The sequence below is a fragment of the Lissotriton vulgaris genome, chromosome 4_1 (genome assembly GCF_964263255.1).
Source record: "Lissotriton vulgaris chromosome 4_1, aLisVul1.2, whole genome shotgun sequence".
Classification (NCBI taxonomy): Eukaryota; Metazoa; Chordata; class Amphibia; order Caudata; family Salamandridae; genus Lissotriton; species Lissotriton vulgaris.
Window position 1 is genome coordinate 1,336,521,192 of NC_141691.1, and position 72,089 is coordinate 1,336,593,280.

Genomic DNA, 72,089 nt, shown 5'->3' on the forward strand with positions numbered 1-72,089 from the left:
TTGGCACTATTGGTCCTGACAGTTTAAAGTCATATCAGGATGATGAATTGTTGTTTATTTGCAAAAGCATACAAAGGAAAACGAAAAATAAATATGATGTGTTAGAAGAAATAGCTGCTGAATTAGATATTGATTTGATGGGACAGAAACATTTGCAGAAACATTATAGAGTAGATTTCTCTGAAAAATATATTGAAAACATGAATACCACAGGAAGGATAACTCATATAAAAGAATTAATAGTGTTTCTGAAAAGAATAGGTGAATTAAGCAAATGGAGAGTGAAATGGACAAAGAAAAGAGAGGAAGAAAAAAGAGAAGAGGGGAAATTGCAAACGAGTTTCCTATGAGAGAAATAGCTGGCGGAGGGTATGTTCATGTTCCTTGGTCAAGACAGGACATTATACTGTTTACAAATGATTGTTCCAGACTGAGAGAAAAACCTGTGGAATGGTATCATCAGGTAAAGAGATTTGTTAAGGTTTCAAAGGTTCTGTGGATTGATCTTGATGGATTCTTTGACATAGTTGTTCCTTCAGATCTTTGGACAGAATGTAAAATTTCTATAGATTGGCACAAAGAAGAACCTGTTCGAGATAAAGTAACAGGTGCACCTTCATCAAATGTTATAAAGCTATATGATAAAGTAATTGTGTGGCTGAAAAACAAGATTCCCCCAAAAGAAGTAGATTGGGTTAAAATTGACAGAACAAACCAAGATCCAAAAGAGTCAGTACATTCCTTCTATGAATGATTACTGCAAGTATTTAAACAATACAGTGGTTATGAGAAGCTGAGTGAGAAGGATATGAGCCATTTTATTTACAGATTTGTATATGGCTTAAGACCTGAAATTGGTGAGATGATTAGATCAGGACTAGTTGGTTGGCAATCACTCACAGTTGATGACATTGTGAGAAAAGCAAAATAATGCAGTGATGCGATAGACGCTAAGCAAAAGAAGCTGAAAGAAAAATCAATGTGGGCACAGGTGAAAGTAGCTGAACAACAAATCGCAACTTTAGAAAACAAAAACGTTCAACAGAATCAAGGGAAATTTAAGGGTAATTTTAATAAGCCAAAATTAATGGGTAATATCGAAGAATTAAAGCAGAAACTCCCATGTTTTAATTGCGGCGAAATTGGACACTGGAAGCGTGAGTGTAAAAATCCGCCCAGAAATCTCCAAAATACATCATTAAAAACACAGATGCAGAATGAGGTGAATCAGCAGCAACAGCTACAGCTACAGTTAAACGAGATAAATCAGCAGCAACAGCTACAACGACAGTTAGTGAATCAACAGAGTCAGATTCCACAACCGCCACTTCCAAATTGTGTTAATGTGCAAAGGTACAATTCTGAAACAGGATTCTGCGGAGGTGAACAGGTAAACAGATCACCAAAAGTGAATGTGTCTAATGTTTCTCAACCATATGGGTTGAAAGAAAATGATGGAAGCGAGTCTGATGATTACTTATGACGGTGCCTGAGAGAGGAGGAAGAGTGTGTGCTTGGAGCCACTCTTGAGGTAGATCAAACTGGTCCATTTGATAATGGTAAAGTGAATGATGTAGAAATCACTTTTCTAGTGGACACAGGTGCTACCCGTTCTACTGTTAGATCAGTGGAAATAGAAAACCTGCCTCTCTCTGGTGACACCATCCAAGTGGTTGGCGTAGCTAATCAACAAATTAAAACAGATTTAACAGAACCAGCTAAAGTTGAAATTGGTAAATTTAAGGACAAACATAGATTTGTAGTCTGTGATAGCAGTCCTGTAAACTTGTTAGGAAGGGACATCCTTTGCAAGATGAATTGCAAAATATATTGCTCACCGGATGGTATTGAGCTTCAAACTCCAGAAGAAGAGGATGGCCTTTATAAATTAACAATGTTAATGGTTGAAGCAGAAGGAAGTAAATTATTTCCTGCTTTTGACAAAAATGATTTACCTGAAGAATTAAAAGAAACAGTCCATATTAAAATTTGGGATTTAACTGGAGATGGAATGGGTTTAATCAAACATGTAGACCCGGTACAAATTACAGTAAAACAAGGAGCAGATTATCCAAATATTCCTCAGTATAAAATGAAAGCTGAGACAATTGAGGGAGTAATTCCTGTAATTGAAACATTTATAAAACAAGGTGTTTTAAAAGAAATTGAGAGCAGGCCATGTACTTCACCGATTATGGGAATCAAAAAGCTAAACGGAACTTACAGAATTGTTCAGGACCTGAGAAAGGTTAATCAAATAGTTGTTCCATGTTGCCCAGTTGTACCAAACCCAGCGGTAATTCTTTATCAGATTCCGCATGATGCAGAATGGTACAAAGTTATAGACCTTTGTAATGCATTCTTTACTGTTCCATTGCATCCAGAGAGGCAACAAATGTTTGCGTTCAGATTCCAAGAGCGCATATTAGCATGGTGTCGTATCCCACAACGGTATACAGAAAGTCCATCAATTTTTAATCAGTTGCTTAAGAAATCCCTGGAAAATCTAGATTTGCCTGGTAAATCGACATTAGTGCAATACATTGATGATGTCTTTGTTGCTGCAAAAACACGAGACAACTGTGTGACAGATACAATTACTCTTTTGAATCATTTGGCAGATGAGGGACATAGAGTGTCACCTGCAAAATTACAGTTTTGCAAACAAACAAGAAGTAAAATATCTTGGTCACAGGATTGCAAAAGGAATTAGACAGGTAACGATTGAAATATTAAAAATGATCCAAGCAATGCAACCTCCAAAAACGCAGAGACAGGTCAGAATGTTCCTTGGAATGGTAGGTTATTGTCGTCAATGGATTAGTGGATTTTTAGTAATTGCAAAACCATTACAGAGATTGACAAAAGAAGACATAAAGGACCCGATTACCTTAACAAAAACTGAGTTAGAAGCTTTTGAGCAATTAAAAAGAATTTGTGTGAAGCACCAGCATTAGGAATGCCGGATTATGAAAAAGAATTTGAGCTGTATTGCAGTGAAAGGGAAGGATGTGCATTATCAGTTTTGATTCAAAGACATGGACAACTGAGAAAGCCAATTGCTTACTTCTCAGCAGTTCTTGACCCTGTTGCAAAAGTATTACCAGGTTGATTAAAAGCAGTGGCTGCAACAAGTGTGAATCTGGAACAAAGTGAAGGGATAATAATGGGGTTTCCTGTAAAAGTATATGTTCCCCATTCAGTTGAGATTATTCTTACCAGAAGTAAAACTCAGCACATAACGAGCAACAGATTGAGAAAATATGAAAAGGTTATTCTGGGATCAGATAACGTTTCAATTGCAAGATGTGTGAATTTAAATCCATCCACATTGTTGCCTTATGGTGTTGTGACAGAAATCAGAAATGAGAATGACATTGACCATGAATGCCTGGACATTTTAGAATATTGCACAAAACCAAGGCAGGACATTAAAGATGTACCATTGCCTGAGTCTGATTTTGATTATTTTGTTAATGGCTCATGTTTGAGAACAGATCAAGGCGTTCTGAATGCAGCATATTCAGTCTGTACAGTTGCAGATGTGGTTGAAGCTTCTTGTCTCAAAATAATTAGTTCAGCTCAAATAGCAGAATAGATTGCTTTGATTTGTGCATGTGAAAGAGCAAAAGGATTGAAAATTACCATTGTGACTGATAGTCAGTATGGGTATGGCGTAGTCCATGACTATGGCCAGCTTTGGTCTCAAAGAGGTTATTTAACTTCTGTGGGAACACCAATCAAAAATGCAAAATTGATTAAAAGATTAATTGATGGCATTCAATTACCAGAGAAAATTGCTGTGGTAAAATGCACAGCACATAAAAAGGGAAATGATTATATGAATAAGGGGAATGCATACGCAGATGAAGTCGCAAAGTTCTGTGCGAAAAACAATATGTTAGTTAATCTGGAAAAAGACAATGATCATGTTTTGAACTCACTCATGCTAATAACTGTAGTTGAGACATGGCAAGGAGTAAAAGATTTACAAGATGAGGCAGATGATGAGGAAAAAGACACATGGCTAAAAGCAGGTTGCAGGCAGCGAGAAGAAGATGGGATTTGGGTTTACAAAGATGACAGACCAGTAATGCCAAACCGCATGATAGCTGACATGGCACAAATGTATCATGGTCCAGGACACTTAGGCAGAGATTCAATGATTAGGTTGTTTAGGCAGACATGGTACAACCCAAAATTCAGGATTATTGCGGAATCTTTTTGCCAAAGATGCTTGATTTGTCAGCAGATTAATCCAAACAGAAAAACAGTTGTAAGCCTGGGAACCATAGGACGGGAGGGTGGTCCTTTTACAAGGTTACAGATGGATTTCATTGATATGCCTCCTCACAACAGGTTAAGATATGTCCTAGTGATAATCTGTCTGTTTTCAAGATGGGTGGAAGCTTTCCTGACTCGTCACAATGATTCAGTTACTGTGGCAAAATTACTTTTGAGAGAGATCATACCTCGGTATGGATTTCCAGTGACGGTTGAAACTGATCGCGGCACACATTTTGAAAACAGATTATTACAGATGATTTGTGAAGCACTTGGTATAAAGCAAATGCTGCACTGTGCTTACAGACCAGAAGCATCAGGTGTTGTTGAGCAATTCAATGGTACTATCAAGAATAGGCTTGCTAAAATGTGTTTGGCTACAGGAATGAAGTGGACTGACGCACTTCCACTTGTCTAAATGTCTTTGAGAAGTACTCCAGATACAAAAACTGGTTTAAGTTCTCATGATATTCTCATGGGCAGAGTAATGAGACAAGCATTTGTTCCAGTTGGAAAGGTACTTAGCATTAATGATAGTGCAGTTATGGAGTACTGTAAAAACCTTTCTGACGTAGTGACTTCTGTTTTCCATCAGGTGGGAACTGAAGTACTCACAAAAGAAAAAGAACAGGCTCATGATCTTTTGCCAGGAGAATGGGTGAGGACAAAGGTTCATCAAAGGAGAAATTGTCTGGTTCCCAGGTGGCAGAAAGCGAGACAAGTGATATGTGTTACAACAAATGCTGTTAAGTGTAAAGGTCTGAAAAGATGGATACACGCTAGCCATACTATTCGAGTGCCACTACCTGAGAATTCTGACGAAGAAGGTGATACAAAAACTGATTCAGACTCTGAAGAAGAACCTGAAAATCCAGATACTTAAGATCGACAAGAAAGTCGAGATCTGGAAGATGCAGATGTGAATCAGGCATTGAATGAAAAAGATCTAGAAATAGTGATAGTAGACTCTGAAAATGATGAAGATCTACTAGAAAAAGGAGCAGAAAAAGAATCTGATCAAGAAGTGATTCAAGATCAGGAAAGTATTAAAAAGCAGACTGGAAGCTCTGGAAGAAGGAACGAAAATTCTGAAACTGGTGGATTGGAAGTAATTCAAGAAGAAGAAGAAGACGAAATACCAAGTACAAGCTATAAGGATTATGTTCCTAACAGAGTGAAGCTGCTGAATAAAGAAGTACCTGAATCTAGAATTCAAATCTCTGAAACAGAAAGTGAAACTGATGAAAGTGATGAAGAATCTAAAGTGAGAGAATTCAGAAAAAGAGCTTGGAGAACTGAATGTAATCAATCTGAGCCAAAGAAGAAATTATTCAGAAAAGGAGATAATTGGACAAATGAGAATGAAGGCCTGAAATTCAAATTAGTGAATAAGTAAAAAGAACAAATAAACGAGATTTCAAGTCAGAAAAGTGAATTCGATAAGAAAAATCAAGCAGGAAAGAAAATAGAAGTGATTAGTAGTAGGGGAAAAAGACCATTAAAGCCAAATCAAAAGTATAAGTCACCCGAATGGACCTACATAATTATTCCACCAGTAGTGGAAGTGAGCAGCAGTAGTCAGGAAGAAATATATGACACAAGTGACAATGATTGAGTTTGTTTTCATTTTAGGTTAAAATTGTGATTGACATAAGGACGAAGAAAATGTGTTAGGTGACACAAGGTCGAAGAAATTGTGCTCGCTGGAAAAACACATTGTAAGACGTAAGGTCGAAGAAAAGCTGTTAGTGGATTCTTTTTTTTAAAAAAATTAAAAAGGGGGGTGTATATTTAGTGATTTTTAACATTTTTAATTTTTTTGTTTTTTCTGAAAGGCTATTGTCTCAAGTAAAAGATGCCTAATTCTAACAATAATTCAAGATGCTCTATTTTAAGAAGGTGTTGCAAAATGTTTTCTATTTGTGTGATTTTAATAATTTTGGTCTGGTTAATTTTAGCTGTCATTTTCCCTTCTGGAATTGACAAAGAAACGTACAAAGTTAATATGAGTAGTAAAGTTGAGACTAAACAAGTTGTTCATGATGAAGCAGGCAGAACTAATACAGTCATTGAGCACAAACCAGAGATCCACCAAGATAGATCTGTTGGTGATTTTTCTAGTAATACTTTTTCTAGACTCCTTTCTGAATATGTCAAAGTGATGAATGTCAAAGATTGCTACATTTGTGTGAAATTAACTGATTCAGTTTCGGAAGGGGTGACATTTAATATGCTTCCCCTTACCTATGGTATTACTTGCAGTGTATTAACAAGCTTGTTTTATGAAACTGGTCGGTTGGAATATTATTATTCTGACTTTGATAAAATCTTTGCAAATCTAAAAGTTGTAAACAGCTTAAACAAAGTGAGACCTGCGAAACAGATGAGGGAATTTTTCTTAAAGACTGGTGAACTCAATTATAATTATGCTTTTAAAAACATGTAAGTTGAGAACAGAAGAAAAGCCATTGTTAAATATGGTGGAAGAGAGAAGAGCAATTTATAAGAGAAATATGATGACGAAACATACCAAGTCTAAGTTTTGGCAAAAGGAGGACGAGAAACTTAATGGAAAAAATGAAAATGTTGCTATTAACATAGATAAAGCTGATAGAGGAAAGCTTTGCATTAGAAGAGATAACACACTTTACGACAATTATTTCGTGGGAGCAAGTCAATGTGAAGATACCTATCGTATTATAGGGGGTTGGGGATTTAAAGGGGGCAAAGATCCAATTTTTCCTGGAATTTATTTCATTTGTGGGAATAAAGCCTATTACAGTCTTCCCAACCATTGGTATGGGACCTGTTTTGTTGGTTTGGTTTTTCCAAAGATATTCCATGTAGATAGAAATTCAAAGGGTTCTTTTGAAATTAGTGATCATCTGAGCAGATTTAAAAGAGAAAGCTTTGCAGAAATTATAGAAGATATATTTGGTGCAATAATACCTATGGTGGGTGTTGACAGACACAGCAAGTGAATTTCTATAGTTGACACTGAACTTGTTGCCATGAGATCCATGGTAATGTAGAACCGTCTTGCTCTAGACATTCTGCTAGCAAAAGAGGGAGTAGTTTGTGGGATATTGCATGTCCAACACTGCTGCACTTTTATTCCAGATAAAAGTAGAGATATAGAAATGTATATAAAGAATCTAACAGAATTACATGCTGAAATTGAACCTGTTGAAGATGAGAGTTTTACAGAGCGCTTGGCTAAATGATTTGCAACAATTAAACGCTGGTTCCAAGAGATTGGTAGCTCAATCATTGGGAAAATACTTTATCCTGTAATAGTTATAGCTATAGTAATACTTATGTTAAAAATTAGTTGCATGTTACACAAGAGAAAGAAATTTGTGAGGGAAAATAAAAGAATGTATAAGCTCAGAAAAGAACAGGAGAAGGAAATTGAACTGGAAGAGATTCCTAGAGCTCAATATGAGAGTAGTAGACAAATTGCAGAATCTAAGCTTTAGAAAAAGTAACACAGAGAATGTTCAAAACATGGGCAATATAGATACAAAATTTTGGGTGTGGTTTGGTGATTATGAAATCACCAGATGAGGGAGTTGATGGAGCGAGATATTGAATAAAGTTTTGTTCAAACTCGCAAAGTTAAACTTCCATAATAAATATAACCGTATTAATAGCATGTGTTGAAATAATTAACCAACCTAGATTAAAATTGCATACATTACACGAAGGACTAATGTGCTTTCCTGTTGCACTTGCAAGTATGTGAAAAAATAATAAACTAACCTTGTCTATCGTCATTGTCAGTATTAAATACAGCTGTTTTAATAATAGCATGTGCTATATTCGTGTGCATATGTTTTGTCAAGTCATTTCTGTGGCAAAAACTTGTGGAGAATCCTGGAGACCTGAAGAAGAAGTTTTTATATATGCTGCTTTTTGTGCTTTGCTAGGTAACATAATTAATGAGTTAATATTTAGCAAAGGGGCGGGAAACAGAATGAGTTTCAATTCTTTAATTAATTACTGTCTTGTGTTTGTTTAAATACTAGTTCTTGAGTGGGCCTAAGAAAATGGCTGACTGGCAGTGCTGGAAAATGCGAAACTTGACCAGAGTGAAGTCTTCACTCAAATGCAGAAAAAAGAGCTTTTTGCTAAACAATGGAATAATAAGCAGAACTTTTTTTGGTCGAGTTGTACGTATTCTTGGAGAAGAGCACCAAGGACAAAAAGCCTGTATCGTCTGCCAAGATTAGGAAGTAAAAGTTTTGCGTTCGGTCAAATGTTTCTTTTCTGAGGAAGCTAGAAGGATGGAATCTAAGAACAATAAGGGCTATGATGTGCCCCTGACTTGGTCAGGAAAGAATGACACAAGGATGGTCTGACATCTGTCAGCCAATGGGAACTCTGATGGCAAGGAAAAGTGTACTTTTTGAGAAGATTAGCTAGTAAGAAAGGTATCAAAACTGGCCTTACAGGCAGGAGGGGGCTCTTGCTTCCCGATTCCTGAATGACGTGCTGATGGACTTTTGGCGCCCGTAAGGATAGCTGTCTTTATTAATTATACTTTTAGATGAAGAGAGTTTAGACAGGGAAATAGAATTTTGGGAATGAGAACTTTATTTTGCTTTAATTCATGGTAAATGATTTACTTTAAAATGTCGGAATAATAAGCCTATCCTTGAATGATGCTTTCGAATTGCTAATAAAATAATGGCTTCTGAATAAAAAATTGCTCTTTCTTTGAATAAGATAAAGTTAATAAATTAGATTTTGAAATGGCAAGCTGGTCTTGTTTACTCATGGTCTAGTTATCATTATTAGATCTATTCGCCTATGTGACTTAATTAATGTTGTATGATCAAAACCATGGTAAGATTTATTAAATTGCAGTTGTAAATGATTTTGTAAATAGTCTATGAATAGAGTGTTTTAATTAGGTCACATGATTCAGTCGCTCAAAAAATGTCTCGTTAGTTTATGGGCCTAGGTAGTGATTCATGATTAATGGTGAGTATTGTGGAGATGAATAGCATTTTTGAGACAGTTTTTCATTAGGAGCGCTGGATCAGAATCAATGTCATACTTTTCTGCTAGATCTTCAAGCCTGTCATGTGCTTCACGCCTACATCTAGCTGTTTCTCTGATTAGATATTTCAGTGTCTCTGCTTTGTACAGTCAGTTTCTCTACATCAATTGTGTCTTGTACAATTACTCAGAACTCAGGGGCATATTATCAAGGGGGTTTATCTCTGCTTTTTTGGCTTTAAAATCCAAGAAAGCGGAGATAAAATTATCTCCCTATTACCTAGCTGTCGCTAACACCAGTTAGCGACAGCTATTAGGAGATAGCGACCATCTTGGGCCCCGCTTTGCATGTCAGCGATATTTAGCACTAATGACATACAAAGTGGGCGTGCCAAGATGTTAGCGACTGGAAACAGTCGCTAACATCGCTGTCTCCTATTACCAACTTTTGGAGATATTTGCGCTAAGCGCGAATATCTCCAAAAGCTAACACCTGCCCTAGAGCAGTTCTTAGCCATGTTATCCAATGGTAGGTGGATAACATGGCTAAGAGCATTAGCTCGATAATGCATGAATATCGCGGACTTTTCAGCGATATTCATGCATTTCGGCCGATTTTTATCGCTTAGGAAATAAACCTGTATAACAGCAAGGTTCCTAAGCGATAAAAATGGCCGCAGCTCGGCGATGAAAATATCGCCGCTAAACCAACATAGCGATAATTATCGCTAGTTGTTGGTAATATGCCCCTCAATTTCAAAATGTACAACAGTCATTTCCCTTCTTTCAGGTTCCAGTTCAGTAGGGGTGGTCTGTAGAAGCAACAGCTTCAACAACTGGAACAACTGTTTAAACTTCAGGTTTAAAAAATCTTAGTAGGACTAGGTAAAGCTGAACACAGCGCACTAATAGGCAGTGTATGTGGCACTGCTATAGTTGATATGGGCATTGCTTCTCCTGTAGGTATATCATATGCTGATGGGCCTAGTGTCTGTTCAACATCATTGTAAGGAGGAAGTCTCATGTCTTGTAATTAATTTCAGAAATTAATTTCCTCAAAAAAATCAATGTTTTGCCTCTCTTTCATTTCTTATTTTTCAAATCAGATTTATTCTCAATTTTCTTTATGTGTGTATCACGAGTAATAAGAGGAAATACACACTCAACCAGCATTGTATCCTCTCTTAATTAATTGACCCACTTTGCTTCTTACCCATTGGCTCACTGTGTTTCTAACCTGCCCTTCTTATTCTCTTCTTTTCCTTCTCAATGGCCACTCGATTCCACTCATTAAATGCCTCAAATTGTGTAGATCTAGGTTGTGGCTTTCTTTCGCACATCTCATGTCTTAGGTAGGCACGTTTTCTGATATGTGAGGTATCATATAAAGTAAATTGTATGTTCTTGTCACCAGATGTGATTTTGTGCCAATCCTTTAACTCATACACTAATGAAAACATATGTTCCCCCATCATCTCTTACGCAAGTGAATTTTCTGAAGGATTCTTTTCACCTTCCATAATAGATACTTTAGGAACCTCATACTTTTTCAATCCAGTACCGTTTTATTTCTGATCAGACTATATACAAGCCACGCAAAAACAAACAAACAACAATCAGTCAATAGCTGGACAGATATAAGAATGGTCAACCAATCACAGCCTCACATAGAGTGGCAACTGACCATTGGCAGCCTTATTCATGGTGATGTCTCACCTGATCCATGTGCACCTCTCCAGTGAAAATTGATCAATTGCAGTGCGACTTCTTCGTGAACCAAGTCAACACAATGCCTTCACTCATAACAACTCTCACAACAAAACCAATCTTGTCTGCCTAATCTAAATATAATTAAGTACCCATTCATCAGCTATCTTCCCCAGCTCTTTAGGGCTAGCTACTTTAAGAGTACCATATGCTGGTGTAACATTCTCTGAGGTACAATTTGTAAGGATGTGTTCTTTCCGCACTGAATTGTATAAGCCCTCATAGATATCAAACTTGTTACCCTTAATCCAGCCCTCCAGTGAGTTCACAGAGGCATCTACTAAATTCACCCATATCGGTGGTGCCCATTTGCGCATGCTCCTAAAAGTCTGTTTTCAATGTCTAACACATGCTTGTCTCTTGTGGATGAGTTCTGGGCGTGGAGTTGCAAGAGTTATCCAGGGGACTTACTTGGCCCCATGAGTTTGAGGCACCAACCCCTCCATGCTTCAGAACACAGAAGCGGAGCGCAGATCAGCTTTCTCTTTCCCAAGAAACAAAACTAAGCTCTTTGTAGTGTTAGTTTTTTTTGTCAGGCTCCCTCCATGGTGGAGACCTCCTCATTTGTTGTGGTCACTGTTCAGCCGGCTTTGTCTGTGTGCTGGTCATCACCTATTACCTGTCGCTGTACTTTGCTTCATGGCGCTGTACTTCCTGATGGTGGCTGAAGGTGAAGAAGACTTGTTGCTGGACTGTGCACCACTCCTCATTTGGTTAGTGTGAATGATATGGTTATTGTACACACTGTAGCACGTCATCCTGGATGGGAAATGAGAATATCAGAGAGCTACGATAAGTATTTGAAAGGAGTGGCATGATACTTCTTTCATTTATCTTTGACAATTTGGGTGCTCCGAACTGCTGCTCTGACTAGATTTGATTAGTAGTACTATCTGAGTGGCTGCATTAATTTACAGAGTGTGTCAGTCCTTCAAAATCTGCAATGTGCACAGCTTTGTTTTCCATGCACATCATTGTTGGTGGTTAATATAGCCCATTGCCCCAAGGAGTCGGGCCCACTTGGCAGTGGGACACGACAACAGGATGGTGGTAATTACAGTAAAATAGTAGGGTCAGGGAGGACAGGAACCTGTCCGTTATTCTCGGCTGCCTGGGAGGCCGCAGAAGTGTTTACCAGTTGCCACAGTCTGTAGTCTGTGAAGTGTTTGGCATTTGCCTGCATATGACACAGCGTCTAACAGCAACAACTCACGGAAAATGACTTGACATATAGAGGAGGAAAAGAAAAACAACTCAATGTCTGTTGCGTTCTGATTAGGACAGTCCAGATTGAATGCCACACACCTGACTCACAGCAAGCAATCATGCAAATGCACTTTAACTGCTCGATTGCCGGGCACATCTGCAGCCTCACACTGCTCGCATCCACACGTCAACATTGTATTAGTCCTCTCGATGTGCACTGCATGGTTTTGTAGTGCGGACCCCAATTATTGTCACTTATGAAACTCGAGTGGCTTAATAACACCTTGCACCGAGACCTATGGGTTAAATAAGGAATGAGGTCAAGCCATCTTCAAGGTTAGCAATCAGATTTCAAATGCAGACTTAGGGGCATGTTTACAATAGAAGTTATGGAGCGCCGCATTAGCATTCATGGCCTCTCGCCGTTCTCCGCCACTTCTGAAACGCAGGGTTGCATCATATTTACAACAATATGGTGCAGGCCTGCGTTTCCCCCTGCGCTGGAGCTAAAGTTGCCTAGCGCTAACACAGGCACCCTTGCACCACAGTGCAAGGGTGTCTGTGTTGCAGGGGAAGATTGTTTATCTGCAGGAAGGTGTCCATTCCGGCACAAAAACAATCTTTAAATGTTGCTTAGTAACTTCTATGTGTACTGCTTAAAGCAGCAGACATAGAAGTTGCAAAACGTCATTTTTTAAATTATTATTTCTGTGCAGGACTGGACACCTTCCTGCACGTAATTAATTAATGGTGTTTTGCTGTTTCCATGAGTACTGCACAAAGCAGCACACACGCAAACATAAAAAATGAGGAGAAATTTCTCCTCGTGGCTCCAGGGTAAAACCAGGTTCTTCCTGGTCTTAAGTTTGGCACTACCCCATATTTACACCACCCTTGTAAATAGGGGCAGCATCAAAATCAATGGATGTTGTGGAGGAATGCCCACCAAAACATCCATTGCCCTCCCCTTTCACGCTACGTATAGCGTGAAAGGGTACCTTTTTACAAGGCAGAGTTAAGTGGCTTAACGCAGCCTTGTAAATAAGGCAAAGCCTCTGTCATTACCACAACGTCGTGAAAAGTGACGCAGTGGTGCCGATAAGGGCTTATAAATATGCCCCTTAGTATCTAGAATTTTCCATGTGCATTTGAAAATGAACATCTTTTTCATAACCTGATCACTGCTAGGTGTGGGGAGTAGAACTCCAGCAGAATCTCCCAGAGTTTTTATGCAACTCCATGGAATTTTTCGAAGTGCAACTCAGCGAGTTCTGCCTGCCCCTACTTATTAGTTGTCTGGTACAGATAAACACAAGTTCTGGAACTCACTACTAGGCACCAAAGGGAAGATAGAAAATGTATGTCTGTGCTCCAAAGGGGTTTTTGTGAAGCCTTTCTTACATTGATCACACCTTTTTTTGAACTCATCCTATTCACAAGTATGTCATTTCAAAACGAAAAACAATGTATGCAATATGTATAGACTTCTCCTCTGAATTTGCTTTAGGGAACAGAGGCAAACTGTGAAAAATGTTGAAGGGTATTAATCTGGAAAAACATCTTTCCGGTGGTAATATAGCCTTGTGTTCTGGGACCTTAAGCCTAGTGATGAAAGGCTTCAACGGAAGAAACAATAATACATTTGGAACATATAGGGAGTGAAACAAGCTAACTTCTGACAATGGCACTGTTTCCACCCTACATTAACATTGTAAATTAGAAGGTGCTGGCAGCCTCGTGAGACACCCCTAAAATGAAATTGGCCCCTTTCGTTGAATTCTGAAGCTTTAGTATTGCTTGCCTGCACTCCAAAGGCACCACAGGTTCAGTAGAAAAGGTGTAGAGTCTTAAGGCAGAATTCATGATTTAAAAATCAACATCTCAAAATCCCAAGTGATGTTTTATGAATAATTCCAGTCACATATGTCCCCAAGTTTACCCTGGGTAATATCCGTATGAAGATGAGAAAGTTCAAGTTCAAGTTCAGAAATTTGTATAGCGCACTACTCACCCAGAGGGTCTCAAGGCGCTTGAGGGAGGGAGGGTGCTTTACTTATCGAATAGCCAGGTTTTTAGCTGCTTTCTGGAGGAGAAGTGGTCCTGTGTAAGGCGGAGGTGAGTGGGGAGAGAATTCCAGGTTTTGGCCGCTAAGTAGGAGAAGGATCTTCCTCCCATGGTGGATCTATGGATGCGCGGAATTGAGGCGAGGGCTTGATTGGATGATCGTAGTTGGCGGGTGGGAGTGTAGAATGACAGTCGAGTGTTGAGGCATTCGGGTCCTAGGTCGTAGAGGGCCTTAGGTGCGTGGGTGAGGAGACGGAACGTTATTCTCTTGTTGACGGGCAGCCAGTGGAAGTCTTTCAGGTGACCGGAGATGTTAGCTTGACAGGGGATGTCCAGTATGAGTCTTGCTGAGGCGTTTTGGATGTGTTGGAGTTTGTACTGTAGTTTGGCTGTGGTTCCGGCGTAAAGGGTATTTCCGTAATCCAGTCTGCTGGTGACCAGTGCGTGGGTGACTGTTTTTCTTGTTTCGGTGGGGATCCAACGGAAGATTTTTTTGAGCATGCGTAGGATGTTGAAGCATGAAGATGAGACGGCGTTGACTTGTCTGGTCATCGAGAGGGAGGAGTCTAGGATGAAGCCCAGGTTGCATGCGTGATCTGTAGGTATGTGTGCTGTACCCAGGGCCGGTGGCCTGTGGGGGTAAAAGGAGCCACCATGAGTCGTCCCAGGCAGAGGGGGATGATCCTAAGATGAGGACTTCCGTTTTGTTCGAGTTTAGTTTTAGACGGCTATTCTTCATCCACTCGGCTACTTCTTTCATTCCTTCGTGTAGATTGGTTTTGGCGGTGTTTGGGTCTTTGGTGAGGGAGAGGATCAGCTCGGTGTTGTCTGCGTAGGAGATGATGTTGAGGTTGTGTTGTCGCGCGATGGATGCGAGGGGACTCATGTAAATATTGAAGAGGGTGGGACTGAGTGATGATCCTCGTGGTACGCCGCAGATGACTTTGGTGGCCTCTGATTTGAATGGGGGAAGGCGGACTCTTTGGGTTCTTCCGGTGAGGTACGAGATGATCCAGTCTAGAGCTTTTCCTTGTATTACGAAGTTGCTGAGGCGTTGTATGAGGGTGCTATGACAGACTGTGTCGAAGTCGGCGGAGAGGTCAAGTAGGATAAGGGCAGCTGTTTCTCTGTTGTCCAGTAGCGTTCGGATGTCGTCTGTAGCTGCGATGAGGGCGGTTTCGGTGCTGTGTTTGGCTCGGAAGCCGGACTGTGAGGGGTCGAGAGATTTGTTGGATTCAAGGAAGGCGGCGAGCTGATTGTTGACGGCTTTCTCAATGACTTTGGCAGGAAATGGGAGGAGCGAGATGGGGCGGTAGTTCTTAAGTTCAGAGGGGTCTGCTGTGGGTTTCTTCAGAAGGGCGCTGAGTTCGGCATGTTTCCAGATTTCCGGGAAGGTAGCGGAGTTGAAGGAGCAGTTGATGACATCGCGGAGATGGGGTGCGATGATGGAGTCTGCTTTGTTGAAAATGTGGTGGGGGCATGGGTCGGTTGGCGATCCTGAGTGGATGGAGTTCATCAGTCGGATGGTGTCTTCAGTAGTGATTGGGTTCCAGGCGCAAAGGTTGTTAGAGTGCTGTTTTGGTTTGGAGGTGGGTGGAGTGGACTGTTCTTTGGACTGGTTTTCAAAGCTGTTATTTATGTCGGCGATTTTGTTGTGGAAGAAAGAGGATAAAGAGTCGCAGAGGTCTTGGGAGGGGGTGATGTCGTTGGTGCCGACGATGGGGTTGGTAAATTCTTTTACGATGTTGAATAGTTCCTTGCTGTTTTGGGCGTTGTTGTCGAGTCGATCTTTGAATGCTGATTTCTTGGTGGATCGGGTCAGTTGGTGGTGTTTGCGGGTGGCGTTCTTGAAGAAGGCCAGGTTGTCAGTGGTTGGGTTTTTTCTCCAGGCTTTCTCGAGGGTGCGGCAGAGCTTCTTGGATTTCTTAAGGTTATCGTTGAACCAGGGGGCGTTTTTGGTGCCTTGCTTGATTTTATAGTTTTTCAGGGGTGCTAGTTCGTCGGCGCTGAGGGTGATCCATTGAGTGAGGTTGTTGGCTGCTTGGTTTGGGTCCGATGATTTGGCAGGGGGGTTTAGGTGAAGCGAAGAGGAGAGCTGGGTGGTGGTGATTTTGTTCCAATTTCTTCGGGGAATGGGTTGTGAGGGGTTGTGGGTCGTGGTCTTTTTGTAGTTGAAGTGAACGCAGCTGTGGTCCGTCCAATGGAGGGCAGTGGTGTGATCGAAGGAGATGTGTTTGCTGGAGGTGAAGATTGGGTCGAGTGTGTGCCTGGCAAGGTGGGTGGTGGTGTCAACAAGTTGTTTGAGTCCGAGATTGGCCAGGTTGTCCAGAAGGGTCGTGGTGTTGTAGTCGTTATTCTTTTCTAGGTGGAAGTTGAGGTCTCCCAGTAGGATGCAGTTCTCGGAGGGGAGGGGATGTGGGCTGATGAAGTCGGTGATGTCTTCGCTGAATTGTGTGCGGGGTCCAGGAGGTCTGTAGATGAGGGTGCCTCTGAGTGTGTTCTTGGGGTCGGTGTGGATCTGGAAGTGAAGGTGTTCGGCGGTAGCGAGGTTATCGTCGGAGCTAGTCGTGATGAGGATGGTGTTCTTGTGAACGATGGTGATGCCTCTTCCAGTTTGGTTGATGCGGTCCTTTCGAATGATCTTGTAGCCGTCCGGGATAGCAATGGCAATGTCGGGCGCTGATGAGGAGTTCATCCAGGTTTCTGTAAGGAAGGAGACATCGGCGATGTAGTGTCGAGAAGGTTCCAAAGTTCAATGGAGTGTCTGTGAACCGAGCGGGTGTTGAGCAGGATGCACTTTAGGTGGTTGTTGTCTGAGCTCTGTTTGGAGTTAGTGGATTTGGTGTGAGTCCTGATGCAGTCAAACTTGCAGGTATTGCAGGTGAAGGGTCCATGGGTTTGTCCTGGGGCGGCTTGGTAGCAGTCTGGGAGTCGGCCGGGGTTAAGTGCTGAGAGGGTTGCGGCGTCGTACGTTATGCGGGCGGAGTGGGTTTTGCGGGGGCCAGGGGGTATGGCGCTGGGCGCGGTCCAGGCGCGGATGGGTGTAGACGGGCTTACTTTTGGCGCGCATGGGGCGCAACCGCTGCGCGGAAAAGCATCTGTCATATGTGGAGAGTGGAGGTGGGATGGGCCAGGGAGGAGCAGCTGGGAGGCGGTAGCGGGGTGGAGGTCCGGGCAGGGAGGCACAACAACAAACAACAAAATGGCTGCAGGCCAAAAGCGAAACTGGATTGGGCACAAGGTAAAATAAACGCTATGCACAAATCACAATCCAACCTTCTAATAACGCTATGCACAAAGGAAATTATTCAGCTTAAGGCAGACAATCACAATACAATGCTGATGGAAGCGCGCTTTCGAAATATAGCGCTACGATCAATATTTAAACAGAGAGCAGCAGACAGGCACTAATGCGCGTTTAACAAATAATGCGCTACGCTGCAATAATTAATGGCAAGCAGGTAACAATGGCAATGCGGCTAAGGCAGTCTTGCAGTGCAAAGCGCTACGATACCGCAACAGTGCTAGGGAGCTGCGTGGGGAGCGACCGCTTCTGAAGGTTTCAGGACGGTCACAGCGTGAATGCAGGCAAGTGAAGCCTATAGTATCAGTGGGAGGGAGGAGCAGCTGGGAGGCAGTAGCCGGGTGGAGGTCCGGGCAGGGAGGCACAACAACAAACAACAAAATGGCTGCAGGCCAAAAGCGAAACTGAATTGGGGCACAAGGTAAAATAAACGCTATGCACAAATCACAATCCAACCTTCTAATAACGCTATGCACAAAGGAAATTATTCAGCTTAAGGCAGACAATCACAATACAATGCTGATGGAAGCGCGCTTTCGAAATATAGCGCTACAATCAATATTTAAACAGAAAGCAGCAGGCAGGCACTAATGCGCGTTTAACAAATAAAGCGCTACGCTGCAATAATTAATGGCAAGCAGGTAACAATGGCAATACGGCTAAGGCAGTCTGGCAGTGCAAAGCGCTACGATACCGCAACAGTTCTGGGAGCTGCGTGGGGAGCGACCGCTTCTGAAGGTTTCAGGACGGTCACAGCGTGAATGCTGACAAGTGAAGCCTATAGTATCAGTGGGAGGGAGGAGCAGCTGGGAGGCGGTAGCGGGGTGGAGGTCCGGGCAGGGAGGCACAACAACAAACAACAAAATGGCTGCAGGCCAAAAGCGAAACTGGATTGGGGCACAAGGTAAAATAAACGCTATGCACAAATCACAATCCAACCTTCTAATAACGCTATGCACAAAGGAAATTATTCAGCTTAAGGCAGACAATCACAATACAATGCTGATGGAAGCGCGCTTTCGAAAGGTATATCCTACTTGGGAATGCAAGTGGTGAACAATCTGAGATGGGAGCAGCATATTCTTAAAACTTTGGCAATAGTTCAAGCAGCAAAAATACAAATATTAGATTTACCAGCACACAAAGGTTTGTCCTTTCACCACAAGTGAATACAGTTCTGACTGCTAAGAATGACCTGGATGTCTTTAATATTGGAGGAAGCAAAAGAACAATTATAAAAAAAATTGATGATGTTCCCAGAAGATTTTGATCAATTGCATTGGAAGCAGATCTCATCTCCATATTGACTTTTAAGAGTATACTGATTGGTCTGGCAAGATATTCTGCAAACATATGGCAAGTGCCCCAATCCCCCTTACCAACAAAGCCATAACTGAACACCTCAAACCTAAAACATATTCTAAATTCTATCTAACAATGAAGTAATTCCTGGCTCCAGTCCTTAATTGTACATCTGCCCCAGCGTGTGCCGCAGGTCTGGTTTCCACTGCATTCTGTTAGTGCACAGAGCTAAAGTGGTCCAGGTAATGAAAGAGAATCCAGCTTGTTCCTGTTGAGTGTTTCTCCTCAATATGGTGGGGGTCGATGATCCTAAGAATAGAAGAAGGTGTTGTCCCCAGTTCAGAATTTCAGTGGATTGGATTTGAATGGGCACTTTCAAATGGACCTGAGATTGTAGCTGTGGGAAATCTCAAGCAAAAGGGAAAATAGGGCCTGAGGAGCCATACCTCAAGGCAATTAGAATTCTCTATTTAGCACAGCAATGTTTTCTGATTTTTTTTGGCAAAGGTGGGGAATTTTCAGCTCTACAGATTAGGACATGGCGTAAATTGTAGTCCTAAAATACACAACTATGACATCCTAATCTTGTCATTTTACCTGTCAGTTTTTTTGGTTAAACGTTGAAGGATACAGCTGATTCAGTATTCAAGCATCTTTGTGGAAGCCAACCTCGCTACGGTTCTGTTTTGTTCTGCTGGTTTATTTTCAACTGATAAAAATGTGTATATGTTTGGAGATAAAGTGAATCATTGGAACTATACTCCAAGTTCTACCTAGCAGGAATTACTTTCAAATCCACCTCAAAGTCATTTTGATATGTTTTTACTGTATAACTGACACAATATTGAAAACAACAATATTGTGATACAAAAATATAATGTCAAAAATATTGATCATAAACATATTGTATACCTATACTTATAACGGTAAGTTCAAAGATTTTGGTAAAAAACATATTGTTTCACACTAACATTGTTACACATTAAAAGAATTGTTTTTTTTAATGTACATATGATTTAAATTAGTAAATCGTATACATTTTAATATATAACATTAATATAATGTAAATTACATTTAAAAATTATTTAATACTATATAGACATAAATATCTATATAAACAGATATTTATATGCTATATCGCAATGAAGAAAACCTTTTTCCAAAATCAAGACCAACTTTATTGCCAGACAACAGGAACTTCCATGGGAAGCACCTTCACTCCCAGCATGGCAAATCTATACATGCACGATTTTGAATCAAAGTGCATCTATCCCCCAGATAATCCATACACTGAGAATTTGTAAACATGGAAGATATATATAGATGACATTTTGGTCATCTGGGAGGGTGATCTGAAATCCCTACAGACTTTCTCTGGATGGCTCAATACAAGAAATAGCAACATGAAGTTTACATGTGAATATAGCAAAGTCTCATTACCATTCCTGGAGCTTCTACTCCAGCCAAAGAACGAGGGATCTGCTCTGAACTATACAAGATACCAATGGCACGTAATTCTTGTCTCTGCTACAATAGTTTTCATATTCGGGCCATGAGAGATAACCTATAGGTTGGCCAATTTTTAAGGCTCAAAAAGAACTGCCCTGAACTTGACAAGTTAAAAGAACATACAGCCACACTCAGCAGTCTCCTATCCCAAAGATCCTATCACAAGACCTTATTAAAAGTGCAGCAAAACGGGCAAGAAACATTATCAGGGATGCCCTATTAGAGATATAACACAAACAGTGATCAGATAGACTTGTCTGTGTAACCACCTATGGTCACCTTACTAATATTGTGAAGAAGGTGGCTAATAAAAATTGTCCCATCCCTTATACCGAAGCTAAGTCCTTACCTAAGCCTCTATTCACCTTAACACGAAGTAAGAATATTAGAGATATGATTGTCCACACAAGACCTCAACCTGACCAGAAGACAACAATTCTGAATACCCTGTGGTCCCTTCCCCCTACTAAGGGACACTTTCCTTGTGGTTCTTGCGCAGTCTGTCCATACACTAGGAGGAGGCATGATATTGATTTAAGCCTTAAGACACCCTGGCAACTACACATACAGACTAACTGCAACACCGAAGGAGTAAATCACCTATTGAGATGTCCTTACAATTTGAATTATATAGGTATGACCATCAGAATTATTGAACATCTGAGTGCTGTGAGGTGCAAAAAAGTGAACACCAAACTCACTAGACACTACGCAGATCTTGAACACACAGAAAATGACATATTGTGGATAGTTAGACATAAACCCAACTTTCGACCAATAATGGGCTCATATGAATATGTCCTATTTGGAAGAGAACAACGCTGGGTGTTCCAATTGAGGAGTGATAGACTTGGGCTCAATGAAGATATTCCATGGGTTAGTCTGGGTAACGGACATACATGCCACCACAGGCCCCTTTAGCTTTGACAAGGGGGATTGAACACCTTGTGTTTACAAGTCACTCGTCACCTGTCTTATAGCCAATCATTTCCAAATGTACCCTCCCCCTTTTTGATCACTGCTGATCAAGAAATGTTACATTGATGTGCAAGTGAACACACTCAATTTCAGGAATGAAATACATCAACTAAACCTTTGATTCCAGAAGTCATTAGTCATTCAAATAGGTCTCCAGTAATAGCTATAGAAAGAAAAAGATATTTATACATGTACTTATGTTGACGGTTGTGACTACATTTCCCAAGAATCTTATCAAGAGAATCCCATTTACGTGACACACAGAAGATGTGCAGCTCACATATGTCATGGAACAGGAGAAACCATCTTTCATCTTAAGTTTGCTAGGACTTATTCCAACTGAGGATAGTCTCTAGTTTGTGCTCTATCAAGAAAAGTTCAACAAATGTTAAGTTGTGCTGCCTTTCTGGACAACACATCCCAAAAATACTACTGAGGGTATCACACACATGTGACACACACAAGACTCGCAGTTCACGCAACTCACGTAACAGGAGCCACCATTGAGATAGGACGTTGTCAGCGGTTGATTTTTACTCTGGCAGGGACGTCTGCCTAGAGGTGACACCAAATACTGAGGTAAGCGATAATGCAAACGCTGGGTTTAACTCTGTTTTTAACTTTTGCTTTGAAGCTCTTATTCCTCATCTTTTTTATTTTTAAAGTGTGATTGCGAGCCCTCAGTGTTTACGATTGTGAATCCGAGTTCACCTGAAGGAATATGACTCAGTCTACCAACCAACATGCCTATAGAAGGTTGCAGTACCCCTCATATCCTTGGGCGTACTTTTACACTTACGTGAAATAGTCATTTTTTTATGTTGACGGTCTGGACGACATATCCCAAGAATCTTCCCAGTTACGTGGCATGCATTAGATGCACAGCTCATACATGTCATGGAGCAATCATCTTTCAAAAATTATACATATTTTGATCAAGTTCACTAAGACTTATTCCACCTGAGATGAGTTTTTTTGTTTGGGGTCTATAAAGTTCCACAAAGGTTAACTCGGTTGACTTTTGGGACTACATATCCCATAAATACTACACAGAGAATTGCACACATGTGACAAGCTCAAGAAGCGGAATACACGCAACTCACGTACCAGGAGCCACCATCGAAACGGGACACTGTCGCCGGTTGATTTGTACTCTTGCTGGGATGTCCATTTAGAGGTGACACCAACAACTGAAGTAATCGGTAATGCGAGCGCTGGGCTTAACTCTGCTTTCAACTTCCGCTTTGAAGCTCTGACTCCTCTTCTTTATTATTTTTAAAGTGTTATCGCGGGATCTCAGTGTTTCCGATTATGACTCATCTCCCAACCAACATGTGTAGTGGAGGTTGCGGCACACCTCATACCCTCGGTGTATTTTCACACTTAGGTGAAATAGCAATTTTATTTTTAATACTCGGTCATTATTTGCTTGACCAACGCATGCAATGAAGAAAACCCACGCCTTAGGTTATGCATACATATGCAAAGACAATGATAAACCCACTGCACGTAATACATCCTTGTTCGTACATTGAATAAGTTATACAATCACAATACAGAGCCTGTTTTATTTTTTCACAGTTAGTAACTAAGGAGAACATGTTTTATTCTGACATAGTCTCTGATTTGAGATCTTGAATATTTTGTTTGATCCACAGTCTCAGTAGTTACCCACTGCTATTTGCAGGGTTAAACCAAAAACTTCACAAGAGGCATGAACACGCCCCTACGGTTAGGACAGCGTGGGTTCCCTGCACGGGGTGTCTATTTCGGCACTCGCGGCACCCCGCGGTATACCTGCTCTCTCGGCTGCTGTCTTCCCGGAAATAGCAGTGGGTAACTACGGAGACTGTCCGGTATTCTCACTTATGATATATTTTTTACACTTAGAGCCTCTCGGGAGGGTACGCCTTAGCGCGCACACACCACCGGAGGACATTTTGGTAGGTCCTGACGAATGCTGAGCAAATTGCAACCAAAGCAGCAGAAACATGTTGACCAATTTTTGATATTTATTAGGACTCCGGTTCCTTAACTCAGAACCTTGTGTAGTCCGTCCACACTGTTTTTATCCAATGCAGGTTGGCCATTATTAAAGATTCTTGTAAAGGAACAACTTTTGCATTTTTTAACCCACTTGTACACTCATTTATAGTCATCTCCTAATTTGGGTACTGTTACACTCACCACATCCTGCTCTGCTGTAATCAGGCGTTGTAGCACGCTGGGGGGACATTCGGTCACCCCAGCGGGGACCCAATGAAGAAGCATGTCACCAACTAGTGGTGAGTGAGGGTCCTTCAAAAAGAAAGGTTTTTTCTTCCCCTTTAACACTGGGTGATCACGACACTCTGTAGGTTTCGTCCTTACAGGAGAACCTATAGGGACATATAGGGGATAGAGAGACATCACTTTGTACATGCACGTGTGTGAGTATTGATCACATTTGCAGTACAGAGTGAAATAAAATCAGACCTCACTATCTAATTCTGATAGCACTTCTTTCCCCTTAGTCACTCCTTTGTTGTTAATTAAGAATTGATTGGGGTACAGGAATGTCTACTCATGCCCTCTCTCTCTTGTTGGTATTTACTATATACACACACACACACACATATATATATAAAACATAAAATTATTAATTATTCAACTGCAAAACTTAAATAAATTACTACATTAATTATATATAAAATCCCCCAAAAAGACATTTACTAAAAATATTCGAACATTTTAAAAAGGGGTTATGTTTACTGTTCCCACAGGTCAACAGTAGCGGCAATATTGGTAGACATACTATTCCACCTCTATTCTCCTCAGCAGTAGGGAAAGCATTGCATTTTGGAATGATAAGATTTACTATACCTACTCAAGTCTGTTCAACAGCAGTTCACAATTCTTCAAATATCCAGTTGTATATTTGATAAACCTGGCACTATTCCTGAAGCCTAGTCATAAGTCTCTGTACCTAGAGCGTGAGTTGCTGGTGTGGGCTCCTTATAATATGTAGCCCTTTCCATTCTTTCACTCTGTATTTTGCCATTATGCTGTGGGTGCTATCAGTGTATGTTCATAAGATGGTATATATGCATGGCTCTTTTTAAGACTGTATTATAGGCCTCAATGGCTAAGTTGTGTCTTCTATGACAGTTGCCTCAAGGCAATCGAAAAATATTGGCTCGCTCTTGTGACTGACAGAAACAAAAACTACTGTGCATAAATCAGTCATTCACCTTTACGTGCCATACAATTTGGACATTTTAGAAGCTCAGTGACAACTCCCATGGAGACTGTTACCCCTCCCTCGTAAGCATAGCACTTCCGTTTACTTCATCATTTAGACTTTAAATTATACGAGCAAACAATTTGGAGTCTCTATATTGTAATATAGTGTATTATTAAAACCTTTATTTTATATTTTTTTTTTAATTTTTAAACAGTAAACAATGCAGTCAATACACAGCAGTGCTGTTTGGTCACAGTACAATACGTAGTGCAGCATATTTATCAACATGCAGATCACCAGGTCCCGGAAAATTATAGGCTCATCTCCCCTCTTCCCGCTTTTTCAAAAGTATTGAAAAAGTCTGGTAATTCGCAACTCTCTCAGTTTTTGGAGGATAATAGTCTGTTGCACCAAAGTCAATTGGGCTTCAGACCTCATTTCAGCACAGAGACGGCCCTGTTAGAAGTCGCAGTGTACATAAGGGGTGCCCTAGATTATGGGGGGAAAGGCCGTCCTGATAATGCTGGACTTCCGGGTGGCCTTCAATACTTTCTCCTAACAATGACTTCTTGAACAACTCCAAGTTATTGGGCTTAAGGGCATAGCTCTGAAATGGTTCTCCTCCTTTTTGGAGGTAAGAAGCCAAGAGGACTGGCCTCCCCCTTTTTCTACCAAGGCTCATGAGCTAACAGTTGGTGTGCCTCAGGGCATGGCACTCAGCCCTACTCTGTTTAATGTTTATCTAACACCCTTAGCTGTAGTAGCGGAGACTCTATGAGCTAAGGTGATCTTCTATGCTAATTTTATCCAGCTCCTCTTCTCCTGTGGAAAAGGAGAGGAGCTCCCGGTGGAAGCCATAAAAACTGCAGATCTAATGTGACCATTGGTTGTCTGTCGCCCAATTAAAATGCAATCCAGATAACACTAAGATTATGTTTTTTGCTCCATCCTCCCCAGTTTTATAGAGGACTTTCTGTCTGAAAGAAGCCCTTCTCCCTAGCTCCAAACATGGCACCATAAAGAACTAAGGAAACAAGTTTGGTAGTGCATTCTCTTTTCAAGATGCAGGCTCTGACCGCTGTCTGTTTCAGACTGTTAAGGTCCCTGAAATAAATCATTTCCCTACTGTCCGACAACACCAAGAGAATGGTTATCAAAGCTTTAATAACCTCAATGTTTGACTACATAAAACGCACCATACCTGGGGCTGCCGGATTACTCTTGGCATACTTCAGGTGGTGCAAAAGGCGGGAGGCCGTATCCTCCTCAATCACCCGCCTAGAAATCATATGTCTTCACATTGGAAAGCTCTGCACTGGCTCCCCATCAAAAAGATGATTCATTTAAAATTCCTGGTCCTGGTCCACAAAGCTTTGCACGCTTGGGGAGCCGGCTATTTGAAGGGGTGGACTCATGACTACGTCCCTTATAGCATCATTCACTTCTCCTCTAAGCTAGAGTTCCCAAAATATGTTGGGCCAGAGCTGGTGGCAGGTTTTTTCTTATCTTGGGCATGTCACTTGGAATGAACTCCTGTTGAAGCTACTTACAACATTGGAGCTTTCTACTTTTTAGAGAAAATCTTTATTATGTATCTTCCAACAAGCCTAACAGGACACCTATACTGGTTGTAGGTTAGCTGCTTTAGTGCCTGAACACTCTCCTGAGTAGCTAAATGCATTATAAATATCACTAGAATAACATACCACTACATGAGTACAGGCTCTCCGCTTGCTTCAAGGTGGTGGTTCCTGGTGAGAAATTAGGTAAAGCATGGGGGAAGATGCATGTGGTGGTCCTCTCCTGGACAAGTAGTTTGAGAATAGCACATTTGGTAAAAGTAAATCATGTGATATATCTACAACCAGAGGGACCTTAATGATGTGGCAAATATGGAGGTGTGGCAGGGGTTACCACATCCTCCCCTGCTGTGTGTGGTGGGTACTGTATTTGATTCAGTTGTGTAAGCCAAGTATGATTTTAGGGGTCCCCAAATTTCTCAGTGTTTGGAGGTCAGAGGCTGTAGGTATGTATAGATTTTGCTATGATTACTGTAGTAGACAAGGTACCACAACCAGTCTTGCTTTTGCAGTATATGTCTTTCCTCTACGTACTTTACAATTCTTTTTTTTGCCAACAAGAGGGCAATTACAGTAATTCTGCTTACCAATTGTGATATCTGTTTAATATAGCCCAGTTGAACAATCAGAGGTGTAAGGTCAATCTTATAGTCCACCATTTCTATAATTGATTTAGCAGTGTTCCCCCAGGCGGGCTGTCTACCAACACAATCCCACGCAAATGATGAACATCTGCCTTCTCCTCAGAGCATCTCAGACATCAATGAGACTATCTCGTATAGGCGATATGGAGGATAGTCAATGTAGTTATTTAAAATGTATAGCATTTTGGGTCTTATTCATTGACACCATGTTTTTTGGTTTGTATCCAGCAATACATCATTGGGTCTTAGTGATTTCAACTCCAATGTCCCTGCCCCAGGCAAACCTTGAATGATCAGAGAGATTGGTGTGCAATGAAGAACATGCCGTTGTACATTCGGAACACCCATCTAGTGGTGCCGCGTCAGTAGAGAGAATGAGCTGTGTCAAAGGTGCAAAGTGTACAGATGCAACAGGGATCCCTAGGAAATGCACCTGGACTGAGTCTCAAATATCAGTTAAAGTAAATCATCTAAGGTGTTGCAAAGTGTTGTCTTGTGTGAATTTATCTAGCTTTGCAAACTTTTTCTGGCAATAAAGATCCCCAGTTTCTCAAACTCCCCACTGTGTCATAGTGCGTTGTCCTAGTTTTTCTCTTGTGAATGGTAATAGCGGGGTGCGGAAGAGAGGGAGTGATGGTGAGTACAGTGTGGGGCTGCTTAGACAATGGCAAAGACACTTCAAGGCCCAACAGGTCATTGTGATGGTTTTTATTTCACATGTGTCCCTGGCACCCAGGTAGTACCAATTCCTGGAGTAATGACATTGTGCTACTAGGTAGTGAAGCTCAATGTCTGGCACCTGCAGACAGCTATGATTGTATGGGAGCCTTTGGATGCCCCAACCAGTGTGGGGTCATTTCCCAGCCCAAAATCATTTGGTCAATGCACTGTGCAGTTTGAAAAATGCCTTGGAGAGTGCAATGGAAATATTTTTAAAAAGATACAGGTACCGAGGGAAAACAATCATTTTAATAAAGTAGGTAAGCCTGCCTGCTAGCGATAAAGCTAATTTCATATACCACTCGATCAGCACCTCTAGTCATACATTACAGGATCCTAGTTTAGGCGCAAAGGGGAAGATTTGCAAGCCCAATGCCCCACATTTACGCCGCCATTGCGTCACTTCTGTGACGTAGCGGCGGCGTAAACCATGAACCACGATGCGCCTTATTTACAACGTGATGCATTTAGGGAGATGCGTCACGTTGTAAAGCCCTGCACCACATGAAATCTGCGTTAGGTTTCATGTGGGCGATCCGGCCCAGGGTGGGGGTTCTGTCGCATTAACGCCTCGTAAAAGTGATGCAGTGAAATCTACAAAATTCCACTGAGTCACTTTTATATCCATGCTACGTCAAAACCCTGCGCCTGTTTGAAGCAGGCATAAGGAGTGACGCAGGAGGTTAGGCAAAGGCCGCCCCTGATCATTGCTGGAGCTGCATCGCGCTTGCGACATTACTCCAGCAATGCGCCACCCTTACGCCACAGGATGCGACACGCATCACCCTATCCTTGCACCACGGTTCACCGCATTGTAAATGCGGCGCATCCGTAGTGGCGCAGGGAAGGAATTGCGTGTCGCATCTTTTCTGGCGCATCCCTGTTGATTTTCAGTGATGCAGCAGAACTCGTAAATCTGCCCCTTACTCTTTGTCCCAGTGTACTTGCACGTCCAGGTATTTGTCTAGTCTTCTATCCGAAGGATAGAAAAAAGCAAGACTTGATGGCATTGTGCAGTTAGTATGAGGGAATAGGTTGGATTTTGTCCTATTCATGGTCAAGCTGGAGTAGCATCCAAATTGTATGACCTCACTAATTAGGGGGAATGATTGTTCTCTGGGTCTCTGACGAACATCAGGTATCGTCAGTTGATGTGGATAATAGTAGGCACCCATTATGGAAGACAAGGTTTCTATGTAAATGGTATTCTTGCAGTAGAAGTGGGTCCATGGCTAGCATGAACAACAGGGAGAAAAGGCCTCCCTGTCTAGTGCCTCTGTAAATGGGAAAAGAGTTAGTCTGCATGCTGCTCACCAGGATGCATGCCAACAGGTCAGTATATATACTATAATTAGTGCTGTGAAGCCAGTTGTAATACCCACTGTGAGCAGGACTTGTAATAGAAATGGCCATTGAAGTGAGTCAAATGTCTTCTCTGTGCCTAGGAGGACCTCGATCACTCAGACGCAGTCGGCGATCTGGTTCAGCACTGCAAATACGGGGGCAGATTTACGAACCTGTTGCGTCACTTTTGCGTCATTTTTAACACAGGAAAAGTGACACAAAAGTGGGGCAAGATACTTTTAATTTGCCCCTACGTTCGGAGGTTGATGGTCATGGACCTGTGAGGGGCAAACCCAGATGGAACCAGAGAAATACGTTGTTCCATTTATAAAGACAGCATTGAGGCAATCACCTTCACCAAGATTTTGTTTTCAATATTAATGAAAAATAGTGGTCTGTATGAGGCAGATAACATGAGGTCTAGTCCAGGTTCAGGGAGCACAGTAACCACTGCTTCAGGGAGCGAGGGTGGGATCATCCTGGTATGCAATGCGTCAGTGCAAACCCCCAGCAGCCGAGGGCCAAGAAGGTATTGAAGGACTTCTGTCTGTCAAGTCAGGGTATGAAAAGTATTATAAATAGTAATGTGCCCATGATTAATAGCAAATTTCCATTCATGAAGTAGCTAATGTGGTACCTGTCTCTACAGCTGTCAGGAAAGTTTAACATTCTGGAGACTCTGAACTGATCATTTCTGACATTTTTCGTCCATAGCAAAGTATAGTTGCTTGAATATTCATGTCATGATGCCCTCTAATGTTGATTGAAAAGACAGAAACTAAAATAAATACATTACGTAGATACCTTTTTTAGAATGTTTGAGCAGTTGACTGTACTGTTCGTGGAGATGATTCTAAAAATTCACAGAAGGACCACAGAGCCCATTCATACAAAGTCATACACTTAGCATTGAAATGTCGAGGGCAGTAGCTAGTAATTTGGGTAATCATATCTCTCAAAAGGCATTCATTTATTCATGCCATATTTATTCAAAAACTGGAGAGAGCATCCATATTTCCATTTCAGCAGAAATAAGCTATTATATTCTTAGACGATAATGCAGGATAGTTTCATACAATAATCATGGCTAAGATTTAGGGCAGGGTGACACCAGGCCCCTGGACAGCCACTGTGTTCTATTTTCATGGCAACAATAGCAGAGACAATCTCTCTATTGGAATCTAGATCAGGTCAGGGTATCATATGATCTGGCATCTCAAACACATAGGGCTTTGAGGGAACATGAGTATGAGGGCCCCAATAGCTCAGCACCGGCTGCAATTTATTTGACAAACCTGAGGCCCAGTATTATTTTTACAAGTGCCTCGCTGGAATAATAAGCAGAACTGTTTTTGGTCGAGTTGTACGTGTTCTTGGAGAAGAGCACCAAGGACAAAAAGCCTGAATCGTCTGCCAAGATTAGGAAGTAAATGTTTTGCGTTCGGTTAAATGTTTCTTTTCTGAGGAAGCTAGAAGGATGGAATCTAAGATAAATAAGGGCTTATGATGTGCCCCGGACTTGGTCAGCAAGATTAGCTAGTAAGAAAGGTATAAAAACTCGCCTTACAGGCAGGAGGGGGCTCTTGCTTCCCGATTCCTGAATGACGTGCTGATGGACTTTTGGCGCACGTAAGAATAGCTGTCTTTATTAATTATACTTTTAGATGAAGAGAGTTTAGACAGTGAAATAGAATTTAGGGAATGAGAACTTTATTTTTTCTTTAATTCATGCTAAATGATTTACTTTAAAATGTCAGACTAATAAGCCTATCCTTGAATGATGCTTTCAAATTGCTAATAAAATAATGGCTTCTGAATACAGAATGCTCTTTCTTTGAATAGAATAAAGTTAATATATTAGATTTTGAAATGACAAGCTGGTCTTGTTTATTCATGGTCTAGTTATCATTATTAGATCCATTTGCCTATTTGACTTAATTAATGTTGTATGATCAAAACCATGGGAAGATTTATTAAACTGCAGCTGTATATAATTTTGTAAATAGTCTATGAATAGAGTGTTTTAGTTAGGTCACATGATTCAGTCGCTCAGTCTCGTTAGTTTATGGGCCTAGGTAGTGATTCATGATTAATGGTGAGTATTGTGGAGATGTGTAGCATTTGTTAGACAGTTTTTCATTAGGAGCGCTGGATCAATTATCTGGTAGCAGAGTTACGGTTACTATGGTAACTGACATGCTACATGTAGATACATAGGATACATGTCTAAAACATGTTAAGTTTGTTCAGTTGTTATATGTAGTTGAAAGGTCTTTTCCAGCATTGAGAAAATTCCTAGTGTGCTGGCAAGAGTAGTGTGACAAGTAAGGTTACACAGTGCATTTGTTCTGTTTCAAAATAGTGGTATTGTCATATATCACTAGTGTTGTGGACGTACAACACAAGTTTGGGGATCTTAGGTGTGATAGGTTGAATGTATAGTGAGGATTGTCTATGAAATCGTAGCTTTCGAGTATAGGGACAACTGTCCTGTTTTAAAACTTACTGTGAAAAGAGTAATTGAATTTATCCAAGCTTGAGTGAAGGGTAAGGAAGCGTTGTCTATTCTTACTCGCAAGTGAGGATTTTTATTGGCGGGTTAAAGTCCTACCATAAATTTCATGTATGAATGGTTAGGGATTCTTTCCGTATAATTGCATATGCTAGAAAAATATTTTGTGAACATAGCGTTGTCTATTTCACGCGAAAGGATACTTGAATGATTGAAAAGGCTATCTCTTTATTTTAGAGAAACAGACAAATGATTTGTTTATGTGAAGTTACTAACTGAATTTCATTGAAAGATTTGTAAAAATATTTTGTAAAGGAGGGGTCAGTTTAAGGAGTGGATCGGAGACGGTGAAGCTGCAGCGGCAGCATACGTCACTAGGTTCGCGCTGTGATTGGCTAGCATACGTCACAGTATTTGCGCACTGATTGGCTCATGTGACTTTGCAGGCTTGTACCAGATTGGCTCATTCTGAAATACAGTAATTCTATTGGCTGAACAGAGTAGTGACGTAGCTTAACCTGATTGGCTTGTTGGTGAGTTTCGCGCACGGATTGGCTAGAGTAGCGGAACAACAAGAAAATATTTACGATCTTTTTGAACTAAGCGGATTTGATTAAAACATGAGTTATTACTACATGTATGATGAAAAGAAGCCTTCATGGTTTTATAATGTAAAAATATTTTCAAAAGAGAGAAGAAAATTGAAACACGAGGTGGAAAATTACTTCATAAGTATAAAACACCCACATCCTATATGGAAGGTGAATTTGGTTATCATACTTGCCTTTGGATTGAGAATTGGATGGAATATACCAAAAATGATGGTGTATTGGCATGGCCAGAAGATGGCTCATTTAACATTAAGGTATTGAAAAACTTGAGAGAAAAAATTATGTCTCTCGTACCAAAACCCAGACCTACACAATTTGAGGCTTTAGCTGAATGGTAGGATGAAATGTTTGATTTAGAACGGGAGAACAGAGGTGTAACAAGAGGCACTAGAATGAATATTAACAGAGAAACTCATGAAGATAGAATGCGTCGTTGGAGACAGGCAGACATGTGCAATGGTTTATACCCAGCAAGATTTAGTGAAGAATCTGGTCAAAAGAGTTCTGCAAAGAAAAATAATATTGGTGAAGATAGTGAAATAGAAGATCCAGTTTAAAAGAGATTTACATTATGAAATCAAAACAACCGCCACCTTATCAACCAGTTTGTTCATGATCTACCCTGAGAATTCCTCAAGGAACTTCTCCAAGTGCTCCTCCTAGAGAAATTAATGATGAATCTCCATTTAGATTAAACACGAATATTGTAAAATTTCCTGAAAGAGTAGAAACAAGAACTAATTCTAGTACATCTGGAGAAAGTAGAAATTATGCTGAAACTCCAGTTCAGATAAATGAGATCCTGAGAAATGTAAAAAGAACAGAAAGACTTGAGGACACTCGAGATATTTCAGAATATCTTCGATCAAAAGAAGAATTAATACAGAAGTTAACTAAAGGCATGTAAGCAGTAACGGTACCAGTAACAATTGGACTTGTTGATCCAGTTTTTGATCAAAAAGAAATTAGACATTCAGCTCTGACTGTCCCTTTAAATGCAGAAATTCAGAAAGTGGCTGAAAAAGTTTATTCAGATTTATCAGAAATTCATCGAGAGAAAAAGATGCCAGACTTAACTTTTAATCAAAGTTTTTCAAATGGTCAATCTCCATTTGTTGCAGAATCTGATTCAGGAACTCAAGAAAGGAGTATGAATGGTCCTCAGAATCTAAATTACTTGATGTCGCAAAATTGAAAGTAGATTTGGAGGAATTAATTATTGGCACAATTGGTCCTGACAGTTTAAAGTCATATCAGGATGATGAATTGTTGTTTATTTGCAAAAGCATACAAAGGAAAACGAAAAATAAATATGATGTGTTAGAAGAAATAGCTGCTGAATTAGATATTGATTTGATGGGACAGAAACATTTGCAGAAACATTATAGAGTAGATTTCTCTGAAAAATATATTGAAAACATGAATACCACAGGAAGGATAACTCATATAAAAGAATTAATAGTGTTTCTGAAAAGAATAGGTGAATTAAGCAAATGGAGAGTGAAATGGACAAAGAAAAGAGAGGAAGAAAAAAGAGAAGAGGGGAAATTGCAAACGAGTTTCCTATGAGAGAAATAGCTGGCGGAGGGTATGTTCATGTTCCTTGGTCAAGACAGGACATTTTACTGTTTACAAATGATTGTTCCAGACTAAGAGAAAAACCTGTGGAATGGTATCATCAGGTAAAGAGATTTGTTAAGGTTTCAAAGGTTCTGTGGATTGATCTTGATGGATTCTTTGACATAGTTGTTCCTTCAGATCTTTGGACAGAATGTAAAATTTCTATAGATTGGCACAAAGAAGAACCTGTTCGAGATAAAGTAACAGGTGCACCTTCATCAAATGTTATAAAGCTATATGATAAAGTAATTGTGTGGCTGAAAAACAAGATTCCCCCAAAAGAAGTAGATTGGGTTAAAATTGACAGAACAAACCAAGAGCCAAAAGAGTCAGTACATTCCTTCTATGAATGATTACTGCAAGTATTTAAACAATACAGTGGTTATGAGAAGCTGAGTGAGAAGGATATGAGCCATTTTATTTACAGATTTGTATATGGCTTAAGACCTGAAATTGGTGAGATGATTAGATCAGGACTAGTTGGTTGGCAATCACTCACAGTTGATGACATTGTGAGAAAAGCAAAATAATGCAGTGATGCGATAGACGCTAAGCAAAAGAAGCTGAAAGAAAAATCAATGTGGGCACAGGTGAAAGTAGCTGAACAACAAATCGCAACTTTAGAAAACAAAAACGTTCAACAGAATCAAGGGAAATTTAAGGGTAATTTTAATAAGCCAAAATTAATGGGTAATATCGAAGAATTAAAGCAGAAACTCCCATGTTTTAATTGCGGCGAAATTGGACACTGGAAGCGTGAGTGTAAAAATCCGCCCAGAAATCTCCAAAATACATCATTAAAAACACAGATGCAGAATGAGGTGAATCAGCAGCAACAGCTACAGCTACAGTTAAACGAGATAAATCAGCAGCAACAGCTACAACGACAGTTAGTGAATCAACAGAGTCAGATTCCACAACCGCCACTTCCAAATTGTGTTAATGTGCAAAGGTACAATTCTGAAACAGGATTCTGCGGAGGTGAACAGGTAAACAGATCAACAAAAGTGAATGTGTCTAATGTTTCTCAACCATATGGGTTGAAAGAAAATGATGGAAGCGAGTCTGATGATTACTTATGACGGTGCCTGAGAGAGGAGGAAGAGTGTGTGCTTGGAGCCACTCTTGAGGTAGATCAAACTGGTCCATTTGATAATGGTAAAGTGAATGATGTAGAAATCACTTTTCTAGTGGACACAGGTGCTACCCGTTCTACTGTTAGATCAGTGGAAATAGAAAACCTGCCTCTCTATGGTGACACCATCCAAGTGGTTGGCGTAGCTAATCAACAAATTAAAACAGATTTAACAGAACCAGCTAAAGTTGAAATTGGTAAATTTAAGGACAAACATAGATTTGTAGTCTGTGATAGCAGTCCTGTAAACTTGTTAGGAAGGGACATCCTTTGCAAGATGAATTGCAAAATATATTGCTCACCGGATGGTATTGAGCTTCAAACTCCAGAAGAAGAGGATGGCCTTTATAAATTAACAATGTTAATGGTTGAAGCAGAAGGAAGTAAATTATTTCCTGCTTTTGACAAAAATGATTTACCTGAAGAATTAAAAGAAACAGTCCATATTAAAATTTGGGATTTAACTGGAGATGGAATGGGTTTAATCAAACATGTAGACCCGGTACAAATTACAGTAAAACAAGGAGCAGATTATCCAAATATTCCTCAGTATAAAATGAAAGCTGAGACAATTGAGGGAGTAATTCCTGTAATTGAAACATTTATAAAACAAGGTGTTTTAAAAGAAATTGAGAGCAGGCCATGTACTTCACCGATTATGGGAATCAAAAAGCTAAACGGAACTTACAGAATTGTTCAGGACCTGAGAAAGGTTAATCAAATAGTTGTTCCATGTTGCCCAGTTGTACCAAACCCAGCGGTAATTCTTTATCAGATTCCGCATGATGCAGAATGGTACAAAGTTATAGACCTTTGTAATGCATTCTTTACTGTTCCATTGCATCCAGAGAGGCAACAAATGTTTGCGTTCAGATTCCAGGAGCGCATATTAGCATGGTGTCGTATCCCACAACGGTATACAGAAAGTCCATCAATTTTTAATCAGTTGCTTAAGAAATCCCTGGAAAATCTAGATTTGCCTGGTAAATCGACATTAGTGCAATACATTGATGATGTCTTTGTTGCTGCAAAAACACGAGACAACTGTGTGACAGATACAATTACTCTTTTGAATCATTTGGCAGATGAGGGACATAGAGTGTCACCTGCAAAATTACAGTTTTGCAAACAAACAAGAAGTAAAATATCTTGGTCACAGGATTGCAAAAGGAATTAGACAGGTAACGATTGAAATATTAAAAATGATCCAAGCAATGCAACCTCCAAAAACACAGAGACAGGTCAGAATGTTTCTTGGAATGGTAGGTTATTGTCGTCAATGGATTAGTGGATTTTTAGTAATTGCAAAACCATTACAGAGATTGACAAAAGAAGACATAAAGGACCCGATTACCTTAACAAAAACTGAGTTAGAAGCTTTTGAGCAATTAAAAAGAATTTGTGTGAAGCACCAGCATTAGGAATGCCGGATTATGAAAAAGAATTTGAGCTGTATTGCAGTGAAAGGGAAGGATGTGCATTATCAGTTTTGATTCAAAGACATGGACAACTGAGAAAGCCAATTGCTTACTTCTCAGCAGTTCTTGACCCTGTTGCAAAAGTATTACCAGGTTGATTAAAAGCAGTGGCTGCAACAAGTGTGAATCTGGAACAAAGTGAAGGGATAATAATGGGGTTTCCTGTAAAAGTATATGTTCCCCATTCAGTTGAGATTATTCTTACCAGAAGTAAAACTCAGCACATAACGAGCAACAGATTGAGAAAATATGAAAAGGTTATTCTGGGATCAGATAACGTTTCAATTGCAAGATGTGTGAATTTAAATCCATCCACATTGTTGCCTTATGGTGTTGTGACAGAAATCAGAAATGAGAATGACATTGACCATGAATGCCTGGACATTTTAGAATATTGCACAAAACCAAGGCAGGACATTAAAGATGTACCATTGCCTGAGTCTGATTTTGTTTATTTTGTTAATGGCTCATGTTTGAGAACAGATCAAGGCGTTCTGAATGCAGCATATTCAGTCTGTACAGTTGCAGATGTGGTTGAAGCTTCTTGTCTCAAAATAATTAGTTCAGCTCAAATAGCAGAATAGATTGCTTTGATTTGTGCATGTGAAAGAGCAAAAGGATTGAAAATTACCATTGTGACTGATAGTCAGTATGGGTATGGCGTAGTCCATGACTATGGCCAGATTTGGTCTCAAAGAGGTTATTTAACTTCTGTGGGAACACCAATCAAAAATGCAAAATTGATTAAAAGATTAATTGATGGCATTCAATTACCAGAGAAAATTGCTGTGGTAAAATGCACAGCACATAAAAAGGGAAATGATTATATGAATAAGGGGAATGCATACGCAGATGAAGTCGCAAAGTTCTGTGCGAAAAACAATATGTTAGTTAATCTGGAAAAAGACAATGATCATGTTTTGAACTCACTCATGCTAATAACTGTAGTTGAGACATGGCAAGGAGTAAAAGATTTACAAGATGAGGCAGATGATGAGGAAAAAGACACATGGCTAAAAGCAGGTTGCAGGCAGCGAGAAGAAGATGGGATTTGGGTTTACAAAGATGACAGACCAGTAATGCCAAACCGCATGATAGCTGACATGGCACAAATGTATCATGGTCCAGGACACTTAGGCAGAGATTCAATGATTAGGTTGTTTAGGCAGACATGGTACAACCCAAAATTCAGGATTATTGCGGAATCTTTTTGCCAAAGATGCTTGATTTGTCAGCAGATTAATCCAAACAGAAAAACAGTTGTAAGCCTGGGAACCATAGGACGGGAGGGTGGTCCTTTTACAAGGTTACAGATGGATTTCATTGATATGCCTCCTCACAACAGGTTAAAATATGTCCTAGTGATAATCTGTCTGTTTTCAAGATGGGTGGAAGCTTTCCTGACTCGTCACAATGATTCAGTTACTGTGGCAAAATTACTTTTGAGAGAGATCATACCTCGGTATGGATTTCCAGTGACGGTTGAAACTGATCGCGGCACACATTTTGAAAACAGATTATTACAGATGATTTGTGAAGCACTTGGTATAAAGCAAACGCTGCACCGTGCTTACAGACCAGAAGCATCAGGTGTTGTTGAGCAATTCAATGGTACTATCAAGAATAGGCTTGCTAAAATGTGTTTGGCTACAGGAATGAAGTGGACTGACGCACTTCCACTTGTCTAAATGTCTTTGAGAAGTACTCCAGATACAAAAACTGGTTTAAGTTCTCATGATATTCTCATGGGCAGAGTAATGAGACAAGCATTTGTTCCAGTTGGAAAGGTACTTAGCATTAATGATAGTGCAGTTATGGAGTACTGTAAAAACCTTTCTGACGTAGTGACTTCTGTTTTCCATCAGGTGGGAACTGAAGTACTCACAAAAGAAAAAGAACAGGCTCATGATCTTTTGCCAGGAGAATGGGTGAGGACAAAGGTTCATCAAAGGAGAAATTGTCTGGTTCCCAGGTGGCAGAAAGCGAGACAAGTGATATGTGTTACAACAAATGCAGTTAAGTGTAAAGGTCTGAAAAGATGGATACACGCTAGCCATACTATTCGAGTGCCACCACCTGAGAATTCTGACGAAGAAGGTGATACAAAAACTGATTCAGACTCTGAAGAAGAACCTGAAAATCCAGATACTGAAGATCGACAAGAAAGTCGAGATCTGGAAGATGCAGATGGGAATCAGGCATCGAATGAAAAAGATCTAGAAATAGTGATAGTAGACTCTGAAAATGATGAAGATCTACTAGAAAAAGGAGCAGAAAAAGAATCTGATCAAGAAGTGATTCAAGATCAGGAAAGTATTGAAAAGCAGACTGGAAGCTCTGGAAGAAGGAACGAAAATTCTGAAACTGGTGGATTGGAAGTAATTCAAGAAGAAGAAGAAGACGAAATACCAAGTACAAGCTATAAGGATTATGTTCCTAACAGAGTGAAGCTGCTGAATAAAGAAGTACCTGAATCTAGAATTCAAATCTCTGAAACAGAAAGTGAAACTGATGAAAGTGATGAAGAATCTAAAGTGAGAGAATTCAGAAAAAGAGCTTGGAGAACTGAATGTAATCAATCTGAGCCAAAGAAGAAATTATTCAGAAAAGGAGATAATTGGACAAATGAGAATGAAGGCCTGAAATTCAAATTAGTGAATAAGTAAAAAGAACAAATAAACGAGATTTCAAGTCAGAAAAGTGAATTCGATAAGAAAAATCAAGCAGGAAAGAAAATAAAAGTGATTAATAGTAGGGGAAAAAGACCATTTAAGCCAAATCAAAAGTATAAGTCACCCGAATGGACCTACATAATTATTCCACCAGTAGTGGAAGTGAGCAGCAGTAGTCAGGAAGAAATATATGACACAAGTGACAATGATTGAGTTTGTTTTCATTTTAGGTTAAAATTGTGATTGACATAAGGACGAAGAAAATGTGTTAGGTGACACAAGGTCGAAGAAATTGTGCTCGCTGGAAAAACACATTGTAAGACGTAAGGTCGAAGAAAAGCTGTTAGTGGATTCTTTTTTTTAAAAAAATTAAAAAGGGGGGTGTATATTTAGTGATTTTTAACATTTTTAATTTTTTTGTTTTTTCTGAAAGGCTATTGTCTCAAGTAAAAGATGCCTAATTCTAACAATAATTCAAGATGCTCTATTTTAAGAAGGTGTTGCAAAATGTTTTCTATTTGTGTGATTTTAATAATTTTGGTCTGGTTAATTTTAGCTGTCATTTTCCCTTCTGGAATTGACAAAGAAACGTACAAAGTTAATATGAGTAGTAAAGTTGAGACTAAACAAGTTGTTCATGATGAAGCAGGCAGAACTAATACAGTCATTGAGCACAAACCAGAGATCCACCAAGATAGATCTGTTGGTGATTTTTCTAGTAATACTTTTTCTAGACTCCTTTCTGAATATGTCAAAGTGATGAATGTCAAAGATTGCTACATTTGTGTGAAATTAACTGATTCAGTTTCGGAAGGGGTGACATTTAATATGCTTCCCCTTACCTATGGTATTACTTGCAGTGTATTAACAAGCTTGTTTTATGAAACTGGTCGGTTGGAATATTATTATTCTGACTTTGATAAAATCTTTGCAAATCTAAAAGTTGTAAACAGCTTAAACAAAGTGAGACCTGCGAAACAGATGAGGGAATTTTTCTTAAAGACTGGTGAACTCAATTATAATTATGCTTTTAAAAACATGTAAGTTGAGAACAGAAGAAAAGCCATTGTTAAATATGGTGGAAGAGAGAAGAGCAATTTATAAGAGAAATATGATGACGAAACATACCAAGTCTAAGTTTTGGCAAAAGGAGGACGAGAAACTTAATGGAAAAAATGAAAATGTTGCTATTAACATAGATAAAGCTGATAGAGGAAAGCTTTGCATTAGAAGAGATAACACACTTTACGACAATTATTTCGTGGGAGCAAGTCAATGTGAAGATACCTATCGTATTATAGGGGGTTGGGGATTTAAAGGGGGCAAAGATCCAATTTTTCCTGGAATTTATTTCATTTGTGGGAATAAAGCCTATTACAGTCTTCCCAACCATTGGTATGGGACCTGTTTTGTTGGTTTGGTTTTTCCAAAGATATTCCATGTAGATAGAAATTCAAAGGGTTCTTTTGAAATTAGTGATCATCTGAGCAGATTTAAAAGAGAAAGCTTTGCAGAAATTATAGAAGATATATTTGGTGCAATAATACCTATGGTGGGTGTTGACAGACACAGCAAGTGGATTTCTATAGTTGACACTGAACTTGTTGCCATGAGATCCATGGTAATGTAGAACCGTCTTGCTCTAGACATTCTGCTAGCAAAAGAGGGAGTAGTTTGTGGGATATTGCATGTCCAACACTGCTGCACTTTTATTCCAGATAAAAGTAGAGATATAGAAATGTATATAAAGAATCTAACAGAATTACATGCTGAAATTGAACCTGTTGAAGATGAGAGTTTTACAGAGCGCTTGGCTAAATGATTCGCAACAATTAAACGCTGGTTCCAAGAGATTGGAAGCTCAATCATTGGGAAAATACTTTATCCTGTAATAGTTATAGCTATAGTAATACTTATGTTAAAAATTAGTTGCATGTTACACAAGAGAAATAAATTTGTGAGGGAAAATAAAAGAATGTATAAGCTCAGAAAAGAACAGGAGAAGGAAATTGAACTGGAAGAGATTCCTAGAGCTCAATATGAGAGTAGTAGACAAATTGCAGAATCTAAGCTTTAGAAAAAGTAACACAGAGAATGTTCAAAACATGGGCAATATAGATACAAAATTTTGGGTGTGGTTTGGTGATTATGAAATCACCAGATGAGGGAGTTGATGGAGCGAGATATTGAATAAAGTTTTGTTCAAACTCGCAAAGTTAAACTTCCATAATAAATATAACCGTATTAATAGCATGTGTTGAAATAATTAACCAACCTAGATTAAAATTGCATACATTACACGAAGGACTAATGTGCTTTCCTGTTGCACTTGCAAGTATGTGAAAAAATAATAAACTAACCTTGTCTATCGTCATTGTCAGTATTAAATACAGCTGTTTTAATAATAGCATGTGCTATATTCGTGTGCATATGTTTTGTCAAGTCTTTTCTGTGGCAAAAACTTGTGGAGAATCCTGGAGACCTGAAGAAGAAGTTTTTATATATGCTGCTTTTTGTGCTTTGCTAGGTAACATAATTAATGAGTTAATATTTAGCAAAGGGGCGGGAAACAGAATGAGTTTCAATTCTTTAATTAATTACTGTCTTGTGTTTGTTTAAATACTAGTTCTTGAGTGGGCCTAAGAAAATGGCTGACTGGCAGTGCTGGAAAATGCGAAACTTGACCAGAGTGAAGTCTTCACTCAAATGCAGAAAAAAGAGCTTTTTGCTAAACAATGGAATAATAAGCAGAACTGTTTTTGGTCGAGTTGTACGTATTCTTGGAGAAGAGCACCAAGGACAAAAAGCCTGTATCGTCTGCCAAGATTAGGAAGTAAAAGTTTTGCGTTCGGTCAAATGTTTCTTTTCTGAGGAAGCTAGAAGGATGGAATCTAAGAACAATAAGGGCTATGATGTGCCCCTGACTTGGTCAGGAAAGAATGACACAAGGATGGTCTGACATCTGTCAGCCAATGGGAACTCTGATGGCAAGGAAAAGTGTACTTTTTGAGAAGATTAGCTAGTAAGAAAGGTATCAAAACTGGCCTTACAGGCAGGAGGGGGCTCTTGCTTCCCGATTCCTGAATGACGTGCTGATGGACTTTTGGCGCACGTAAGGATAGCTGTCTTTATTAATTATACTTTTAGATGAAGAGAGTTTAGACAGGGAAATAGAATTTTGGGAATGAGAACCTTATTTTGCTTTAATTCATGGTAAATGATTTACTTTAAAATGTCGGAATAATAAGCCTATCCTTGAATGATGCTTTCGAATTGCTAATAAAATAATGGCTTCTGAATAAAAAATTGCTCTTTCTTTGAATAAGATAAAGTTAATAAATTAGATTTTGAAATGACAAGCTGGTCTTGTTTACTCATGGTCTAGTTATCATTATTAGATCTATTCGCCTATGTGACTTAATTAATGTTGTATGATCAAAACCATGGTAAGATTTATTAAATTGCAGTTGTAAATGATTTTGTAAATAGTCTATGAATAGAGTGTTTTAATTAGGTCACATGATTCAGTCGCTCAAAAAATGTCTCGTTAGTTTATGGGTCTAGGTAGTGATTCATGATTAATGGTGAGTATTGTGGAGATGAATAGCATTTTTGAGACAGTTTTTCATTAGGAGCGCTGGATCAGAATCAATGTCATACTTTTCTGCTAGATCTTCAAGCCTGTCATGTGCTTCACGCCTACATCTAGCTGTATCAAGGGGGTTTATCTCTACTTTTTTGGCTTTAAAATCCAAGAAAGCGGAGATAAAATTATCTCCCTATTACCTAGCTGTCGCTAACACCAGTTAGCGACAGCTATTAGGAGATAGCGACCATCTTGGGCCCCGCTTTGCATGTCAGCGATATTTAGCACTAATGACATACAAAGTGGGCGTGCCAAGATGTTAGCGACTGGAAACAGTCGCTAACATCGCTGTCTCCTATTACCAACTTTTGGAGATATTTGCGCTAAGCGCGAATATCTCCAAAAGCTAACACCTGCCCTAGAGCAGTTCTTAGCCATGTTATCCAATGGTAGGTGGATAACATGGCTAAGAGCATTAGCTCGATAATGCATGAATATCGCGGACTTTTCAGCGATATTCATGCATTTCGGCCGATTTTTATCGCTTAGGAAATAAACCTGTATAACAGCAAGGTTCCTAAGCGATAAAAATGGCCGCAGCTCGGCGATGAAAATATCGCCGCTAAACCAACATAGCGATAATTATCGCTAGTTGTTGGTAATATGCCCCTCAATTTCAAAATGTACAACAGTCATTTCCCTTCTTTCAGGTTCCAGTTCAGTAGGGGTGGTCTGTAGAAGCAACAGATTCAACAACTGGAACAACTGTTTAAACTTCAGGTTTAAAAAATCTTAGTAGGACTAGGTAAAGCTGAACACAGTGCACTAATAGGCAGTGTATGTGGCACTGCTATAGTTGATATGGGCATTGCTTCTCCTGTAGGTATATCATATGCTGATGGGCCTAGTGTCTGTTCAACATCATTGTAAGGAGGAAGTCTCATGTCTTGTAATTAATTTCAGAAATTAATTTCCTCAAAAAAATCAATGTTTTGCCTCTCTTTCATTTCTTATTTTTCAAATCAGATTTATTCTCAATTTTCTTTATGTGTGTATCACGAGTAATAAGAGGAAATACACACTCAACCAGCATTGTATCCTCTCTTAATTAATTGACCCACTTTGCTTCTTACCCATTGGCTCACTGTGTTTCTAACCTGCCCTTCTTATTCTCTTCTTTTCCTTCTCAATGGCCACTCGATTCCACTCATTAAATGCCTCAAATTGTGTAGATCTAGGTTGTGGCTTTCTTTCGCACATCTCATGTCTTAGGTAGGCACGTTTTCTGATATGTGAGGTATCATATAAAGTAAATTGTATGTTCTTGTCACCAGATGTGATTTTGTGCCAATCCTTTAACTCATACACTAATGAAAACATATGTTCCCCCATCATCTCTTACGCAAGTGAATTTTCTGAAGGATTCTTTTCACCTTCCATAATAGATACTTTAGGAACCTCATACTTTTTCAATCCAGTACCGTTTTATTTCTGATCAGACTATATACAAGCCACGCAAAAACAAACAAACAACAATCAGTCAATAGCTGGACAGATATAAGAATGGTCAACCAATCACAGCCTCACATAGAGTGGCAACTGACCATTGGCAGCCTTATTCATGGTGATGTCTCACCTGATCCATGTACACCTCTCCAGTGAAAATTGATCAATTGCAGTGCGACTTCTTCGTGAACCAAGTCAACACAATGCCTTCACTCATAACAACTCTCACAACAAAACCAATCTTGTCTGCCTAATCTAAATATAATTAAGTACCCATTCATCAGCTATCTTCCCCAGCTCTTTAGGGCTAGCTACTTTAAGAGTACCATATGCTGGTGTAACATTCTCTGAGGTACAATTTGTAAGGATGTGTTCTTTCCGCACTGAATTGTATAAGCCCTCATAGATATCAAACTTGTTACCCTTAATCCAGCCCTCCAGTGAGTTCACAGAGGCATCTACTAAATTCACCCATATCGGTGGTGCCCATTTGCGCATGCTCCTAAAAGTCTGTTTTCAATGTCTAACACATGCTTGTCTCTTGTGGATGAGTTCTGGGCGTGGAGTTGCAAGAGTTATCCAGGGGACTTACTTGGCCCCATGAGTTTGAGGCACCAACCCCTCCATGCTTCAGCACACAGAAGCGGAGCGCAGATCAGCTTTCTCTTTCCCAAGAAACAAAACTAAGCTCTTTGTAGTGTTAGTTTTTTTTGTCAGGCTCCCTCCATGGTGGAGACCTCCTCATTTGTTGTGGTCACTGTTCAGCCGGCTTTGTCTGTGTGCTGGTCATCACCTATTACCTGTCGCTGTACTTTGCTTCATGGCGCTGTACTTCCTGATGGTGGCTGAAGGTGAAGAAGACTTGTTGCTGGACTGTGCACCACTCCTCATTTGGTTAGTGTGAATGATATGGTTATTGTACACACTGTAGCACGTCATCCTGGATGGGAAATGAGAATATCAGAGAGCTACGATAAGTATTTGAAAGGAGTGGCATGATACTTCTTTCATTTATCTTTGACAATTTGGGTGCTCCGAACTGCTGCTCTGACTAGATTTGATTAGTAGTACTATCTGAGTGGCTGCATTAATTTACAGAGTGTGTCAGTCCTTCAAAATCTGCAATGTGCACAGCTTTGTTTTCCATGCACATCATTGTTGGTGGTTAATATAGCCCATTGCCCCAAGGAGTCGGGCCCACTTGGCAGTGAGACACGACAACAGGATGGTGGTAATTACAGTAAAATAGTAGGGTCAGGGAGGACAGGAACCTGTCCGTTATTCTCGGCTGCCTGGGAGGCCGCAGAAGTGTTTACCAGTTGCCACAGTCTGTAGTCTGTGAAGTGTTTGGCATTTGCCTGCATATGACACAGCGTCTAACAGCAACAACTCACGGAAAATGACTTGACATATAGAGGAGGAAAAGAAAAACAACTCAATGTCTGTTGCGTTCTGATTAGGACAGTCCAGATTGAATGCCACACACCTGACTCACAGCAAGCAATCATGCAAATGCACTTTAACTGCTCGATTGCCGGGCACATCTGCAGCCTCACACTGCTCGCATCCACACGTCAACATTGTATTAGTCCTCTCGATGTGCACTGCATGGTTTTGTAGTGCGGACCCCAATTATTGTCACTTATGAAACTCGAGTGGCTTAATAACACCTTGCACCGAGACCTATGGGTTAAATAAGGAATGAGGTCAAGCCATCTTCAAGGTTAGCAATCAGATTTCAAATGCAGACTTAGGGGCATGTTTACAATAGAAGTTATGGAGCGCCGCATTAGCATTCATGGCCTCTCGCCGTTCTCCGCCACTTCTGAAACGCAGGGTTGCATCATATTTACAACAATATGGTGCAGGCCTGCGTTTCCCCCTGCGCTGGAGCTAAAGTTGCCTAGCGCTAACACAGGCACCCTTGCACCACAGTGCAAGGGTGTCTGTGTTGCAGGGGAAGATTGTTTATCTGCAGGAAGGTGTCCATTCCGGCACAAAAACAATCTTTAAATGTTGCTTAGTAACTTCTATGTGTACTGCTTAAAGCAGCAGACATAGAAGCTGCAAAACGTCATTTTTTAAATTATTATTTCTGTGCAGGACTGGACACCTTCCTGCACGTAATTAATTAATGGTGTTTTGCTGTTTCCATGAGTACTGCACAAAGCAGCACACACGGAAACATAAAAAATGAGGAGAAATTTCTCCTCGTGGCTCCAGGGTAAAACCAGGTTCTTCCTGGTCTTAAGTTTGGCACTACCCCATATTTACACCACCCTTGTAAATAGGGGCAGCATCAAAATCAATGGATGTTGTGGAGGAATGCCCACCAAAACATCCATTGCCCTCCCCTTTCACGCTACGTATAGCGTGAAAGGGTACCTTTTTACAAGGCAGAGTTAAGTGGCTTAACGCAGCCTTGTAAATAAGTCAAATCCTCTGTCATTACCACAACGTCGTGAAAAGTGACGCAGTGGTGCCGATAAGGGCTTATAAATATGCCCCTTAGTATCTAGAATTTTCCATGTGCATTTGAAAATGAACATCTTTTTCATAACCTGATCACTGCTAGGTGTGGGGAGTAGAACTCCAGCAGAATCTCCCAGAGTTTTTATGCAACTCCATGGAATTCTTCGAAGTGCAACTCAGCGAGTTCTGCCTGCCCCTACTTATTAGTTGTCTGGTACAGATAAACACAAGTTCTGGAACTCACTACTAGGCACCAAAGGGAAGATAGAAAATGTATGTCTGTGCTCCAAAGGGGTTTTTGTGAAGCCTTTCTTACATTGATCACACCTTTTTTTGAACTCATCCTATTCACAAGTATGTCATTTCAAAACGAAAAACAATGTATGCAATATGTATAGACTTCTCCTCTGAATTTGCTTTAGGGAACAGAGGCAAACTGTGAAAAATGTTGAAGGGTATTAATCTGGAAAAAAATCTTTCCAGTGGTATTATAGCCTTGTGTTCTGGGACCCCAAGCCTAGTGATGAAAGGCTTGAATGGAAGAAACAATAATACATTTGGAACATATAGGGAGTGAAACAAGCTAACTTCTGACAATGGCACTGTTTCCACCCTACATTAACATTGTAAATTAGAAGGTGCTGGCAGCCTCGTGAGACACCCCTAAAATGAAATTGTCCCCTTTCGTTGAATTCTGAAGCTTTAGTATTGCTTGCCTGCACTCCAAAGGCACCACAGGTTCAGTAGAAAAGGTGTAGAGTCTTATGGCAGAATTAATGATTTAAAAATCAACATCTCAAAATCCAAAGTGATGTTTTATGAATAATTCCAGTCACATATGTCCCCAAGGGTAGAGAGACAAAATATCGAAATTAAAATATCTCTATACAATAATATTGATGTTTTAATTTTGATGGTATAGAAAATCGATGTGCAATAATATCGATAGATAGAATATCGATATTACGGTATGTATGTTACTAATATCGAAATTTTGTTTAGTGTTATGTATTTTATTATGTTGTTTATATGTTTGTTAAACATGTTTTTTAATGTATGTTTAGAAATTAGTAATTTTGTTTCATTTTGCGTTTTAGTATCAGAGCGGGTATTGGTTTATAGGGGAATAGGGTGGGAAGTAATTTAATTATAATGAATTAATTCATCTTTTTCTATATATTTTTGATTGATAAATAAGTATTAGTTAATAATTAATTGGTAATTAATTATTATTAATTAGTTAATTAAATTAATTAGAGTTAATGTAGTAAAACGTATTTTTTGTGTTATTGTTAATTAATAATTAATTGGTAATTAATTATTATTAAGTAATTACATCACAAATACATTTTTTATGTGATTTATTTATGTGTAGTGGGTTGTGTGTTTATAGGGGAATAGGGTGTGACAATTAAATTAAATTATTTAAAGAGATTGTATGTATTTATTGGTATTTATTGGTAATTAATTGTTAATTAATTAATTGGTAATTAGTTTTTTTTAATTATTTCATAATATTAATTATAAATAATTTATTAGTAAATATTGGTAAACAACCTTTACAACGCAACTTTTACCACGCAGTGCCTTTACGACGCAACTTTTACAACGCAAACCATTACAACGCATTGCGCTGGGGGGCGCTCTAGGATAGGGAATAGGTTTAATTTACTATCCAACACCTTCCCTACTATCCACGGGGACTGGAGTTGGAATAGTAAATTAAACTATTCACTATCCAGCGCCCCAAAGCACTATGCGTTGTAAAGGCATGCGTTGTAAAAACCACGTTGTAAAGGCATGCGTGGTAAAAGCATGCATTGTAACGTCATACATCCGTAAATATTGTTTATTCTTGTAAATATCATGTTAATTAATTATTAATTGGCAATTAATTATGAATTAGTCATTAATATGTGTTAATTAGGTAATTTATAATTACATCAATGTAATAATATTAATTGATATTAATGGATTAATTGATATTTATATTAATTGTGTTTTTTTGTACGTGTAGTGGGTGGTGTGTTAAAGGGGGGGTAGTGTGGGAAGTAATTTGTACCCCCATGTTAGCCAACGCTTTCCCTACTGTTGCACCCTATGGAGTGGGAATAGTCATTTTTACCCCTACGCTATCCAACGCTTTCCCTACTGTTGCACCCTCTGGAGTGGGAATAGTAATTTTTACCCCTACGCTATCCAACGCTTTCCCTACTTTTGCACCCTCTGGAGTGGTAATAGTAATTGTTACCCCTACGCTATCCAACGCTTTCCCTACTGTTGCACCCTTTGGAGTGGGAATAGTAATTTTTACCCCTACGCTATCCAACGCTTTCCCTACTGTTGCTCCCTTTGGAGTGGGAATAGTCATTTTTACCCCTATGCTATCCAACGCTCTCCCTACTGTTTCACCCTTCGGAGTGGGAATAGTAATTTTTACCCCAACGCTATCCAACGCTTTCCCTACTGTTGCACCCTCTGGAGTAGGAATAGTAATTTTTACCCCTACGCTATCCAACTCTTTCCCTACTGTTGCACCCTTTGGAGTGGGAATAGTAATTTTTATCCCTACGCTATCCAACGCTTTCCCTACTGTTGCACTCTCGGGAGTGGGAATAGTAATTTTTACCCCTACGCTATCCGATGCTTTCACTACTGTTGCACCCTCTGGAGTGGGAATAGTAATTTTTACACCTATGCTATCCAATGCTTTCCCTACTGTTGCACCCTTTGGAGTGGGAATAGTAATTTTTACCCCTATGCTATCCAACGCTTTCCCTACTGTTGCACGCTCTGGAGTGGGAATAGTAATTTTTACCCCTACACTATCCAACGCTTTCCCAACTGTTGCACTCTCTGGAGTGGAATAGTAATTTTTACCCCTACGCTATCTAACACTTTCCCTACTGTTGCACCCTCTGGAGTGGGAATAGTAATTTTTAACCCTACGCTATCTAACGCTTTTCCTACTGTTGCAATATGTGGAGTAAGTATATATATTAATTTATATGTAGAGTTTTTAATTTATTTTAAATGTATATGTATGAGATATTATTTTTTAAATATGATTTAATGTTTATATTTATAATTTGTTAAATTATATGTATTTTTTAAATATTTTTACATTATTATTAATACATTTAAAAAACAATATTTTTAAGTTCGATATTTTTGTACTACAATATTTTTTTCGATATTTTTGTGCTTACCTTTATGTAGATAGAACTCCGATATTTTTGATGTCGATATTTTTGTGTCGATATTTTTGTATGTCTATATTCTGTCTGTCGATATTATGTCATAGATTCGTCCCCAAGTTTACCCTGGGTAATATCTTTATGAAGATGAAAAGGTATATCCTTACTTGGGAATGCAAGTGGTGAACAATCTGAGATGGGAGCAGCATACTCTTAAAACTTTGGCAATAGTTCAAGCAGCAAAAGTACAATTGTTAGATTTACTAGCAAACAAAGCTTTGTCCTTTCACCACAAGTGAATACAGTTCTGACTGCTAAGTATGACAGTATTATGGTATGTGAGATTGAACTGTGAGGAATGAACTGGATGTCTTTAATATTGGAGGAAGCAAAAGAGCAATTTTGAAAAATTTGATGATGTTCCCAGAAGATTTTGATCGATTGCATTGGAAGCAGATCTCATCTCCATATTGACTTTTAAGAGGATACTGATTGGTCTGGCAAGGTGTTCTGTAAAACATATGGCAAGTGCCACAATCCACCTGACCAATAAAGCCGGAACTGAACACCTAAATCTTAAAACATATTCTAAATTCTATCTAACATTGAAGTAATTCCTGGCTCCAGTCCTTAATTGTACATCTGCCCCAGTGTGTGCCGCAGGTCTGGTTTCCACTGCATTCTGTTAGTGCACAGAGCTTAAGGGGTTCAGGTAAAGGAAGAGAATCCAGCTTGTTCCTGTCGAGTGTCCCTCCTCAATATGGCGGGAGTTGATGATCCTAAGAATAAAAGAAGGTGTTGACCCTAGTTCAGAATTTCAGTGGATTTGATTTGATTGGGCACTTTCAAATGGACCTGCGATTGTAGCTGTGGGAAATCTCAAGCAAAAGGGAAAATAGGGCCTGAGGAGCCATACCTCAAGACAATTAGAATTCTCTATTTAGCACAGCAATGTTTTCTGAACTTTTTTGGCAAAGGTAGGACATTTTCAGCTCTACAGATTAGGACATGGCGTAATTTGTAGTCCTAAAATACACAACTTTGACATCCTAATCTTGTCATTTTACCTGTTAGCTTTTTTGGTTGAACATTGAAGGATACAGCTGATTCAGTAATCAAGCAACTTTGTGGAAGCCAACTTTGCTACAACTCTGTTTTGTTCTGCCGGTTTATTTTCAACCTATAAAAATGTTTCTATGTTTGGAGATAAAGTGTATCATTGGAACTATACTCCAAGTTCTACCTAGCAGGAATCACTTTCAAATCCACCTCAAAATCATTTTGATATGTTTTTACTGTATCGCTGACACAATATTGAAAACAACACTATTGTGATACAAAAATATAATGTCAAAAATATTGATCATAAAAATATTGTGTACCTATACTTATAATGGTAAGTTCAAAGATTTCGATAAAACACATATTGTTTCACACTAACATTGTTAAACATTAAAAGAATAGGTTTTTTAATATACATGTGATTTAAAATAGTAAATCGTATACATTTTAATATATAACATTAATATAATGTAAATGAAATGTAAATAATATTTAATACTATATATACATAAATATCTATATAAACACATATTTATATGCTATATCGCTATGAAGAAAAAAAATTTCCAAAATCAAGACCAACTTTATTGTTAGACAACAGGAACTTCCATGGGAAGCACCTTCACTCCCAGCATGGCAAATCTATACATGCACGATTTTGAATCAAAGTGCATCTATCCCACAGATAATCCATACACTGAGAATTTGTAAACATGGAAGAGATATATAGATGACATTTTGGTCATCTGGGAGGGTGATCTGAAATCCCTACAGACTTTCTCTGGATGGCTCAATACAAGAAATAGCAACATGAAGTTTACATGTGAATATAGCAAAGTCTCATTACCATTCCTGGATCTTCTACTCCAGCCAAAGAACAGAGGGATCTGCTCTGAACTATACAAGATACCAATAGCACGTTATTCTTGTCTCTACTACAATAGTTTTCATATTCGGGCCCTGAGAAATAACCTACAGGTTGGCCAATTTTTAACGCTCAGAAGGAACTGCCCTGAACTTGACAAGTTTAAAGAACATGCAGCCACACTCAGCAGTCACCTATCCCAAAGATCCTATCACAAGACCGTATTAAAAGTGCAGCAAAACGGGCAAGACACAATAACTTGGATGCCCTAGTAGAGATATAACCCAAACAGTGATCAGATAGACCTGTCTGTGTAACCACCTATAGTCACCTTACCAATACTGTAAAGAAGGTGGCTAATAAAAATTGGCCCATCCTTAATACCGGAGCTAAGTCCCTACCTAAGCCTCTATTCACCCTAACACGAAGTAAGAATATTAGAGATATGATTGTCCACACAAGACCACGACCTGACCAGAAGACAACAATTCTGAATACACTGTGGTCCCTTCCCCCTGCTAAGGGACACTTTCCTTGTGGTTCTTGCACAGTCTGTTCATACACTAGGACTATGCATGAGATTGATTTGAGACTTAAGACAACCTGGCAACTACACATACACACTAACTGCAACCCAGAAGGAGTAATCCACCTATTGAGATGCCCTTGCAATTTGAATTATATAGGTATGACCACCAGAATTATTGAACATCTGAGTGCTGTGAGGTGCAAAAAAGTGAACACCAAACTCACTAGACACTACGCAGATCTTGAACACACAGAAAATTACATATTGTAGATGATTAGAGATAACCCCAACTTTCGACCAATAATGGGCTCATATGAATATGTCCTATTTGGAAGACAACAACGCTGGGTGTTCCAATTGATGAGTGATAGACTTGGACTCAATGAAGATATACCATGGGGTTAGTCTGGGTAAAGGACATACATGCCACCACAGGCCCCTTTACCTTTGACAAGGGGGATTGAATACCTTGTGTTTACAAGTCACTCGTCACCTGTCTTATAGCCAATCATTTACAAATGTACCCACCCCTTTTTGATCACTGCTGATCAAGAAATGTTACATTGATGTGGAAGTGAACACACTCAATTTCAGGAATGAAATACATCAACTAAACCTTTGATTCCAGAAGTCATTAGTCATTCAAATTGGTCTCCAGTAATGGCTATAGAAAGAAAAAGATATTCATACATGTACTTATGTTGACGATTGGGACTACATTTCCCAAGAATCGTATCAAGAGAATCACATTTACGTGACACACATAGGATGTGCAGCTCACATATGTCATGGAATAGGACAAACCATCTTTCAAGAATGATGCACACATTTTTATTAAGTTTGCTAGGACTTATTCCAACTGAGGTTAGTCTCTAGTTTGTGCTCTATCAAGAAAAGTTCCACAAACGTTAAGTTGTGCTGCCTTTCCGGACTACACATCCCACAAATACTACTGAGAGAATCACACACATGTGACACACACAAGACACGCAGTTCACGCAACTCATGTAACAGGAGCCACCATTGAGATAGGACGTTGTCGGCGGCTGATGTTTACTCTGGCCGGGACGTCTGCCTAGAGGTGACACCAACTACTGAGGTAAGCGATAATGCGAGCGCTGGGTTTAACTATGTTTTTAACTTTAGCTTTGAAGCTCTTATTCCTCATCTTTTGTATTTTTAAAGTGTGATTGTGATCCCTCAGTGATTGCGATTGTTAATCTGAGTTAACCTGCAGGAATATGACTCAGTCTACCAACCAACAAGCCTATAGAAGGTTGCAGTACTCCTCATTTCCTTGGGCGTACTTTTACACTTACGTGAAATAGTCATTTTTATGTTTTTATGTTGGCGGTTGGGACAACATATCCCAAGAATCTTCCGAGTTACATCACACGCATTAGATGCGCAGCTCATATATGTCATGGAGCAACCATCTTTCAAAAATGATACACATTTTTATCATATTCACTTAGACTTATTCCACCTGAGATCAGTTTTTTGTTTGGGGTCTATAAAGTTCCACAAAGGTTAACTCGGTTGACTTTTGGGACTACATATCCCATAAATACTACTCAGAGAATCACACATTTGTGACAAGCTCAAGAAGCGCAGTACACGCAACTCACGTACCAGGAGCCACCATCGAAACAGGACACTGTTGCCGGTTGATTTGTACACTTGCTGGGATGTTCATTTAGAGGTGACACCAACAACTGAGGTAATCGGTAAAGCAAGCGCTGGGCTTAACTCTGATTTCAACTTCCGCTTTGAAGCTCTGACTCCTCTTCTTTATGCATAAGTGTTATTGCAAGATCTCAGTGTTTCCGATCATGACTCAGTCTCCCAACCAACATGTCTAGTGGAGGTTGCGGCACACCTCATACCCTCGGGTGTATTTTCACACTTAGGTGAAATAGCAATTTTATTTTTAATACTCGGTCATTATTTGCTTGGCCACCACATGCAATGAAGAAAACCAATGCCTTAGGTTCCGCATACATATGCAAAGACAATGATAAACCCACTGCACGTAATACATCCTTGTTCGAACATTGAATAAGTTATACAATCACAATACAGAGCCTGTTTTATTTTTTCACAGTTAGTAACTAAGGAGAACATGTTTTATTCTGACAAAGTCTCTGATTTGAGATCTTGAATATTTTGTTCGATCCACTATTGATAATGCACTTTCACTTTTAGTTGGGCACTACGAGATGTACCCATTGATTTGAGAGTTGACTATACACCCTAACACTAGGTAAGACGGATCATGACCCGCTAAGCAAAATTATGCTAAACACTAACTGTTACAAGTTGGTTGTAGTAATACACTGCCAGCATGACGTCAATATATAGTATTATGAGAAATGGATTATGGCTTTTCTTTTTATGATTTTCAGAGAGACGGTCACCAGCATAATACGGGCTGTCGCTCACCTGGCCGCTCCGATTTAACGGTGGCCAGTATATTTTCATTACTTCACTAACATGATTATCTGCAGAGTGACTGTCTAACTTTGAGGTCCTGAAAAATGCCCCAGGATCCCTATATGTGACCTACTAAAGGCAGAAACATGTTGATCCTTGTGAGGGATATATTTGATAAATCCCCAGTCCTCTCTTTTAAACTCTATCCCTGGAGCCACCCAAATAAAGTTTAAGTGGACTCCTGGAGATAGGTTTACTTATCACCACTATTACAATCTCTCTGCACTCTGCTCCTCATTCACCTCCTCTCATCGCTCATCTTTGAGAAAAAACACCTCACCTCCTCCCCTTTGGGTAGTTGTAGCCCACACTGTGAACCGTGCAGTCCAGGTGAGAGGAGGGAACCCAATGATGAAGCATGTCACCATATGGTGAGTAGGGGTTCTCATCCTGAAAGGATTCCTTCCCCTTCCTTCCTGGTAGTTTTACTACAAACAGACTTTACTTGATTGATTTCACTAGCCAGACGCACATTGTGTGAAATTATATATGTTTATACAAACAGATATATATATAATGTAGCACTATAATTAAAAATATGTGTTATACATTATATATTTTTTAACCTACTACTTTAAAAAGCATGTATATATTTATATATCAATATATATTTATATATACACACACAAGCATTTATATATATATAAAACATAAAATTATTAATTATTCAACTGCAAAACTGAAATAAATTACTACATTAATTAAATATAAAATCCCCAAAAAAGACATTTACTAAAAATATTCGAACATTTTAAAAAGGGGTTACGTTTTCTATTCCCACAGGTCAACAGTAGGGGCAATATTGGTAGATATACTATTCCACCTCCAGTCTCCTCAGCAGTACGGAAAGCATTGAATTTTGGAATGATAAGATTTACTATACCTACTCAAGTGTGTTCAACAGCACTTCACAATTCTTCAAATATCCAGTTGTATATTTGATAAACCTGGCACTATTCCTGAAGCCTTGTCATAAGTCTCTGTACCTAAAGCGTGAGTTGCTGGTGTGAGCTCCTTATAATATGTAGCCCTTTCCATTCTTTCACTCTGTATTTTGTCATCATATGCTGTGGGTGCTAGCAGTGTATGTTCATAAGATGGTACATATGCATGGCTCTTTTTAAGACTGCATTATAGGCCTCAATGGCTAAGTTGTGTCTTCTATGACAGTTGCCTCAAGGCAATCGAAAAATTTTGGCTCGCTCATGTGAGTGACAGAAACAAAAACTACTGTGCATAAATAGTACGCAATCTGCCTACTATACAGGAAAAATTACAACGGCCAAATCAAAACCGAAAGAAATCTATCAAATAGTAAAAAGCCTTACCAAGCTCTCCCTCCCGCCTGTTTCTAATTATAATACAGTGTCCCGTTGTAACGATCTAGCGGAATTTTTCTATCAAAAAATACACCAAATTAATTTATCATTTTCTGATGCTGACTCTGATCCCACTGCTCAAGAACAGTCTTCATCTCCAGAAGCTGCTCATCCTCCTTCAGATACTTTGGATCAGTTCCCACTATTGGACCTAGAGACCCTTGAATCGATAATGCGTCAAGTAAAGTCAGACTTCCCTTGCGACCCAGCCCTCACCGTGTACATTGGTACACGGTGTCATACTTCCTACTATCATGAGCTTACTCAATGCCTCTCTGTCCTCAGGTATAGTTCCGTCCACCTGGAAACAAGCTATGGTGCAAGCGCTTTTGAAAAAAACGAATTTAGATCCCAGCAATCTTAACAATTACCGCCCCATTTCCCTGCTTCCTTGGGTGAGCAAAATCCTCGAGAAACATATTAACACACATCTAATGATGTTTCTCGAGGAGAATCACCTACTGGATGTCACTCAGATGGGTTTCTGCCCCAGACATGGGACGGAAACCGCCTTGCTTGCAGTAACCGAGGAACTAGGGGAACTCTGGATCGGGGGGGGGGGGATCAGTGGCAGTGGTCCTCCTCGATCTGAGCGCCGCGTTTGACACAGTGAATCATAATACGCTATTACATCGCCTTCTCAGCCTGGGAATATCAGGGACTGCATTAATCTGGCTCAAATCCTTTCTGAGCAACAGGACCTTTCAGGTCTTTGAGGGAGATACCATGTCCTCCAGTAAACCTTTGGGCTGTGGGGTACCGCTGGGCTCATCATTAAGCCCTACGTTATTTAACATATATATGAGACCGCTGGCTGGGATCGTCCGTCCATATGGTATTAAGATCATTACATATGCGGACGATACTCAGCTAGTGGTCTCCCTTGCACAGGAAAACAGCCAGCTAGCACAGATCGGCTTGAGGAATTGCCTGGAGGAAGTAAAAAATTGAATGACTGCATCCTGTCTCAAGTTCAACAGAGACAAAACTGAGCTGATGCTCCTTGGTCCTCCTGCCTCACCTATTATCGACTTCGTATGGCCCCCTAGCCTCGGCACGCCACCTACACCTAAAGATAATATAAAAAGTCTTGGCGTTTGGTTGGATAAGTCTTTGACTTTCAACACCCAGGCAACCAAGCTTTCTGCCACTTGTTTCGGTCTTCTTAGGCTTCTGAAGCAGGTTCTCCCACTTCTACCTTTTGAAGCCAAGCAAATAGTCATCCAAGGCCTGATCCAGTCTTGGTTGGACTTCAGCATCGTCCTGTACTTAGGTGCACCCGACTACACTCAGCGGAAACTGCAGCTGATCCAGAACTGCGCTGCACGCACGCTGCTTCAGCTTCCCCGCAGGACGTCAGCAAAGCCTGGGCTGACGAGCCTGCACTGGCTTCCAGTTAGGGAAAGAATCAGTTTTAAATCAATGTGCATCTCTCATCAAGCCAATTGGCAGACGGGCCCGGCGATTAACCACTCTTTGATCATCCCGTACCACCCCAGCAAACAGCTTCGCTCAAGTCATGCCTTTCTGGCTACAGTTCCCCGAATTAGGAGAACCAGATCAGGGGGCAGGTCGTTTTCTTATAAAGCGGCCAAGTTGTGGAACTTGCTTCCTATCCAACTTAGGTCCAACCACAATCTGCCTTCCTTTCGGAAACAACTTAAAACTTTTCTTTTCAACACACATCACTAAATCACCCTGATGACTGTGTCTGGTAGGTAGCACCACTTCTTTGTTAGCGCTTGGATGCCCCAGGGCAGCAATCACGCCCTACAAATTTTCTTTTCATTTCATTTCATAAATCAGTCATATACGTTTGCATGCCATACAATTTGGCCATTTTAGAAGCTCAGTCACAACTCCCATGGAGACTGTTACCCCTCCCTCGTAATCATAGCACTTCCGTTTACTTCATCATTTAGAACTTAAATTATACGAGCAAACAATGTGGAGTCTCTATATTGTAATATAGTGTATTATTAAAACCTTTATTTTATATAATTTTTTAATTTTTAAACAGGAAACAATGCAGTCAATACACAGCAGTGCTGTTAGGTCTCAGTACAATACGTAGTGCAGCATATTTATCAACATACAGATCACAAGGTCCCGGAAAATTATAGGCTCATCTCTCCTCTTCCCGCTTTTTCAAAAGTATTGAAAAAGTCTGGTAATTTGCAACTCTCTCAGTTTTTGGAGGATATTAGTCTGTTGCACCCAAGTCAATCGGGCTTCAGCACAGAGATGGCCCTGTTAGAAGTCGCAGTGTACCTAAGGGGTGCCCTAGATTATGGAGGGAAGGCCGTCCTGATTATGGTGGACTTCTTGGCGGCCTTCAATACAGTCTCCAAACAATGACTCCTTGAACGACTCCAAGTTATTAGGCTTAAGGGCATAGCTCTGAAATGGTTCACCTCATTTTTGTGGAGGTAAGAAGCCAAGAGGACTGGCCTCCCCCTTTTTCTACCTAGGCTCATGAGCTAACGGTTGGTGTGCCTCAGAGCTTGGCACTCAGCCCTATTCTGTTTAATGTTTATCTAACACCCTTAGCTGTAGTAGCGGAGACTCTCCGAGCTAAGGTGATCTTCTATACTAATTTTATCCAGCTCCTCTTCTCCTGTGGGAAAGGAGAGGAGCTCCCTGTGGAAGCCATAAAAACTGCATATCTAATGTGTTCCATTGGTTGTCTGTCACTCAATTAAAATGCAATCCTGATAAAACTAAGATTATGTTTTTGCTCCATCATCACCAGATTTATAGAGGACTTTCTGTCCGAAAGAAGCCCTCCTCCCTAGCTCCAAACATGGCACCATAAAGAACTAAGGAAACAAGTTTGATAGTGCTCTTTTCAATATCCAGGCTCTGACCACTGTCTGTTTCAGACTGTTAAGGTCCCTGAAATAAATCCTTTCCCTACTGTCCGACAACACCAAGAGAATGGTGATCCAAGCTTAAATAACCTCAATGTTTGACTACAGAAAATGCACCATACCTTGGGCTGCCGGATTACTCTTGGCAGACTTTGGGTGGTGCAAAAGGCGGGAGCCCTATCCTCCTCAATCACCCCCCTAGAAAACATGTCTTCACATTTGAAAGCTCTGCACTGGCTCCCCATCAAAAATATGATTCATTTAAAATTCCTGGTCATTGTCCACAAAGCTTTGCACGCTTCGGGAGCCAGCTATTTGAGGGGGTGGACTCATGACTATGTCCCTATAGCATCATTTGCTTCTCCTCTGTGCTAGAGTTTCCACAATATGTTGGGCCAGAGCTGGTGGCAGGTTTTTTCTTACCTTGGACAGGTCACTTGGAATGAACTCGTGTTGAAGCTACTTACAACATTGGAGCTTTCTACTTTTTAGAGAAAATCTTTATTATGTATCTTCTCAAAAGCATAACAGGACACCTATACTGGTTGTAGGTTAGATGCTTTAGTGCCGGACACTCTCCTGAGTAGCTACATGCATTATAAATATCGCTAACATAACATACCACTACATGAGTACATGCTCTCTGCTTGCTTCAAGGTGGTGGTTCATGGTGAGCAATTAGGTAAAGCATGGGGGAAGATGCATATGGTGGTCCTCTCCTGCACAAGTAATTTGAGAATAGCACATTCCGTAAAAGTCAATCATGTGATATATCTACAACCGGAGGGACCTTAATGATGTGGCACATATGGAGGTGTGGCAGGGGTTACCACATCCTCCCCTGCTGTGTGTGGTGGGTACTGTATTTGATTCAGTTGTGTAAGCCATGTATGATTTTAGGGGTCCCCAAATTTCGCAGTGTTTGGAAGTCAGAGGCTGTAGGTAAGTATAGATTTTGCTATGATTACTGTAGTAGACAAAGGACCACAACCAGTCTTGCTTTTGCAATATATGTGTTTCCAGTAGGTACTTTACAATTCTTTTTTTCGCCAACAACAGGGCAATTACAGTAATTCTGCTTACCAATTGTGATATCTGTTTAATATAGCCCAGTTGAACAATCAGAGGTGTAAGGTCTATTTTATAGTCCACCATTTCTATAATTGATTTAGCAGTGTTCCCCCAGGAGGGCTGTCTGCCAACACAATCCCACGCAAATGATGAAGATCTGCCTTCTCCTCAGAGTATCTCAGACATCAATGGGACTATCTCGCATAGGCGATATGGAGGATAGTCAATGTAGTTATTTAAAATGTATAGCTTTTTGGGTGTGATTCATTGACACCATGGTTTTTGGTTTGTATGCAGCAATACATCATTGGGTCTTAGTGATTTCAACTCCAATGTCCCGGCCCCAGGCAATCCTTGAATGATCAGAGAGATTGGTGCGCAATGAAGAACATGCCATTGTACATTCGGAACACCCATCTAGTGGTGCCACGTCAGTAGAGAGAATGAGCTGTGTCAAAGGTGCAAAGTGTACAGATGTAGCAGGGATCCCTAGGAAATGCACCTGGACTGAGTCTCAAATCTCAGTTAAAGGAAATCATCTAAGGTGTTTCAAAGTGTTGTCTTGTGTGAATTTATCTAGCTTTGCAAAATTTTTCTGGCAGTAAAGATCCCCAGTTTCTCAAACTCCTCACTGTGTCAAGGTGCGTTGTCCTAGTTTTTCTCTTGTGAATGGTATTAGCGGGGTGCGGAAGAGCGGGAGGGATGGTGAGTACAGTGTGGGGCCGCTTAGACAATGGCAAAGACACTTCAAGGCCCAACAGTTCATTGTGATGGTTTTTATTTCACTTGTGTCCCTGGCACCCAGGTAGTACCAATTACTGAGGTAATGACATCGTGCTACTAGGTAGTGAAGTTCAATGTCTGGCACCTGCAGACAGCTCTGATTGTATGGGAGCCTTTGGATGCCCCAACCAGTGTGGGATCATTTCCCAGCCCAAATTCATTTGGTCAATACACTGTGCAGTTTGAAAAATGCCTTGGAGAGTGAAATGGAAATATTTAAAAAAAGATACAGGGACCGAGGGAAAACTATCATTTTGATAAAGTAGGTAAGCCTACCTGCTAGCGATAAAGCTAATTTCATATACCACTTGATCAGCACCTCTAATCATACATTACAGGATCCTAGTTTAGGCACAAAGGGGCAGATTTACAAGCCCAATGCCCCACATTTACGCCGCCGTTGCGTCACTTCTGTGACGCAGCGGCGGCGTAAACCATGAACCACGATGCGCTTATTTACAACGTGATGCATTTAGGGAGATGCGTCACGTTGTAAAGCCCTGTGCCACATGAAACCTGCGTTAGGTTTCATGTGGGCGATCCGGGTCCAGGGTGGGCGTTCTGTCGCAGTAACGCCTCGTAAAAGTGATGCAGTGAAATCTACAAAATTTCACTGAGTCACTTTTATGTCCATGCTACGTCAAAACCCTGCGCCTGTTTGAAGCAGGCATAAGGAGTGACGCAGCATGTTAGGCAAAGGCCGCCCCTGAGCATTGCTGGAGCTGCATCGCGCTTGCAACATTACTCCAGCAATGGGCCGCCCTTACGCCACAGGATGGGACACAAATCACCCTATCCTTGTGCCACGGTGCACCGCATTGTAAATGCGGCGCATCCGTAGTGGCGCAGGGAGGGAATTGCGTGTCGCATCTTTTCTGGCGCATCCCTGTTGATTTTCAGAGATGCGCCAGAACTCGTAAATCTGCCCCTTAGTCTTTGTCCCAGTGTAAATGCAGGTCCAGGTATTTGTCTAGTCTTCTATCCAAAGGATAGAAAAAAGCAATACTTGATGGCATTGTGCAGTTAGTATGAGGGAAGAGGTTGGATTTTGTCCTATTCATGATCAGGCTGGAGTAGCATCCAAATTGTATGACCTCACGAATTCGGGGGAATGGTTGTTCTCTGGGTCTCTTACGAACATCAGGATATCGTCAGTGGACGTGGATAATAGTAAGCACCCATTATGGAAGACAAGGTTTCTATGTAAATGGTGTTCTTGCAGTAAAAGTGGGTCCATGGCTAGCATGAACAACAGGGAAAAAGGGGTATCCCTGTCAGGTGCCTCTGTAAAAGGGAAAAGAGTTAGTCTGCATGCTGTTCACCAGGATGCATGCCAACAGGTCAGTATATATACGATAATTAGTGCTGTGAAGCCAGTTGTAATACCCACTGTGAGCAGGACTTGTAATAGAAATGGCCATTGAAGTGAGTCAAAAGCCTTCTCTGTGCCTAGGAGGACCTCGATCACTCAGACGCAATTGGCGATCTGGTTCAGCACTGCAAATACGGGGGCAGATTTACAAACCCCTTGCGCCACATTTCCGTCATTTTTAACACAGGAAAAGTGACACAAAAGAGGGGCAAGATGCTTGTAAATCTGCCCCAAGGTTCGGAGGTTGATGGTCATGGACCTGTGAAGGACAAACCCTGATGGAACCAGAGAAATACGTTGTTCCATTTATAAAGACAGCGTTGAGGCAATCACCTTCACCAAGATGTTGTTATCAATATTAATGAGAAAGAGTGTTCTATATGAGGCAGATAACATGAGGTCTAGTCAGGTTCAGGGAGCACAGTAACTACTGCTTCGACGAGCGAGTGTGGGATCATCCTGGCAAACGCCCCCCCAGCAGCCGAGGGCCAAGAAGGTGTTGAAGGACTTCTATCTGTCAAGTCAGGGTGTGAAAAGTATTATAAATAGTAATGTACCCATGATTAATAGCAAATTTCCATTTATGAAGTAGCTAATGTGGTACCTGTCTCTACAGCTGTCAGGAAAGTTTAACATTATGGAGACTGTGAACTGATCATTTCTGACATTTTTCGTCCATAGCAAAGTATAGTTGCTTGAATATTCATGTCATGATCCCTGTTGATTGAAAAGACAGAAACTAAAATAAATGCATTACGTAGAGACCTTTTTTAGAATGTTTGAGCACTTGACTGTACTGTTCGTGGAGATGATTCTAAAAATTCACAGAAGGCCCACAGAGCGCATTCATACAAAGTCATCCACTTAGCATTGAAATGTCAAGGGCAGTCGCTAGTAATTTAGGTAATCATATCTCTCAAAAGGCATTCATTTATTCATGCGCCATATTTATTCAAAAACTGGAGAGAGCCTCCATATTTCCTTTTCAGCAGAAATAAGCTATTATTCTTAGACGATAATGCAGGATAGTTTCATACAATAATCATGGCTAAGATTTAATAATGCAGCTCGGTTTCTGTAAACAGCAATGCACGGGGTCAGTCCCAGAGAAACCTATATACAAAAGCATAGAAAGAGCGGCCGCGATTATATATTTGTGTGTGTTATCGACTTACCTTGATAGTCAACTATTTTCATCTGAAGCAGGCAGACTCCAGCAAACACCAATACATAGGATAATGGAAATTAGGAAAATTGTGTTGGTGGAAAAAGTTAAGAAATGATCAATTATCCAACTAAAGTAGCTTAAATGCAGAGAATGGTGTGAAATGCCATGAGTAGCTTCATATTTAGCTATCACTGTGCTCTAATCTATGATTTTGGTATGCATGCCAGTGATACAAAAACAGCGAGCAGTTGAGCGTATAGTGTCTCCCATCATGCAGTCACTCTGACGACAATAATTCTCTTTGTACATACTACTTGTCCGATAGTCGTCAATCAGTGCAGTGAGTGTTCCCAGCTGTGGACTGGAAGAGGAGTGATTCGGCCTTTTGAGTCAACACCCCTTCAGCAAAGCTGCATATATCTTTGGGACACTTGAGAGACCCACCCTTTCTAGAAGGGGTATCCATGCCGTATGCAGTGGAAGGGGTCCAGTAAGGAAGGTGTCAACAAGAGGAAGGACAACTAAGGAAGAGATTCGAGGAGTGCATTAAAAAGTGGTAAGAGACCCTTGGGTTTGTGCCTTGTAGTGTCGGTTTAGGGGAACTGCAGGGTGACACTAGGTTCCTGGACAGCCACTGTGTTCTGTTTTCATGGCAACAATAGCAGAGACAGTCTCTCTATTGGAATCTAGATCAGGTCAGGGTATCATATGATCTGGTATCTCAAACATATAGGGCTTTGAGAGAACATGAGTGTGAGGGCCCCAGCAGCTCAGCACCGACTGCAATTTATTTGACAAACCTTGAGAGAGAGAGAGAGAGAGAGAGAGAGAGAGAGAGAGAGAGAGAGAGAGAGAGAGAGAGAGAGCAGCGACAATGGGGGAAAGAGATTGAGGCTAAATAAAAGACGTCAGGAGGTGAAAAAAAGATAAGGGCAGCTATGGAGGCGATGCATATAGGAGAAATAAAGAAAGGAGGGAAGTGATAGAGAGTGGACAGATGGTATACAAAGATGTAAGCATAATGGATGTGCCAACAGAGAGAAAAGGAAGAAGTAAAGAAAAAAAAATAAGGATGGAGGAGAGAGAACATTATAAAGAAAATATACATTACTCTGCGGTACCTTGCCTGGGGACCTGCCGACGCTTTGCCTACTGCCTGATAACGTCTGTCTCACCGAGGGAGGACAGGTGCTGGTGTTCCGCTCTCCCCTCGCCGCTGTATGCCATCAACAGCCGCCGAGTAGGGGAGAGCGAGAGGTGGAAAAAACTACCTTGCCCAGCAGCCCTTGGTGGAAACCGGAAGTCGCGGCCCTCAGCAGCGCGCCAGGCGGCGCATTCAAATCAGGCTCCACACCCGCGTTGCGGGAGCGCGCGGGAGCGCCGGGCAAAGGGCGGGCCGTCTGTGGCCGTCAGGGGCCGAAGGAGGCTGGGCTGGGCCCACCCTCTAACGTCGGTCTCACGCTCCTACCTTGCCTACCAAGCCATCGCAACCGGAACTGTAAGCTGTTGTTAATCCTGTCTTACCTCCACTTAAGGATAAACCTTAATTCTTTGAGCTTTGTGCCATTTTGCGATTGTAATTTAACTGTTATTTCTCTTTACCTATATTAACATTGAATTGAGGCACCAGTATGTCTTCGGACGTGCTGAATTCTTTACCTTCTACTGTAGGGGTTACTATACTAGGGCCTTTAGATAAGTACTTTGCACGGGCAACGAGAGAAATAGATAGAGAGATAGCGCTGGCAGAGAAACGAGCTGAGCGCCGCTTCTCTATCAAACTTCTTAAACATAAACCCCCAGCCCTGGCTCAAAAAGAGGTACTAATTCCTCAACCATATAACAACGTTCTACCTGTGGGAGATTCAGATGCAGACTTATTCAATACCGATGATATCCCTTTGATTTTCCAGGATGGGCCACCCCTCTTAACTATAAATGATTCAAACAACGCTATCAACACTAACGGGCCATCATCTATATCGCATTCTTTAATTGACCTGAATTCCCCCATAGTGTTGGATCAAGCCTCCCAGTCCAATACAAGTGCCTCACTCCCTCTATCGAATTCACCCTCGGAGGAGGCTGCACAAATGGAGACACAATCATTGCAAATAGTTAGCCCCCCAAAGAAAAGACACAAAATAAGAGAGGCCAAGAAGTGTGTCACTCGCCACCAAGGAAAAAAAGGAGGAATAATGGGGTTAGAAAAGGGTCTAAAAGTACAAATCCACCCTTACCAACAAAGAACTCTTCAAACAAAATTACCAAGGATCTAGAGAAAAATGTAAAAAGTGGGCTAAAAAGAAATATGAGTAGGTTCCCAGAAGCACTGACGTCTAAAGGGCTCCTTGAGGACATCGAACGTCTCTTTAAATCTCTAATGTTGCCACTCTTAGAAAGGGTCAAAAGAATAGGGGAAAACATGGATCGTATTCTAGCAGCTCATATCCCAAGGGAAGCCCCGAAAGATAACATCTCAAGGGAAACCCGTCCTCTAATAAAACAACCAGCACAGAATACTTTGATCCCACGACAGGACAACTCTAAAAAAACCTCCTCGCATAATATTAACACCCCTAGACCAGTGGTCACACAAGCTCCACATAAAGGAAGGGTTAAGCCAGGCCCCTCGAAGGCCCCTGTTCCCACAGACCCCAAGCTAGCGAACGTACCACCACAGAACTGGGTAAAAACAAATAATAGGGAAAATGTTGATTTACCCCCTGAATCATCAAACTATGGGCCCGATTCACAGAATGAATTTAAGACTTAATCCTAAACTTACTACTATTTTGGTATTCACAGAATGCACTTACTACTTTTGGCATTCACAGAATGCACTTACTACTTTTGGTATTCACAGAATGAACTTACTACTTTTGGTATTCACAGAAGTTAGGATTTTGTCTTAAGTCTGTCTTAAGTCTGTCTTAAGTTTGTCTTAAGTCTGTCTTAAGTCTGTCTTAAGACAAACTTAAGACAAAATCCTAACTTCTGTGAATACCAAAAGTAGTAAGTTCATTCTGTGAATGCCAAAAGTAGTAAGTGCATTCTGTGAATGCCAAAAGTAGTAAGTGCATTCTGTGAATACCAAAATAGTAGTAAATTTAGGATTGAGTCTTAAGTTCATTCTGTGAATCGGGCCCTATGTTATTATACTGACCGGTGTTCTTGGGGTACCTGTGGGTAGCATAGAACCCAACACCAGCCTCAAAAATAAGGTCATACATTGGCTGCGGAATAACAGACCTCTCCCACCACATTTAAATGGGGACATAGTGTCTGTTAGACGGTGTGGTTGGGTAGGGTTGAGACCCAAAGATATAGAGGGGGATGTGATAACAATAAATTTTAGGGACCACAGAGTCGTCACCCACATTAGTGATTGGTTTTCGGGTAGAAAGGAGGGCAGTGTATCTTCTTGAAACTTGAGCTACTTCTACCCTGAAGCCCTGATGAGGTCCCGTACTCATCCCCCAAAACGAGGTCGCCCCGACCCCCAGCAATTCTTCAATAGTAAACAGTACCCCACTTTCACAAGACACTATTTAAATAATTCCTCATCCTTCTTTCCACCCCAACGCCCAAATAGACCTGTTCTTCCCTTCGATTATGCCCACTATCCCACAAACCCGAATGAATATTGGAATATCCCGATACATAACCTTTTTGAACCCCTTTCAGGCCTGGACCTGAATGACTGACTCGGTATTCCAGTCTTCAAACCGGGTAGAAAATATGGGGGGGAAAAAGAGGCTGTGTCTGTGTATTCCAAAATTGGCCAGACGCTTCCCAAAACCAGGGCAAACATAACCAGAGATAGGGAAATTAGGACCAAGCATAATAGTAAGTTGGGAAAGGATGCCCAGGTTAAGGGAAATGGAATTGATGGAACTGATGGGGTCATGTTGAAGGGTGACACGGTAAAAAAGATCCCGCGCAAAATAACCAAAGGTAAAAATATGCCCAAACCCAAATATACAAGCACACATGAACGCCAAGTAAGTGTAGTGTCGTGGAATGTGTGTGGGTTGGCAAACAAAGTTCAAGAAAAAGCGTGGGGGGAGTTTGTTAATAACATTGACATACTATGTGTCCAGAAAACCTGGGTGTTAACTGAATTACACCTGGATGGATTTAGGACTTTCCATGTCCCTGCTGTACCCTCTAGCCATGGTAGGCATAAAGGGGGGTTATGTGTGTATGTAAAAAAAAATCGGGCGGTGGATGAGGCTGAAGTAGGTCTACCGGCGGGGAGTCGCTCAGGAGCTAATGGTCTGAGCGTGAAGGTTTCCCCCTGCTGCCAGCCCATGGAGTTTTCATACGGACAATTACGAATTTTTTGTCTCCCTTAATGAGGCGAGACTTTTGGATAAAATTCTCCATATGAACTTTTACCAAATCAGGTTGTATTAGTTCTTTCTTTTTCTACACCTTAGGTTAGGATACCTTAGTGAGTGTCCACCGGGGAGTAAGAATAAATGTTCTGGTCCTGATGAATGCTGAGCTGACCTAGGCTCCAAAGCAGAAACATGTTGACCATTTTTGTTTATCTGTCACTTCTGTGAGGACTTATTGGTTCAAACTAACTCAACCAATCATCAGTCCATCTTTTTTCACTGATTTTAATAGAGTTAGAGCTACCCTCACAATAAAGTGAATTGTTTGATGAGTAGCCCACACTCTTTTTAAGGCACTTTTCTAAATCACTATTTCATGTTCCTTTCTAACTATCCGGGGCCCAATGAAGACAACTGGCTACCAACTTTCAGTTGGGGCCTGAGGGTCCTTTTCACACTGAGCACGTGCACTCTATTCCATTACTAATTGGGAACTGATAGTCGGTGTAAACTATCTCACTGACCGCTTGAATTTCTGGCTTCTTGTTTCCCTTTTCTGCGTTTGTTTCTATTTGTTTGACACTCTTATGTTGATTAATATATATGTGTGTATGTATCCAATCGCTTAGACTCCAGTATCACTTCCGGAAGATCAACTTCACCCTACTTTCAATTGGTTACTATTCCTTTAAATTCCATCGACGTGCTGATAGTGGTTAACTTTTACAATAATATTAAGAACTCCGACTTTAGGGAAGAACTATCAAAATTGACAAAAGAAATAAGGGAGGTAAAAACCGTGAAAGGGAAAGATCTAATATGGGTCTGGGTAGTTGATTTCAATGTAAACCTATGCGTTAGTGAAACATGCGGGTTTCAGGAATACGGGGAGGGGAACCATGTGGACAGTAGTCACTTCCAACATAATGATAAAGGGGAATTATTGAATGGCATTATGGCCAAGTTTGATCTTGGCTTTGCAAACAGGCTTTGCTCCCCCAAGGTTGAGTTCACCTCTACCTTTTTAGCGAGGGGACTTCACTCAATTATCGATTTTATTATCGTGCCGAACATGTTTGGCGGTTGGGTGGTCAATTATCAGACCCCCATCATCGGTTTGAGTGATCATTTACCGATAAAAATTCTTGTTAATGCCCCAGGAACTAAAAACGCCACAATAACTGAGACCCTGGCATGGTCGCAAAATCTCGCTGTAGCACGGCAAAATGGCATCGCCCTGAAATGGAGCATGGTAGACCCAGTAAAAACTCTTCAGAAAGTAGTGGAAAGTGCTCTTCCCTCATTTTTGGTATGCTTAGAGGAGAAGTCCACAAACAATGAAATTCTGGAGGCATTTAGTAATATTACTAGTATCATACAGGATGTCTTAACTAGGACTCGCCCCAAAAAAAGTAATAGTCCTAAGGGCTGGTTCGACTCTCAATGCACTAAGACACATAAGGCCCTTAAATTGGCTCTGAGTGAAGCGACAAGGGACCATGACGTAATAAGGTCACTTAGAAAGGCATATAATTTAGCTAGGCACCAACGAAAGAAAACAATCAAAGAAAAAGCATGGCAAGACCTAGTGAATGCTGCGGAGAGCAGAGACGCAAAACTATTTTGGCAGGTAGTTAACTTACCGTTCCTCAACAATAAAGTGGCAGCTAGGATGGAAATAGCCATCGATGAAAAATCGTGGGTGGAATTCTTTTCAAATGTATACTGTAATACCCAAGAGGAACCACAATTAGTGAGTAACCATTGTCCCATCCCTATTGAATTTAACCTAGATGAGGTACTAATGGCTATAAATTCTACCCAGAATAATAAAGCCCCGGGACCAGATGGGATTCCCAGCGATCTTTATAAGATGAATACTGATCTATGGGCACCAGTTTGTTCGCGGGTTTTAGGTGCTTGTTGTTCAAAAGGCTTCATTAAAACATGGGCAGAATCAGTAATAATCCCAATATATAAAAAGGGTGATAGGGAAAGCCCATCAAACTACAAACCTATATCTCTCCTGGACTCATTAATGAAAATTGCAGGGAGAGTGGTCTTGACTAAACTACAGTTATGGGCAGAGGAAAATGACATCTTAACACCCGTACAATATGGGTTTCGGGCAGGGATGGGTACAGTCGAACAGGTTTTAAATTTTGTATTGTTACAAGGGAAGTACACCAGAGCAAAAGAGGGTCGTCTCTATGCAATTTTCGTCGATCTCTCCTCTGCGTTTGATTGCGTAATACATACTAAGCTCTGGGAAACATTAGAGGAGATGAATGTGGACCCAGCCATTGTTCTCTCTTTGAGACAACTATATTCAAACGCTACCGCCAAAGTAAGATATGGTCTGGGGGGGAATGCACCGGGTCTTTTCGCATACAGAAGGGGGTGAGACAAGGCTGCGTGCTGGCCCCATTCTTTTTCTCATTATATACCAACAGTTTAGAGAAGGAATTGGGAGCCAGTAACATTGATTCACCGAAGTTTGGAAGTAGGCAGATCTTCTCCCTTTTGTATGCGGACGACGCCGTGTTAATGGCTAGAACGAAGGTTGGTGCCCAAAAGGCCCTATCCAAATATGTAGAATACATGGAGGTAAGAGGCCTTAAACTCAACGCTAAGAAGTCCTTTGTGATGTGTTGTGGTAAAGGTGGTGCTAGATGTAACCAATTTAATGTAGCAGGACTCCAAGTACAATCTATCAAAACATTTCCATACTTGGGGGTCACAATTGAGGCATCCGGGGCTTGGGGCCCTGAGGTGAAAAATAGGACTCTAGCCTTTAAACGATTGATTGCAGCCGTAAAGCACTTTGCAAGCAAATTGGGCAAAAAACAACCTGAAATCATGCTCAACATATACGTGGCAAAATGCAGAAGCATTGCTCTGTATGGAGCAGGGATATGGGGGTATCAGGATGTAACATCGCTCCAAATTGTCGAAAATAACTTTTTTAGATACCTTCTGTCCCTCCCAAAGAGCATATCTGTCTATAATTGCCCCGCGGAATTAGGCATGGACTATTTAACAGACCTGATCAGAACCCAACCAATTCTGCTCTGGCGTAGAGTCTGGGCGACACCAGAACTAGGCCTAAATCAAGGAATAATCAGCAACATTATGGCCCTCGACAACGTAAAACGCATTAAATGGCTTGAGTACGTTAGGAGAGTCCTAACGGACATTGACAGGCCAGAATGGTACAATAACCCCAAACAAATTGGGGAAATCCCAAAGAAAGTATTGAAAAAACTATGCATGGAGCATTTTAACACACTAAGGTTTGGAAGCGAAGTCAGCAAAAAATCTGTGCCCGAACATCAGCTGTTGTTGACTACGCACAAAATACAACCATACCGAAACCTTGTGACCTTGGGGTTTGAACGTTTTGTCCTGACCAGATTTAGGTTTAATATTTTTCACCATGTAGTCTCATTTCCAGCTAAAAATGACTGGAATAGAACTCTGGCCGTCTGCCCATGTGACAATGCATCCTCCCAAACCACCTTCCACCTGGTTCTGTTCTGCAACTTGTATAACAAAGAACGCTCCAGATGGATAAAACAATATCTGAGAGGTGGGGCCTGGTGGCAGTGTAGGCCAGCGTATTTGAATTTGCAGCAACTGGGAAACCCTTTATGCATAATGACTATGACAATGTTTTTAAAATGTGTTTTAAAACGACGGAATTCCTTATGAATTACTAACTATTCGATTGAACTACTGTAATTGATTTAATACTCTTTTTAATCCAAATGTTATTAATGCTTGTTGGATTGTATAGATATATTTTTTGTATGAATTGCTTTTATAATTTTTAATATGTGAAAATCGAATAAAGCGTTGAAATTGAAATTGAATAAAGAAAATAAGAAAGACACAGAATGTTAATGAAGATAAGTGTTAGAATAGAAAAGAAGAAAAGAGGGGAAGTGCATAAATAACGGAAAGAAATATAAAGGAGAGGCAAGAAAAAGATTTGGACGAGACACTACAGTCAAGCAAATATGCATCTTTACCTGCCAAACCAACTGCAATAGGTTGATAAACGATTGTCCCAAAAAATTGCATCACAATAAGAAACATAAAATGGTGTCCAACAGAATTAGTTAGGGTGGAATCTGAGCTCAACTATTATGCAATTACCGCCATTAAGATGGAAACACATTATTATTTAGGCAGCAAAAATGGAGAGTTGGAATAGGGTAGGTTTGTTGATTTTATGATTTTTGATGATTCGTGATCAAACAAACTCCTTACAAATAATCGTGGTACGTCTATAGTCAACAATAAATGGGTCATAAAAACTAGAATAGTTTTCAGCTAGACTCATGCAGCTGCTTTAGGAGGATCCTGAAGTGATTCTGTATGTTGTTAGCATTTACTTTATCAACGACAATTTGGTAGAGCACCTAAGTAGAGCT